The sequence below is a fragment of the Sorex araneus genome, chromosome 6 (genome assembly GCF_027595985.1).
Source record: "Sorex araneus isolate mSorAra2 chromosome 6, mSorAra2.pri, whole genome shotgun sequence".
Taxonomy (NCBI): Eukaryota; Metazoa; Chordata; class Mammalia; order Eulipotyphla; family Soricidae; genus Sorex; species Sorex araneus.
In genome coordinates this window covers 154,393,142-154,463,010 of record NC_073307.1, presented here as the reverse complement: position 1 = coordinate 154,463,010, position 69,869 = coordinate 154,393,142, and the positions used below count along the sequence as shown (strand labels likewise).

The window sequence follows — 69,869 nt, the reverse complement described above, 5'->3', positions numbered from 1 at the left end:
CAGTACCACATACTGGAGCCGTGTTGGTAGAAGCTCAGTGTCTCCGGGACTCCATTTGGAGAAGGCAGAGACTCTGCTCCTTCTCTGTCTGGCACCCCAGTGTTGTTGGCTCGGTCTGGGGTCTGGAGCATTCTCCAGTTTGCAGTGCCCACTGGCCCGGATTCTTCACTCACTGCTGGCTGCTGTGGCAAGATGGCGCCAAGGGCGGATTGAGGGCATGACTTTCCGGCAGCAGGGGCAGGTTGGAAGCTGGGCTGGCACCGCCCCATTCCAGTGCCCCTCCCCCCGCTCAGCTTGTATACTTTCTTAATTTGTTTATATATATATTTAATGAATCACGGTGAGATACAGTTACAGGCTTACAAACCTCTGTAATCACATTTCAGTCATACAAGGATCAAGTACCCATCCCTCCACATTGCTTATTTTCCACTACCAATATTCCAAGTATCCCTCCCGCCACCTCCTTCCCCCCCTTGTGTACTTTCTTTATTTTTGGGTCCACACAATACAGTTTCTTGTTTTACTGACCCATTGACAAGTTCACTCTGCCTTGCTTTATTAGCTACGTTAAGCCTGTTTGAGGCTAGAGAGAATCTTTGGATGTTTGTTGAATGAATGCATGCATGCAGAGCAAGAGCCTGACCCAGGATTGTGTCCATGGCAGATGGGACAGACACGCGAAGAATACCGATAGAATTTAAGTCAATGGACTAATACTCTGACCTAGACTTAGCTAGACTTCCTACAGAAAGTCAAATTCAAGTTGACAGATAAATGCAATAGATAATTGAGAAATAAGCCCTAGGATCTGGGTAGAGTTCTAGGCAGTGAACAGGGAGGATAAACTAACTGTTTTCATAAAGCTTACTTCCTAAAGGAAATGACAGACAATAATGACAGACATGAAGTCAATAAGTAAGCAAGACCATACCATTTATATGGGTGGAAAATATCTGGGATGTAGAATAGAGTAAACGTATATGAGAGTGGGGTGAGGTGGGGGAGTCCACAGAAAGGGCTTCTCTGAGGAGGTGGTCTTTGAACTGAGACTTGATGGGTAAGAAAGAGCTAGTACAAAAGGTTTAGCTTGGTAAGTGGCAATTAAGGTAAGGATTAGCATCCTGTATGGTCCCCTGAGCACCGCCAGGAGTGATTCCTGAGTGCAGAGCCAGGAGTAAGCCCTGAACATCACTGGGTGCGGCCCCCAAACAAACAAACAAAAAGGGTAAGGGTCATTCCAAACAGGGTTGCCAAAGGAGTTGACAAAGGCCAGATGACAGAGCCTTGTAGGTAGTGGTAAGGGGCTTGAGTCAGTTGCTAGTGCCAAGGGGAAGATAGGAACGGCAAGCCTGGAACTGCTTTATCCTTCCAAAGAGAGAATGGGAGCTCTGAAGTGGAATCAGAATCTTCTGTATCTGAGACATGGAGGTTGGCTCGTCTTGAGGGCCTGCCCAGCTCCAGGCCGATGCGGATCTTTGGTGGAGCTAAACGGGGAAGTGTTGGGGTTGCTGTTTAGACACCGATTTCACATAAAAACGGTCCAGGTTGCTATCTCCTGGGCCTCTCACCCCAGGATGGTGTTGTTGGTCCTTACGCCACCTCTAATCTGGCCTCTGGGGATATTGGCCAAGCCCAGCTAGCCGGTAGCTGATCTGCCATGAGGGTCTGGTGCCAGAGTCCTTTACTCCCCTGAGAGCAAACTTTATTATTTTATTTATTTATTACTAAAAACACCACAATTTACAAAGTTGTTCATCATACAGCTGTTTCAGGCATTTAGTGTTCCAACACCAGCAGTGTGACTTTCCCTCCAACAATGACCCCTTTGTTCCTCCCATTCCCAGTCTGCCCCTTAGGCACAGAACAATTTACTTTATACTTCTTTATTTATTTATTTATTTATTTTGCTTTTTGGGTCATACCCGGTGATGCACAGGGGTTACTCCTGGGTCTGCACTCAGGAATTACTCCTGGCCGTGCTCAGGGGACCATATGGGATGCTGGGAATCGAACCTGGGTTGGCCGCGTGCAAGGCAAACGCCCTACCCGCTGTGCTATTACTCCAGCCCCCCGAACTTTGGAATTTCTGTTCCTGTTTATACGTTTCTATGTGAAATAGGGCGAGAGTCACACAGGCACCTCCCAATCTAGCCCTTTCCTGTTCTGGCAGTCTTCCTTCTGTTCTGATATACTCGGTGTTGTCCTACAGCATGCTTACAATGATCCCAACAATTGCTCCCTTTTATCTAGAATGCATAGAGTGCGCCCTGTTCATTACTTTCTGTGCATTAGTACCTTCAGTTCTCAGGGAATCCCCCTGAGGTAGGTTGTATTGGATATTCATCTCATAAATGAGGAAATAAAGCCAGCGAAGGATTGAATCAGTATGCACCTTCTCCCACACCTACAAGAGCCTGGTTCCCCATCCTTGCACGGAATCTTTGACTTGTTCTCCCCTTGGTTGGGTTCTCCCCTTGGAAGATGCATTCCTAAGGCCAGATGGGTGCTGTACACGGTTCTAGGGAGGAACAGGAGAAGAAGGGAAGGAGAAGAGATATCTGAACCTTCTCCCTGCCAGGGACCAAAGCATCCAACTCTTGAAAGCTTTGTTGTGCCCATCTTGATGCTCCCTGTGTCATGCAGGGTCCATCTTCCCTTTGTCTCATATTCCTGTCCCCCTTCTGGCCCCTCTAGGGTCACTTAAGCTGGATTAATATGGGAACCTGGGGACTAGAGTGATAGTAAAGGGGGTAGGGCATTTGTCTTGCATGTGACCAACCTGGGTTTGATTCCCAGGATCCCATATGGTCCCCTGAGAACTGCCAGGAGTGATTCCTAAGTGTAGAGCCAGGACTAACTCCCAAGCATCGCTGGATGTTACTCCCCCCAAAAAAAGTGGGACCCTGCTTGTAGATGGGGGAATTATCACACAAATGAGGCCCAGGAGATGCCTTCAGAGGAACTGGCTAGGAGTGGAAGGAGGAAAAGATGGGGTGCTCAGCAAGTGAAAACACCCCAGAGGAAGGGGTGTGTGTGGAACCAGTCTCTGCACCTCATGGAAGAAGCGAGGGTAGGTGGAATGGGAGTGAGTGGGGGTGGAAGTTCCCTTGTTCTCTCACCCTGTCCTGCAGTTCACCTGCCATGCTTGCTACGGGGACAGTCTCCTCTCCATCCACAGATCTCGCACCCACTGGCACCTCCAGTGTGCGATTGCTTAACAAGGGCCACCTCTGAATTGGAGGCCAGGTCACAGGTGTGATAAGGGGCGGTGTCTCAGCTTTAAGTAGGGGGGCTGCTCTAGTCAGGGATCAAGGCAGATTTGTTCCCTTTCAATGGTTCACCAAAACACAGGGTAGGACAGGGTAGAGAGAGACTCTTGGTGAGGCCCAAAGGGCAAGGGAAAAGTCACAGATTTTGAACCAGGAGGCATGAGTAAAATATGGGAAAAATTATTTACCCAAACACCCATCTGATAAGGGGTTAATATCAATGATATTAAGGCACTGGTAGAACTTTACAAGGAAAAATATCTGATCCCATCAGAAATTGAGAAGAAATAAACAGAAACTGACTCAAAGGATGAAGTACAAATGGCCAAAAGGCTCATGAAAAATGCTCTACATCACTAATCATCACGGAGATGCAAATCAAACCAATGAGATATCATCTCACACCACAGAGACTGGCACACATCAAAAAGAACAAGAGCAACCAGTGCTGGTGTGGATGCAAGGGAAAAAGGACTCTCATTCATTGCTAGTAGGAATGAGACTGGTCCAGCCTTTCTGGAAAACAGTGTAGGAATTTCTAAAAAACAAACTAGAAATCGAGTTTTCACATGACCCAGCAATACTCCTTAGGGGGTATATTGCTTGAGAATATAAATATAGCCCAAGGGCCCAAAAACACAATGCAGAAAAGTCATCTGTACTTCTATGCTCACTAGCACTATTCACAATAGACAGAATCTGGAAATAACCCAATTGCTTGGGAATAGGTGAGTGAATAAAGAAACTGTGGCATATCTACACAATGGAATACTATACAGCTGCTAGGACAAATGAAGTCACAAAATTTGCTTACTCATGTATGAACATGGAGAGTATTATGCTGAGTGAAATGAATCAGAAGGAGAGGAACAGACATAGAATAATTGCACTCATTTGTGGGATAGAAAGAAACATAGTATGAGACTAACACCCAAGGACAATATGAACAAGGGTCAGGAGGATTGGACCATGGTTGGAAGCCTGCTTTAAATCCTGGGAAAGAAGACAGTTAGGATGGAGAAGGGACCACTATGACAGTGAGAGTTGGAAATGATCAATCTGAATAAAAACTGCATGCTCAAAGTATGTAAAGGCATGATAAATGATAACCTCTCAGTACCAAATGCCCAAAAGGAGAGAGAAAGAGAGAGAGAGGGAGAGAGAGAGGGAGGAAGGGATGGAGAGAGAAAGAAGAAAAGTGCCTGTCATAGAGGCACGCTGAAGCAGGGTGTGGGGGTGGTGACAAGAGGGAAACATTGTTGGTGGGAAATGTAAGCTGGTGGAGGGATGGGTGATGAAACATTGTATGACTGAAACCAATCATGAACAACTTTGTAACTGTGCAACTCATGGTGATTCAATAATATAAATAAATAAGTAAAAGAGAACAGGGGAAAGGAGAAGGAGATAAAGGGGATATACAGTGCGGGGAGAGAATGGTGAGGGAGGAAGGAAGGAAAGTGAAGATTTGGTGCTGAAATTTAGCTTTCCCTATAAACACATAAAGACACATTTTCTCTTTACTTCACTAATATTTCCCCTCATATTTTAGTTTTCTGGACACTTCACTAGCATAATGTCTACTTTAAAAGTATAGATGTTGTGGGGCTGGAGTGATAGCACAGCGGGTAGGGTGTTTGCCTTGCACGTGGTCGACCTAGGTTCGATTCCCAGCATCCCATATGATTCCCGAGCACCACCAGGAGTGATTCCTGAGTGCAGGGCCAGGAGTAACCCCTGTACATCGCCGGGTGTGACCCAGTAAGCAAAAAGAGCCTGGCAAGCTACCCCTGGTATGTTCCATATGCCCAAAACAGTAACAACAATGGGCCTCATTCACCTGACACCGAAAGAGCCCCCAATACGGCAGCGTTAAGAAGGATGAACAAGGAGAGGCTAATAGAAAAAAAAAGTATAAATGTTGGAACACTGTATGACTGAAATTCAGTCATTAACATCTTTGTAACGGTCTATCTCATGGTGATTCAATAAAATTTTTTTAAAAGTAGTTCTTGGGCTGGAACAATAGCACTGCGCGTAGGATGTTTGCCTTGCACGCGGCTGACCTGGGTTTGATTCCCAGCATTCCATAGGGTCCCCTGAGCAATGCCAGCAGAAATTTCTGCGCACAGAGCCAGGAGTAACCCCAGTGCATCACCGGGTGTGACCCAAAATTAAAAAAAAATTAGTTCTTGTGAAATTCTAGGATTTATGATATAAAGATATATATTATACACATAATAGATTATATCATAAAGATAGTAGCTTTCTTTTCTTCTTTCAACATCTAGGGTCCAGCAGTGTAAAAATCCTTCGAATTCAATGAGGTTATGATCATTCTCACTTTCTAAGTTGCCTTTTGGAGCAGTTAGCGATTTTAAAGCCCTTACCTATTCCTCAAACTGGTGTGAAGGTGTGGATCTTATTAACAGTAGCAAAACCCTAGGGTTGAAAACACCTCAAGATGTCTGCCCTCTCTCCCAGATGAAAATATCAATTGAACTATGATCTACAATAATGGAATAAAAGTCAAATAAAAGTAAAATCGAAAGGCAAAATTGAGAGGAAAAAATGATAAAATCACAAAGTAAAATGTATTAACATGTTGAATTCAATTTAAGAAGTTTTTTTAAAAAAGAAAGACAATTGAGCTCCCTACTTCTTTTTTTTTTTAAACGGAACTTTATTGTTTTTGTTTGTTTGTTTGTTTGTTTGTTTGTTTGCATTTTGGATCACACCTGGCGATGCACAGGGGTTACTCCTGGCTCTGCACTCAGGAATCACCCCTGGCCGTGCTCAGGGGACCATATGGGATGCTGGGATTTGAACCCGGGTCGGCCGCGTGCAAGGCAAACGCCCTCCCCGCTGTGCTATCTCTCCAGCCCCTGAGCTCCCTACTTCTTGTGCAATCTTGGCTGGTCACTGTCCCATCCTTGAGAAACAGTGAGATGGTTCGAGCTTCTGGGGATGTGGTGGGTTGGTGCATAGGAAGTAACTGGTCTACAGAGGTGCTCAGGGGCCTGAGGTTTGCTTTGCCTCCTCTCCCCACTCTCCTCCATATTCCCCTCTTGGTTCTCTGCTGAGACATGAGCCAGAGGACGTTAGCCCTTCACACCTGGGGTGAAGGGAAATTGTTCAGAGTTGGCCACCCCAGCTACAAGACACCCACAAATGGCAGGAGGTCCTAGGGGGCAAGTTTTTGTGGGCATCTGCTGATATCCAAGTTGACGGGTGAAACAATTGAGCAAACTCCTTATCAGCAACTGCACCCATTTTTCCACACCTGGAGCAATCATCCCAGTCTCTTTCCACTTCCCTAAAAGCTCAATATAAGGGTCCACCTGAGAGCTCAGCAGCCAGCCGTGCTGAGAGTTGGACACCTCGTTAGGTGAGTCCCCGATCCCCTGATGCCCAGGGCGGAGAGTTCGGGGCTGGGTGGAAGCAGGAGCGCATGCGGCCGACACCTTGGAGGGTTGTTCTCGGCACTGGTGAGGCTCCTTCAACCTCTGTCCTGGAGGAAGCCAGTGGGGATAGGAGCTACGAAACCAGAATCTAGGGGCGGGGGGTGGTTAATTTCTGTCCCAGGAGCACTGTGGGAGCTCCCAGGAGAAAGGGACTTAGGTCCTGGCATTGACTTCTCTGGGACCTGTCCCAGGTGCTGCATCTCAGGGTGTGTCTTTAGGAAGGCAGTGACACTCTTTAGCTTTGCCTTTAACCAGCCAGCTCAGACACCGCATCTGTGCTCCGTGCCAAGGGACTGTGCAGAGGCACTCGACGCCCACAAGGTGTGTGATACCGTCCCCGACTGGAGAGATGAAGCTGCCCCTGCTACTGCCCCTCCTGCTGGGAGCCGTCTCTGCCCGCCACCTGGGTGAGTCCTGCCCGGCCTTCCCAGCCATTGCTCTCTCCCATGTTCCTGTTCTCCTGGGCCAGGGCCGCAGCTTTATCTTCTTTGGTGCCCTCAGCCAGTGCTTCTTGCACTAGGTTTCCGCGAGACTCAGAGCTGTGACCAATATCTCTCTAGCAGCTTTCACAGGGGGAATAAAAAGCAGCCACCTGGGGAGAGAGAGGCCTTCTCACAGGTGCTTCTCACACCCCTAAAATACTCACCTGTGGGGTGAGGCACTCACACGTCTGGAAAGAGATCTGACATTGCCCAAACTGAGTTAGACCCTCCCAGTCTTGCTTCCGTGTGAAGGCCCTAGGAAGATGTGTGTATGTGTGTGAGTGTGTGTGTGTCTGTGTGTGAACTGTCCATGGTCCTAGAAGGAGACTCCAACCTGATGGCAGGTTACCTCTTCTTTAGGGGACAATGCCCCCCCTCTGGAGTGTCTGGACACCCAAGCTGACCTGAGCCAGAACCTGGACTGCTCCGGGGAGCAGAAGGGAGAGCTGGCACTGCATAGGGAGGGGATTCCATCAGGGGAAGAGGAGGCCAAGGATTCTGGCTGTCACGAGACTTTGGAGGATAAGGACGACCTGGATTCAGACCCTGCTGCCTCAGGGGACCTTGGGTGCGCCAAGGAAGAGGACACAGTTCAAGTGCAGGGCACTCCTAGGTGCAAGATCTCTCATTATGTGGTGGTGAAGACGCCCAGAGCATTTTTAGAAGCTATGGTAAGTGGCAGGGAAACTTCTGGGAAATTCCAGGGTAGGGTGAGTGAGTGTGTACTAGGGTAGGAGAGAAGATTCAGCATCTGTTTTTCCTCCATCCAGACTAGTAGTTCTTCAAACCTAGTGTGAGTGACTCTGTGTCCTCATGAGGTCCTGGTGAAACACAGATCTCTGGCTTAATAGCCTGGAGTTTGCACTCAGCACACATTCCTAGGTGATGATGATGTTGGTGCTGTGCAAAGTGCACATGGAGACCCAGAGATTCAGACAAAAGGAGCCACTCTGGGTCAGATGTCCCAGTGTGAAGTGCAGGCTTAGTCTTTCCTGGACAGTGTCCTTGCAGGCGACTTCACATTGTGTCTGCATTTATAAAGAGAGGAGAGGTAGTGCCAGATATAACCAGCATGAAGAAATATGGCAACAAGTTTCTAGACTCAGGATGAGGATGAACTGAGACCTGGAAACTATCAGGAACAGTCCCTAGGCCATAGGCCATAGCAAAACTCTCCATAAATGGTGACTGTAAATATTCTGGCTGCAGGAATATTTTACTAATACTGCTCCCTGCAAGATGTTCCTGACGACAGGGGCCGTGGAGGTTGTACAATGGGTGGGACTCTTGCCTTGCCCACAGCTTACCTAATTCGATCTCCAGCACCTCACAGGGGCCCCCAGTCCTGCCAGGAGTGATTCCTGAGCATAGAGTAGGAGCACAGATGATTGTGGCCCCAAAACAAGACAAAAAGATGTTGTTAAAGACAAGAGCTTGGAATAGGATTGAGGGGAAAGACGTGGTCCCTGGCTACCGACAGGCAGCAGGACTGTGCGACTCTTTCCAGGGTGAACTCCCCACCGCCCCCCATCCTCCTCTCTTTGCAGAGAATGTGCCGTATGGACTACGGTGGCAACCTTGTTTCAATCCACAACATCAATAACAACAATGAAATCCAGAGTTTGGTCAGTAGCCTTGGCGAAGGCCAGGTCTGGATAGGAGCCAGAAAAAACCCGGTAAGTGAGTACCCACCTCACAGGGACAGGAAGTTCTTTCTGATAGCCACCTCTGCACCCCGGCAGCTGAGATGACGAGAGCAGCAGGCAGGGGTGTTCTGGCTTAGGAGAACCCCACTCTAGGCACCTCTTCCCAACGCCCCATTGAGTGACTTCGTGTTTGTCACTTGAAATCTGCCGAGGACTGGCACAATAGGTGGGCAATGGTTCCAGGTCCAGCTTCTCTTCCCTCGCGCTTCTCACTTGGCCCACACAGCTGGTGGCTACACATTTACACACGCACCACAGTCTGACCAACTTCCTGGGAGCTTCAGTTTCCCTCAGGGTCCTTCTCTCCGAGTTTGTGATGGCAGATGAGTAAGAGCCCAGATGTTTGCTATTCAATGTATTCATGTGTCAGAAGTACCAACGTGCCAAGGTGGCTGGTTAGGAATGTCCAACCCTGGCAGGGCCCTACTCACAAACTTCCTACACCAGACCCCTGGGAAACCGTGGGTGTGTAGTGAACCCCGTAAAGACTGCATGGCTACCTGGCATTGGTCACACACTCTTGGAGCTAATGGGTCTTCAGGTAGATGCCTCTGGTTGAATGAGTCCTCAGATGAGCTTACTCATAGACTGAGTGTCCATAAGGGACACTGCGCTCTGACCAGACACCCTCTATGCCACCAGAGACTTTTTCCTTGGATTGGTTTGTCCTCTGACTCAGACTACATATTCTTTTTTTTCTCTCTATGTTTCCTTTAGTCACCGTCGAGTGGATTTACATGGACAGATGGGAGCTTTTGGGATTTTACAAACTGGGCCCCAGGACAGCCCAATGGTGGATCAGGAGACTGTGTCACCATGCTCACCCAAGGTGAAGGGATGGACATCAGGGTGAGGGTGTGTTGTGGTGGGAGGATGACTCTGACCGTTGTCCCTCTGAGCTGCCTGGTCATATGCCTTAACCCAGGTCCTGCCCGCATTGGAGACCCAGCAGATGGCTGTGAGGGCTGACGCTGGGCTTCCCGTGGCAGACAGCCAAGAACCTTGAGGGGCAGGGGGCAGATGCCGAGTGGCCTTCTCCCTTCTCCCAGCAGAGTTCAGCCCTGGGCCTGGGGAGTGGGATGGGTCATCTCTTTCCTCTGAGCTAAGGGGACAAGAGTGAAGGAATGATGTGACAGGCAGAGCAGCTGATGGAAATGCTGGTGTGGGTCAGGGTTGAAGGCAAGAGGTGGGGACAGGGCCTGGCTGGCAGGTTCCTGGCCATTGTGGAGAGGTGTGGACGCCAGAGATGAGGAGCTTCGATAGTAGCTGAGTCCATATGGGTGGAGTCAGGTTTCCACATCCTGCCTCTTGCCAAGCTGAGATACAGTCAAGTGCTTACCTCACCCTCAGTTTCCCTATGGGTGCAATGGGATGATAGTGCCATGTCTGGGGTCACCGTGGGATGAAAGGTTGTGTCTGCAGATAGACCTTCTCCCTGGAAGAGCTCCAAGATCTGCTGCATTATCTGGGGGGGGTGTGTGAGGAGTGAAGGTGGGAAGTCTGCTAAAGAGGCTGTGAGCCAGCTGATGTCTCTGTGTGCTTTGTTGCCTGTTGCCAGGGGGACTTTGGATGCGAGATTATTGTCTAAGGAGACTGCCTTTCGTCTGCGCTTCCTAAGCCAGCGGTTCCCGCTCCGGTACTAGCAACTCTGGTTCCAGCAGTTCCGGTTCCGCTGCCACCACCCTGCCCTGGAGCTTCCCTCTCACTGTCCCGGGGCACTTGGCTCCATCGCTCAGCTTCTCCAGCAATCTAATAAAGGCTCTCTCAGCAGTTCCTGACTCGTTTGTTCAATTGCTCATTTTGAAACTCCATTCGCTGGAAAACGCTAGATGCACTTGCTTCCACCATATGACGGAGGCTGGGGAGGGTGTCCGAGGCATTTAGCTTTAGCGCCTTCAGCGTGCAGGACATAACCAAAGAGACAGTTTTGGTCTCCCCAAAGGGAGCTTCAAAGATTGCACACTCAGGGGAGAGGAACTGGCCCTTCTACATTGTTTGCATTCACAGTACTATATGCATGGGGGCGGGGAGTGATTTTTCATGAGTGTATGTGGCACATGGGGGGAGGAATCAAGAATTCTGCTGGAGGAGACAGAAAAATAATATAGCAGGTAGGTGCTTGCCTTGTACAGTTTGATCCCCACCATCTTCACCTGGTTGCTCCAAGTCCTGCCAGGAATGATCCCTGAGTGCAGAGCCTGAAATATACTTTGGGCACTGCTAAAGGTGATTCTTAAGTCCCCCAAAAGAATTCTGTTGGGAGAACTGGAGCGATAGGACAGCCAGCAGGGATGCCAACCTGGCACAATCCTTGGAACGGCATATGATCTCCAGGCGAAGCCTGCAGTGACCTTGAGAATAGTCGGAGTAAACCCTAAGCACTGTCATCTGTGACATAACTCCACCCCCCACAGACAACATAAGTAATAGTTAAAAATAATTGTGATGGGCCATGAGAGCCTATTTGAACAGCCACCTGGAAGGAGGAAGGTGTCCCGTGTCTGAGTTCAAAGGCTCCCACTTCTAAATTGTGTTCCACAAACCATTCCCAGGGGAATGACTATTTCTCCTGACCCTCCCATCTCTCTCCTCCATATCCACGCCCAATCTCAAGGGGGAGCTACTTCCCAGGTAACAGAGTGACCCCATCCTGCATCTACAGTTCTAGGCTCCAGCATCCCTTGCTGCCCTGGTGCTGCTTCCTGGAGGGGGGATGTGGAGAGAGAACCTGTAAAGTGTTCTTGGCTCCAAGAAGAGGTGGAGATGGATGTATCCAGAGGCCAAAGAGCTCTGGGTGTCAGGAGTCTCTCAATCTCTGCATGGCGATCTGCCTAGGTCACTGCCCCAGTGTGAGACTCCGGTCCCTGTGCAGGATCCTGCTTCACATACTGCAATGTTCCTTTGTTTGCTTCTTCTGGATCATACTGGTGGTATTTGGGGGGGTCATCCCTGGACCTGTGCTCAGGAATGACCCTGGATGTCACTCATATGTAGTCTTGGGGATTCAAATCAGAGTTGAGGCAAAGTGAACCTCATGCAAGGCAAGTGCCTGCCCTCCTGCAGTATCACCCTGATTCATTTTCTTTTCTTGTTTTAAATTTTATTGAATCACCATGAGATAGTTACAAGCTTTCATGTTTGGGTTACAATCTCACAATGATCAAACACCCATCCCTCCACCAGTGCACATTCCCCACCACCAATATCCCGGGTATACCCCCCCTTTCCCACCCTACCCCTGCCTCCATGGCAGACAATATTCCCCATAATATCTCTCTACTTTTGGGCATTAGGGCTTGCAACACAGACACTAAAAGGTCATCATTTTTGGTCCATTATCTACTTTTGGCATGCATCTCCCATCCCAACTGGTTCCTCCAGCCATCATTTTCTTAGTGTTCCCTTCTCTATTGCATCTGCTTCTCCCCTCCACTCATGAAGCAGTCTTCCAGCTATGGGGCAATCCTCCTGGCCCTTGTATCTATGGTCCTTGGGTGTCAACCTCATGTGATGTTATTCTGTACTCCACAAATGAGTGCAGTCCTTCTATGTCTGACCCTCTCTTTCTGACTCATTTCACTTAGCATGATATTCTGCATGTCTATCCATTTATAAGAAAATTTCATGACTTCATCTCTCCTAACAGCTGCATAGTATTCCATTGTGTAGATGTACCAAAGTTTCTTTAACCAGTAATCTATTTTAGGACACTCGGGTTGTTTCCTGATTTAGGCTATTGTGAACAGTGCTGCAATGAATATATAGGTACAGATGTCATTTCTACTGTGTTTTTTGCATTCTCGGGATATATTCACAGAAGTGGTATTGCAGGGTCATATGGAAGCTCCATTTCTAGTTTTTGAAGGACTGTCCATATTGTTTTCCAGAAAGGTTGGACCAGTCGGTATTCTCACCAACAGTGAAGGAACATCCCTTTTTCCCCACATCCATGCATCCTGGCTCCTTTTCACCATCTTCTCTTGGGCCTCCGCTTCAACCATTATATATTTACTCATCTGGCGATTTTGGATCTTTTAGTCTCAACTAGTCCTAGACTCCAAGGCAAAAAAAAAACAGGAGCAGTCTCTGGGAGACTGATTGGGGAATTATTGAAGAATAGATCTGTGAATAGAAAGGGAGGAATATTTGTAGCAGTGGGTGTGGGGGGAGTGGGAGGGCTGGGATGGTTGTGCGGGAAACCATGAGAAGGAGATAAAGGAGGAGAGATGCATTTCCTCTCCTCAGGAGAACAGTATTTCCCAGGATCCCTGGTTGCAGCTGACCCTGAGCCATGCTGCCTGTTGAGTGTAGGTCTGGCCTCTGAGTGGGTCCTATCATACCCAAGATATAAGTGACGTGGGAGTCTGCTGTCTCCAAAGGCATGGCCAGAGGGAGCAGGTGTGATAAATCTGGAGGCTTTCATTTACTTGTTACTGCAGCCAATACTGGTTTAGCCTGATGCATACAGAAAATAAGGTGCTTGCACATGCTCCGATTTTACTAAACGTAGCTCAATACACAAGAGACCAGACTCAGAAATTAGAAAACTCTGGATTCAAGTCCCAGACTTCCCCTTCCTATACTTTCCTCACTTGTATCACTTGTATCACTTGTTGTCCCATTGATCTTCAATTTGCTTGAGCGGGTGCCAGTAACATCTCCACTTGTCCCTGTCACGTGCTAGTGCAGCCCAATGATATCTGCTTGCTCCAGGAACAGGATGACCCTCAAATCGTTCATTCAGGATTTGATGAAGAAATCTGACCGTCTAGTTGGTGGGCGACCATGAGGTCTTCTGATGTCCCACGGAATCCAGTTGGTAACAGCTCTAGTCTAGCGGTCATCTCTGAATTGCATTACATGACCAGCCCATCTGATTTTTGATGCCTTGGCAAGTGAGACAGCAGCCCTGATTCTTGACCATCGACAGAGGTCAGAACTCCGGGTTTATTCTCTCACTTGAGTGAGACGTGATATTCTTAGCATAGCTCTTTCAATTCCTCTTTGGGATACCCGAGTAGCGTTCTCATCCTGTTTGTGTAGGGCCCAGGTCTCTGAGGCATATGTTAGTGCAGGAAGAACGATGGAATCGAAACAATGTGCCCGGAGTTGGAGGTTCTTTGTCCTCTTAACCACTTCTTCGACACTCTTGAAGGCATAACACACTGCTCTCTTCCTCCTGCATATTCTGGAGCCAAGTCATTCCTCGTGTTGAGTTCTCAACCTAGGTACACATAGCTGCTGCATTCAGAGATGTTTGTCCTATTAAGAGCAAATGGAGCTTCATTTTTCATGAGCATCATCTTGTTGAGATTAAGCTGCAATCTGACCTTTCCACACTCATGGTCGAAGTCAGCCAGCAAACTTGGTTAATGTTTGGTGTTATGAGAACGATGTCATCAGCGAATCGGAGGTGGTGTAATTGCCAGCCGTCTATCTTCACTCCCATTCCTTCCCATTCCAGTCACCACATAATGTTCTCGAGGGTGCCACTGAAGAGTTTCAGTGAAATGGTATCACCCTGCCGAACCCCTCTCTTCACATCAATGATCACTTCCTTGTAGAATGGTGAGATCCTGGTGGTGAATCCACAATACAGCCTGTGGAGGATTTTGATATACTGAGTTTGAACGCCCTGTTTGGCCAGGGCTTCGATGACCACTTCAGTCTCAACAGAATCGAAGGTCTTCTTTAAGTCGATGAATGTTAGATAGAGCAGCATCTTGAACTCTCATGAAACTTCAATGAGTTTGGTCACTGTGTGGATATGGTCTATCGTGCTGAATCCCCTTTGGAACCCGGCTCGCTCGCATGGTTGTCCTTCGTCTAGTGTTCTGCCTATTCTGTTCAGGATGACATGAGCGAACAACTTTTCCTACTTGTGAAAAATACTGTGGGGGGCTGGAGTGATAGCACAGTGGGTAGGGCATTTTCCTTGCACACGGCCAACCTGGGTTTCATTCCCAGCATCCCTCATGGTCCCCCGAGCACTGCCAGAAATAATTCCTGAGTGCAATGCAGGTGTGACCAAAATAAGGGGGAAAAAAAGAAAAAAAAAGAAAAACACTATGGCTTACCAAGTTGTTTGGAACACTTATTAAAGGCATTCAATATTCTGACTCCAACCCCACCGTTACTGCCACTATCCCTCCACCGTTGTCTGTTCTTCCAACCATCCTTCAAGCCTGCACCACAGCAGGTAAAAACTAATTTATTTATTTTATATTATTAGGTCCACTAAATGGCTAAAAGAATGATCAAAAAGTATTTCAGTAAAAAAAATTGTGAAAATTGTTGTATCTCACCATGGGAACACTAAGTCATTGTCTGAGGGTTTACTAAGCGGTTGTTGCTAGTTAAACCTTCTGTGTTGAAGTTTCTGTTAAGCAAGCTTGGCTTCTATGTTATATTCCCATGCAATCTGATGTAGTCCTACTGGAATGTTAGTGTCATCGAGTTTGGAGAAGTTGTGAGGCCGCAAATGTGGCTGCATGTCCAGAAGCTCCAGAATATTTAACTGGGCAGTGAGCTTCTGTGGTGTTGGTGGTGTGTGGGTGTAGCTGGGCTTCTGGAAGTATGGGGAGGGGCTGGAATTAGGTCACCAAGTGTGACTTCAAGAAGGCTTTAGCAAAAACCAACCAAAAAACAAGCCCTGGTGTACCTGAAATTTTCATCAGTTTGGCATCTCTGTGGAGCTCAGGTGTGAAGTGGTGGAGTCTGACCAGAGGCAGTGGGGGATCTGTTAAGGTATGAGTGTGTCTGTTGGGACTTAACAGTGCTTTACCTTCAGAAATAAGGTTCCCCCCCTTTTTTTTTTGCTTTTTTGGTTACACCTGGTAATGCCTAGGGTTCACTCCTGCCTCTGCACTCAGGAATTAACCCTGGAGGTGCTCAAGGACCCTATGGAATCCTGGGATTCAAACCTGTGTCAGCCGTATGCAAGGCAAATGCCCTACCCGCTGTACTATCACTCCACCCCCTTAAGGTTCCTATTTCTGAACCTTCACTGGACGCAGCATGATCGTTTGCTAAATGGAGCTGAGGTAGATGAGGCCTGAGAAGTGCTTCGCCCCCTGCTTTCCGTGGGTCAGAGCTCTTTTGTGTGGAGGAGAGAAAGAATCCATGAGCACGAGACATCCTGGGAGCTCTCAGAGGGGTGGGGGCATTGCCCCAACAAACGCAGCCCCAATGGCCACTTCTCCCACATCCCCAGGTTGTCACTATGCCCCCGGCTGGACTCTGGCTGCATCCATCACCTCATCATCCTGAACAGGACTGCTATGCCCCAAAAGAACCTCTCATGACTGAACCTCACAGAGAACTAAACCTGCCCCCCCAAAAAAAAACTAAGGTACATGTGTGTTTCTGTGGTTAAAGTCTCCAGGCTCTCTCAGGGTCAGGATGGGTTACATCCCCCACATACCCATACCTCTGGAAACTTTTGCAACCATGCCCACAAACCACCTCCACCACCATGTAAGGTTATCTACTGGCCTTGATCCAAAGTCTCATAAATAAATCTCAAAAGAGGTCTACTAGCTGCAAAAATTTCTCGGACTCAGCCTACTTAAAAATTTAACTCCAGCTGGACTGCCCACTTAAAAATTTAGATTTTCTGAAACCCAAGGCCACATTTGTTGTTGCACAACATCTCCACACCAACCATCTTTACCACAGCCACAATCCAGTGGTAGCACATCAGATTGCATGGGATGTACTGTGAAAAGCCAACCAATCTCTATTCACAAAAATGTTAACATGGAAGGCTTAACTTGGAACATCTTAGTATCCATCAGACAAAGACTTAATGTTCCTATGATGAGATGCAACAGTTTTCACTAATTTTCTTCTAAGGAAATACTTTTGGATCATTCTTTAACCATGTATTGGTAACAAACAATATAAAATAAATTATTGTGGCTTGCTAATGGGGGTAGGATTGAGGGGTGGCTGGGGAAATGCAGACAATGGTGGGGGGAAGGAGACAGTGGTGGTGGGATTGGTGTTGAAATACTTAATACCTGTAATGAATAACCATGAACAACTTTGTAAACCACTGTGTTTAAATAAAGTGTGGACAGGACTCACAAATAAATCTCAGAAGAGATCAACACGCAGCAGATGTGCCTCCAGACCTTGTGCCAGGCTGACCCTCATATCCAGGGCACCCCAGAGGTGGGTGAGTGAGTCCCACCACCCGCCCTAACAGAACTCTGGGAACCAAAAACCTCCAGAACCCAATCGCCGCTATGCTCACGGCCGATCTCCACAGGCTCAGACCAGACTCATCCATGAGTGGGTCTGCTGAAAAACTCAGGTATGCAGGTTTTGTGACTGAAATTTTTGGGCTCACCCAGTCAGGGATGGGCGACCTCCCGCCATCCCCCCTGTTCTGGGAGTCTGGCAGTAATGCCCACGAACTCCTCTAACACCATATACACTCATTAACCGGCCGTGATCCAGAGATTCGCAAATAAATCTCAAAAGAGATCAACAAGCTGTAGATATGCCTCATGCCTCAGAACCCAAAGTCAACAACCAGTTAAAAATGTAACTCCAGCTCTATCTATTAAAAAATTTTAGGGGCTGGCGCAATAGCACAGCGGGTAAGGCATTTGCCTTGCATGCGGCCGGACCTGGGTTCGATTCCCAGCATCCATATGGTCCCCTGAGCACCGCCAGGAGTAATTCCTGAGTGCAGAGCCAGGAGTGACCCCTGTGGATCGCCAGGTATGACCCAAAAAGCAAAAAAAATAATTTAGAATTCCTGAAGCGCATGGGTGCATTTGCAGTCACACGACATCTCATATCTACACCACTAATGTACCGGGAGTAGTAGACATTGGATAGCTGCAATAGCACAGTGTGTAGGGCATTTGCCTTGCATGTGGCCGACCCAGGTTTGATTCCTCCGTCCCTCTCAGAGAACTGGGAAGCTACCCGTGGCATATTCAATATGCCAAAAACAGTAACAAGTCTCACAATGGAGACGTTACTAGTGCCCGCTTGACCTAATGGATGAACAATGGGATGACAGTATTACAGTGTTATAAGGTAGAAGGCAATTAAACAAAAATTAGAACACAAGGCTCAACCCGTTAGAACATGTTAGTAATCTCTTATATAAGGGCTCAATGGCACCACGGTGAGATACAACAATCTTCACACACTTTCTTTTTTTAAATTTTTTTGTTTGTTTTATTGAATCACTGTGAGATAGTTATAAACTTTCATGTTTGGATTACAATCTCACAATGATCAAACACCCATCCCTCCACCAGTGCACATTCCTCATCACCAATATCCTGCGTATACCCCCCCCCTTTCCCACCCTCCCCCTGCCTCCATGGCAGACAATATTCCCCATAATATCTTTCTACTTTTGGACATTATGGCTTGCAACACAGACATTGAGAGGTCATCATGTTTGGTCCATTATCTACTTTCAGCATGCATCTCCCATCCCAACTGGTTCCTCCAGCCATCATTTTCTTAGTGATCCCTTCTCTATTCCATCTGCCTTCTCCCCTCCACTCATGAAGCAGGCTTCCAGCTATGGGGCAATCCTCCTGGCCATTGTCTCTACTGTCCTTGGGTGTCAGCCTCATGTGATGTTATTCTGTACTCCACAAATGAGTGCAGTCCTTCTATGTCTGTCCCTCTCTTTATGACTCATTTCACTTAGCATGATATTCTGCATGTCTATCCATTTATAAGCAAATTTCATGACTTCATCTCTCCTAACAGCTGCATAATATTCCACTGTGTAGATGTACCAAAGTTTCTTTAACCAGTCATCTGTTTTAGGGCACTCGAGTTGTTTATGGGCTGGAGCGATAGCAGAGTGGTAGGACGTTTGCTTTGCATGCAGCCTGGGTTCAATTCCTCCACCCCTCTCAGAGATCCCAGCAAGCTACCGAGAGTATCTGGCCCACACAGCAGAGCCTGGCAAGTTCCCCGTGGCGTATTCGATATGCCCAAAACAGTAACAACAAGGCGGCTGGAGTGATAGCACAGTGGGTAGGGCGTTCGCCTTGCACACGGCCAACCCGGGTTTGATCCCCAGCATCCCATATGGTCCCCCAAGCACCGCCAGGAGTAATTCCTGAGTGCAAAGCCAGGAGTAACCACTGATCATCGGTGGGTGTGACCCAAAAAGCAAACAAAACAAAACAAAAAACAGTAACAACAAGTCTCACAATGGAGACGTTACTGGTGCCCACCCGAACAAATTGATGAACAATGGGATGACAGTGACAGTGACAGTGAGTTGTTTCCAGATTTTTGCTATTGTGAATAATGCTGCAGTAAATATATAGATACAGATATCATTTCTACTGTGCTTTTTTGAATCCTCAGGATATATTCCCAGAAGTGGTATTGTGGGGTCATATGGAAGCTCAATTTCTAATTTTTGAAGGACTGTCCATATTGTTTTTCAGAAAGGCTAGACCAGTCGATATTCTCACCAACAGAGAAAGAACACCCCTTTCAACCCACATCTACACCAGCACTGGTTGCTTTTGTTCCTTTGAATGTGTGCCAGTCTCTGTGGTCTGAGATGATATATCATTGTTGTTTTGATTTGCATCTCCCTGATGACTAGTGATGTGGAGCATTTTTTCATGTGCCTTTTGGCCATTTGTATTTCTTTTTTGAGGAAATTTCTGTTCATTTCTTCTCCCCATTTTTTGATGGGGTTGGGGTTTTTTTCTTATACAATTCTACTTACAGCCATGTCCACCTGACCACATACCAAATTCCGCAGGATGGATATGTCGTTCCCAACGTCCTCACTTTTGAAATCCAACATGCCATTTCGGTGGTAAAAATGCGTACAGCTTCCGGTCCGAACAAGGTCAGACCCGAACACCTGAAGAATCTGCCGCCAGTACTCTTCAATACACTGGCTTGGCTCTTTACATGCTACCTGTCTGAATGCAAGGTTCCGTCTCAGTGGAAAACCAGTAGGACTGTTCTGTTGTACAAGAAGGGAGACATCCACAACATCGGCAACTATTGCCCAATCTGCCTGCTCTCTGTCATCTACAAGTTGTTCACTCGTGTCATCCTGAATAGAATAGGCAGAACAGTAGACGAAGGACAACCATGCGAGCAAGCCGGGTTCCGAAGGGGATTCAGCATGATAGACCATATCCATACAGTGACCAAACTCATTGAAACTTAGTTTTGCGAGAGTTCAAGATGCCGCTCTGTCTAACATTCATCAACTTAAAGAAGACCTTTGATTTTGTTGAGACTGAAGCGGTCATCGAAGTCCTGGCCAAACAGGGCATTCAAACTCAGTATATCAAAATCCTCTTAGAAGGCCAGGCAGTCTGGTGAGCAATGCGGCCGGAGAAATGCTCCGGACCGGAATCCGGGCCAACAACACCAGGGATCCAGACAGAGGAGGTACAGTCGGTACACCTTCTCTAGATGGAGCCCTGGCGACAATGAGCAGCAACTAACAGGGCTCCAGGTTGCGGGACTGGAACACATCCATTCTAAAAACTGAAGACATACAATCTTTTGATGGAAAACCAATTATCAAATGCTTCCTCAGTAGGGCTGTCTTTCTTGGGAGGAAACTCCAACAATAGTGAGTTTTGTTTTGCAATATGGAACGTAATCAAGGTAAAGAGAAAATGAAGTGAAATTCATCAGTTATACAGTTGGGGGTGGGGGGCGGGGAGTATACTGGGGATTTGGGTGGTGGAATATGGGCACTGGTGAAGAGATGGTGTTTGAATATTGTATAACTGAGACATAAACCTGAAAACTTTGTAACTTTCCACATGGTGATATAATAAAAATAAAAAAAAATCCTCTTCGAGCTCTATTGTGGATTCACCACCAGGATCTCACCATTCTACAAGGAAGTGATCATTGATGTAAAGAGAGGGGTTCAGCAGGGTGATACCATTTCACTGAAACTCTTCAGTGGCACCCTTGAGAACATCATGCGATGACTGGAATGGGAAGGAATGGGAGTGAAGATAGACGGTCGGCAATTACACCACCTCCGATTCGCTGATGACATCGTTCTCATAACACCAAACATTAGCCAAGTTTGCTGGCTGACTTCGACCATGAGTGTGGAAAGGTGAGATTGCAGCTTAATCTCAACAAGATGATGCTCATGAAAAATGAAGCTCCATTTGCTCTTAATAGGACAAACATCTCTGAATGCAGCAGCTATGTGTACCTAGGTTGAGAACTCAACACGAGGAATGACTTGGCGCCAGAATATGCAGGAGGAAGAGAGCAGCATGGAATGCCTTCAAGAGTGTCGAAGAAGTGGTTAAGAGGACAAAGAACCTCCGACTCCGGGCACATTGTTTCGATTCCATCGTTCTTCCTGCACTAACATATGCCTCAGAGACCTGGGCCCTACACAAACAGGATGAGAATGCTATTCGGGTATCCCAAAGAGGAATCAAAAGAGCTATGCTAGGAGTATCACATCTCACTCAAGTGAGAGAAGGAATCTGGAGTTCTGACCTCCGTCAATGGTCAAGAATCAGGGACGCTGTCTCATTTGCCAAGGCATCAAAAATCATATGGGCTCGTCATGTAATGCAATTCAGAGATGACCGCTGGACTAGAGCTGTTACCGAGTGTATTCCATGGGATGTCAGAAGACCTCGTGGCTGCCCACCAACTAGGTGGTCAGATTTCTTCATCAAATACCTGAATGAACGATTTAAGGCTCTTCCTGTTCCTGGAGCAAGCAGATATCATTGGGCTACACTCGCATGCAACAGGGACAAATGGAGATGTTACTGGCACCCGCTCGAGCAAATCGAAGATCAACAGGACGACAAGTGATACAAGTGATACAATTCTACTAGTGTCTTGTATATCCTGGATATTAATCCCTTATCAGATGGATATTGGGTAAATATTCTTTTCCATTCTGTGGGCTCTTTCTGTATTTTGGTCACTGTTTCTTTTGAAGTGCAGAAGCTTCTTAGTTTGTTGTAGTCCCATTTGTTTATGTTTGCTTCCACTTGCATGGTCAGTGCTGTTTCATCCTTAAAGATGCTTTTAGCTTCAATGTCATAGAAAGTTCTGCCTACATTTTCTTCTATGTACCTTATAGATTCATGTCTGATATTGAGGTCTTTAATTCACTTTGATCTGACGTTTGTACCTGGAATTAGACAGAGGTCAGAGTTCATTTTTTTTTTCAGGTAGCTATCCAGTTTTCCCAGCACCACTTGTTGAAGAGGCTTTCCTTGTTCTACTTCACATTTCTTGCTCCGTTGCCAAAGATTAAGTGGCCATATGTTTGGCTATCTATGGGGATCTATGATAGATTATTCAACTCTGTTCTATTGGTCTGCAGGTCTGTTTTTATCCCAATACCATGTTGTTTTAATTATTACTGCTTTGTAATAGAGTTTGAAGTTAGGGAAGGTGACGCAACCCATCTTCTTTTTCCCAAGGATTGCTTTAGTTCTTCGTGGGGGTTTATTGTTCCATATAAATTTCAGGAGTGTATTTCTCTTTGAAAAAATGTCATGGGTATCCTGATAATGACCATGTTAAATTTGTATAGTGCTTTGGGCAGTATTGCCATTTTGATAATGTTAATTCTCCCTATCCATGAGCAGGAGATGTGTCTCCATTTACTAGTGTCCTCTTTTATTTCTTGAAGCAGTGTTTTGTAATTTTCCTTGTATAGGTCCGTCACCTCTTTTTTTTTTATTGAATCACCATGTGTAAAGTTACAAAGCTTTCAAGCTTAAGTCTCAGTTATACAATGATTGAACACCCATCCCTTCACCAGTGCACATGGTCCACCACCAAGAACCCCGTTATACCTCCCATCCCACCCCCCCTCACCTGTGTAGCTGATAATTTTCTCTTTTTTTGTTGTTTTGGGTTACACCCGGCGATGCACAGGGGTTACTCCTGGCTCTTCACTCAGGAATTACTCCTGGCGGTGCTCAGGGGACCATATGGGATGCTGGGATTCGAACCCGGGTCAGCCGCGTGCAAGGCAAACACCCTACCCGCTGTGCTATCGCTCCAGCTCCTGTGTAGCTGATAATTTTCACTTTACTTTCTCTTTACTTTGATTACATTCAATATTTCAACAAAAAACTCACTATTATTGTTTGGAGATTTCCCCCCAAAAATCAGACCTGCTGAAAAGAAAGCATTTGATAATTTGTTTTCCATTGCTGAGAATGAAGATATATGAGGTTTGGGATTTCTGTACTTTAGTATTTTAGTAACTAAGTCCAGGGAAATTTCTGCCAGAAATTGCATCATTGCAAACTCATACCTCTCTTTAGTGGTTCTTATAAGATGGCGGTTGCCACGCTCCCCCCACCTCTGGAAAGGACAGGCTGAGAGAGAAAAACCTTTCCCCTCCTGGGGTGGCAATGGGGCCGTGGCTTAGTTCACAGTCTAGAGACATTTCTGCAAGAAGCTGCTGGTGCCAAAAGTAGACAGGTGGCCTCCGGGATCATGGTCATTCAGCAATGGACCTCCACCTCTGGTTAAGCTGATTCCAAGGTACTTTATTTTTTAAGGTACTATTGTGAACGGGATTGTTTTCTTAATGTCTTTCTTCTCTTTCATTATTTGTATAGAAGAAAGCCATGGACTTATGGGTGTTGATTTTGTAGCCGGCCACTTAACTATATCGACCTATTGTTTCTAGGAGCTTTTCTGTAGAGTCTTTAGGGTTTTCCAGTATAGTATCATATCGTCTGTAAATAGTGGTAACTTGACCTCTTCCTTTCCTATCTGTATATCCTTGATATCTTTTTCTTGTCTAATTGCTATAGCCAGGACTTCCAATACTATATTGAATAGGAATTCACACACATTCTTTTTTTTTTTTTTGCTTTTTGGGTCACACCCGGTGATGCTCAGGGCTGATTCCTGGCTCTGCACTCAGGAATCACTCCTGGCGCTGCTCGGGGGACCATATGGGATGCTGGGAATCGAACCCGGGTCGGCCGCGTGTAAGGCAAATGCCCTCCCCGCTGTACTATCGCTCCAGCCCCTCACACACATTCTTAAGACAGCTTTTTGGATCATTTTTAGATAATTATTCATAACAAGCAATATAAAATAAATTATTTAGGGGAAGCTATTTGGGCAGGCTTGGGTGGTGGTTGAGAAAATTCAAAATAATGGTGGTGGGATTGGTGTTGGAATATTGAACGAAACAAATCATTGTGAACAACCTTATAAAAATTAAATTAAATTAAAAAATAAATAAAGAGAAGGAGTAGTGAAGGAAGAAAGAAGTTGTGGGTGTGAGGCATGAACTGGGTTACAGCTGAGTTTCTGTGTATTGCAGATTTCTTTTTGACCTCATGACTATCACAATAGCCCAGAGCCGCCCGGTCTGGGTTTGCTACTATGCTGAGATGCCACGAAAGTAACAGAGGTGCAGTGGCTACCATGAGCCCTGCTGCTCAACCTTGACTCTGCACCTAGAGCCTGGCAGACTGAATGAGCTGCTGGGAGGTTGTGATGCTGAGTGACTCGAGTCTACACATTTTCAGGACCAGGAGGGACAGAGGCTCCAGCAGGAGTCCCACCTGCAAGTCTGAAGGATGAAGAAGGACTGGGGACAGGGTCCTTCGGGGGCACAGCTGCCCTCATCGAAAAACATTCACTGTCCAGGCTCTGAAGAGACCCAGATAGAGAGGATAGACGTAGAATGATTGCAATCATTTGAGGCATATAAAGAAACATAGTAGGAAAAGAATATGCAAAGACAATAGTCACAAAGCCAGAAGGATTGCTCCTTAGCTGAAAGCTTGCCTTATTGGGGGCAGGAAACTTAGGGCAGTGAAGGGACCTGTCGATTTTACCTTTACTGGATTTTGGACTAGATGAGTAGTCTAGAGAAGATAACGTGTAATTTTCAGAAAGATCTAGTAAGTAGTAGGATGTGATGGTAAAATTCTAATGAAGCACTTGGGTTTGGTTCCCCGGAGGAGCTTCAAAAGTGTCATTTGCACTGTGGTCATGGAGAAATTCTTTGAAGTTCGAGGAATATGTTTACCCAGGGTTTGAATGCAAAGAAAACAGGACCCCCACAATGGAGAGGAGCTGCCTTTAGTCAAGGCAGGTCTGTGAGAGAGGAGCAGCATGAGACCTGGGGAGCCATTTCCAGACTTGCTGGCTAAAGTCCTCTGACATGCTCTTTTCTTCTCTGTTGAACAGGGATGCTCAAATAAAACAAGGCTCCTAAGGGATCAATCATCCTGGGGCTGGCTCCCGAGGGTCTGTCTGATGGGTCATCCCCACTTCTGGGTATGACTGATGACCCTGATGGCCCCCAGGATGGTGGCAATAATGAGGAGGGTCTAGCCCTCCACCCCCTCCTCTACTCTGCAACTCAAGCTTGAACTGAGGGCAGTTAGGAGCACTGGCACTGGCACATTGTACCCCTAATCAGGTAGATAAACAGATCGACAGTTGGGCTTGATGGAGATAACACTCAGTCTGTTGCTCTATCAACCCACAAGCAACTTCTTAGGCACTTCTTCATTTGAGGGTATCCTGGGGGGGTAGAGAGAGGGGGTGGAGTTCAAGTCTTTCCAGACTCTACTTGTCCCTGCTGCCATAAGAGCTGAAATCGGAGGAGCTAATATCCATGGTCCAGCAAGGATGCCTCCGAGGTGTCCTCTGGGAAGAACCCACTGGCTCTGGGACATGGCACCTAAGACAGGGCTCGCCTCTCTGAAGGTCATTGACTACGGCTGCTACTTGGTGGATTCAACATTTGATGCTTTTGTTTTTGTTTGGGGGCCACATCCAGCAATTCTCAGAGGTTACTCCTGGCTCTGCACTTAGAAATTACTCTGGTGGTGCCCAGGGTGACCATATAGGATGCTGAGAATTGAACCCGGGTCCAGCACAGCACATCCAAAACAAATGCCCTACTTGCCGGACTATCTCAGCAGCCCCATGGAATCAAGTTTTGATATTTTTTTTTTTTTGCTTTTTGGGTCACACCCAGCGATGCTCAGGGGTTACTCCTGGCTCTGCACTCAGGAATTACTCCTGGCGGTGCTTGGGGGACCATATGGGATGCCGGGGATCGAACCCGGGTCGGCCGCGTGCAAGGCAAACGCCCTACCTGCTGTGCTATCGCTCCGGCCCCAAGTTTTGATATTTTTGAATTTTTTTTATTATTTTTGATGGTGCCAGGGCCTCACACACACAATGAGAGTATTCTGCTGCAGAGATCAAGCTCCACTCCATCTTCTTTGTGGAGGATGCACTGAATTCTTAGCCCTTTAACTCTGACCTCAATGGCAAAATAAGCGCCTCACTCCTGTTCTTCTTAGTCCTAGACTTATGAGAGATGGAGACAGAAATGGCGTGAGGAGAGCATCCCCTAGAGTGTCTGAATGCTTCTAGAGGATGCTGCCCATTCCAACTGTCGCCACATGACCAGAAGGTAGACTGGAGGTTGGCTCTAGATCAAAGATCAGCAACTGGTCCAGTTCTGCTCTGAGACATGTCTAGACATTTTTGATCATCATGACTAAGGGAGGAGCTATTGACAACTAAAGCAGGGAGAGACCAAGGGTTCTACTAAACTCTGCACCATGCCCCATATGCCAGGAATTATTTAGTTTTACAGTGTAATGGTGCAAGGTTGAGAACCTTGGTTGAAAAGGAAGAACAAAGGATTTTACACATCAAGATAAGTATAAGAGACATTTCTTCATATAATTCAGGCTCTGTGGGTCATCCTATGTATTAGCATACCTTTTAAGAAAGCTGCATCAGTATGTATACTTGTACACATTTTAAATAGATAATGAGCTAAAACAAAATACGTAAAAATGGTCCTTAGACACACCCCGGACGCTGCATTTCTTGCTTTCAGAAAAGACCAATGCTACATAGAATTTCACTTTAAAATAAAACTTCAGAACATGAAAAAAAAGATAAGTATAAGAGAGAAAGAGGGAGGGAGATAAAGGGGATACAGTCGGGGAGAGAAGGATGAGGGAAGAGAGAAGGTCAAAGAGAGGCTTAGTAGCTGAGAAGCCTTGGAAATTTAGTTCCCTGATCTTTCAAGTCACACCTGGCAATGCACACGGATTACTCCTGGTTTTGCACTCAGGAATTACTCCTGGCGGTGTCAGGGGACCATTTCGGATGCTGGAAATCAAACTTTGCAAGGCAAACACCCTACCTGCTCTACTATTGCCCCAGCCCCCTTCCTGTGCAATATTGGCTGGTCACTGTCCCTCTGGATTCACACGGTCCCATCTGTGAGAGCTGATGATGGTGTGAGCTTCCAGGGATGTGGTGGGCTGAGTGCATAGGAAGTAACTGGTTTACAGAGGACGTCAGGAGGCCTGAGGTTCCCTTTGCCCGCCCTCCCACCTTTCCTCCATTATCCTGCTCTTTGCTGAGACATCAGCCAGAGTCACTCCTGGGGTGAATGGACGTTATTCAAATGGGACACCTCAGGTGCAAGACACCCACAAATGGCAGTAGGTCCCAGGAGGTAGTTTTCTGTAGGCATCTCCTGATACCAAAGCAGAAGTATGACAATTAAGCAGATTTCTTTTTTTAAATATTTTTTATTGAATCACTCTTAGTTAGAGCCTTACAAAGCTGTTCATGATGAAAATTTCAGTCAAATAGTATTTCTCTTTTTATAATTTTATTTATTCACCGTGAGATATAGTTACAAGTTCTCACATCTGAGTTACAATCACACAATGATCAAATGCCCATCCCTCCACCAGTGCACATTCCCCACCACCAATATCCCCAGTATACCCCCACCTTCCCACCCTCCCATTGCCTCCACGGCAGACAATATTACCCATACTCACTCTCTACTTTTGGGAATTATGGCTTGCAGTGCAGATACTGAGAGGTTATCATGCTTGGTTCTTTATCTAGTTTTGGCACACATCTCCCATCCCGACCGATTCCTCCAACCATCATTTTCTTAGTGATCCCTTCTCTATTCTAGTTGTCCTCTCCCTGGCTGCTCATGAGGTAGGCTTCCAACTATGGAGCAATCTTCTTGACCCTTCTGTCTACTGTCCTTGGGTGTCAGTCTTGTGTTATGTTATTTTATACTCCACAAGTGAGTGCAGTTCTTCTATATCTGTCCCTCTCTTTCTGACTCATTTCACATAGCATGATGCTCTCCATGTCTATCCACTTATAAGCAATTTCATGATTTCATCTCTTCTAACAGCTGCATAGTATTCCATTGTGTAGATGTACCAAAGTTTTTTAGCCAATCATCTGTTCTCAGGCACTTGGGTTGTATCCAGCTTTTGGCTATTGTGAACAGTGCTGCAATGTACATATAAGTACCGATTATTTATACACAGTTATTTCTATAGTGCTTTTTTGAAGCCTCAGGATTTTTCCCAGAAGTGGTACTGCGGGGTCATATGGAAGCTCAATTTTTAGTTTTTGAAGGACTGTACTTATTGTTTTCCAAAGAGGCTGGACCCGTTGGCATTCCCACCAACAGTGAAAGAGAGCTCCTTAGATTTCAGTCAAACAGCATTTCAATACCATCCCACCACCAGTGTACATTTCTCAGCACCAGAGTCCCCAGTTTAATTTCCATCACCCGCAACCCACAATTAAGCAAATTTCTTATCAGTAACTCTCCTCTGTGCCCCCCGACCTGGAGCAATCATAACAGCCTCTTCCCACTTCCCTAAAAGCACAATATAAGGGTCTCCCCCCGGGGGCTCAGCAGCCAGCCGTGCTGAGAGTGGACATCTCAGATCGTTAGGTGAGTAACCCCAACCCTTGATGCCCAGAACTGGGAGGAAGCAGGAGCCCATGCGGTCAAAAGCTCGGAGGCTTGTTCTCAGCGCTGGTGAGGCTCCTTCCCCCTCTGTCCTGGAGGGAGGCAGTGGGGCCCCATGTTATGGAGCCAGAATCTAGCCGGGGCTGGGGTGGGATAAATGTTGTTTCAGGAGCACTGTTGGTGCTCTCAGGAGAAAGAGACTTAGGTTCTGGCACTGACATCTCTGGGACCTGTCCCAGGTGCTACAGCTCAAGGTGTGTCTTTAGGAAGGCAGTGACACTCTTTAGCTTTGCCTTTAACCAGCCAGCTCAGACACCGCATCTGTGCTCCGTGCCAAGGGACTGTGCAGAGGCACTCGACACCCACAAGGTGTGTGATACTGTCCCCGACTGGCGAGATGAAGCTGCTCCTGCTACTGCCCCTCCTGCTGGGAGCTGTCTCTGCCCGCCACCTGGGTGAGTCCTGCCCGGCCTTCCCAGCCATTGCTCTCTCCCCTGTTCCTGTTCTCCTGGGCCAGGGCCGCAGCTTTATCTTCTTTGGTGCCCTCAGCCAGTGCTTCTTGCACTAGGTTTCCGCGAGACTCAGAGCTGTGACCAATATCTCTCTAGCAGCCTTCACAGGGAAAAACCCAGGCACCTGGGAAGACAGAGTCTTTCTCACAGTTGCTCTTCACACCCCCACAATGCTGACCTGTGGGATGAGGCTCGAACCGGTCTGGGCACGTGGGCCAAGAGATCTGACTTTGCCCAAACTGAGTTTGACCCTCCCAGTCTTGCCTCCAAGTGGAGGCCCTTGGAAGATGTGTGTTTGTGTGTGCTAGTTGTGTGTCTGTGTGTATGTGTGTCTGTCTCTCTGTGTGTATATCTGTATGTCTGTATGTGTTTCTGTGTGTATATCTCTCTGTGTGTCTATCTCTGTCCGTGTGTCTGTCTGAGAGTATGTCTCTGTAAGTGTTTGTTTGTGTATGTCTTTGCGTGTGTGGATACTGTCCATGGTCCTAGAAGGAGACTCCACACTGATGGCAGGTTACCTCTTCTTTAGGGGACAATGCCCTTCCTCCGGAGAGTCTGGACACCCAAGTTGACATCAGCCAGAACTCAGACTGCTCCCGGGAGCAGAAGGGAGAGCTGGCACTGCATAGGGAGGAGATTCCATCAGGGGAAGAGGAGGCCGAAGCTTCTGACTGTCAAGAGACTTTGGAGGATAAGGACGACCTGGACTCAGACCCTGCTGCCTCAGGGGACTTTGAGTGCCCCAAGGAAGAGGACACAGTTGAATTGCAGGGCACTTCTGGGCACAATACTTGTCGCCATGTGTTGGTGAGGTTACCCAGCACATTCGCAGCTGCTAGTGTAAGTGGCAGGAAAACTTCTGGGAAGTTCCAGGGTAGTGTGTATGTGTGTGTGTGTGTGTGTGTGTGTGTGTGTGCGTGTGTGCAGAGTAGGAGAGAAGATTCAAGCATCTGTTTTCCTTTCCTCAAGACTACTAGTTCTTCAAATCTAGTGTGGGGGACTCTGTGTCTTCATGAGGTTTTTAGTAAAACACAGATCTCTGGCTCAACAGCCAGGAGTTTGCATTTATAACACATTTCTGGGTGACGGTGATGTTGGTGCTGTGCAAAGTGCGCATCGAGACCCAAGAATCAGACAAAAGGCCTCTGGGTCAGATGTCAATGTGTGAAACACTGGCTTGGCCTTTCCTGGACAGTATTCTTGCAGGAGACTACACATTGTGTCTGCATTTATAAAGAGAGGAGAGGTAGCTCCAGCTGTAACCAGCATGAAGGAATATGGCCACAAGTTGCTAGACTTGGGGAGAGGATGAACTGAGACCTGAAAGTGTCAGAAACAGTCCCTGGGCCATGGCAGAACTCTCCACAAATGGTGACTGTAATTATTCTGGCCATGAATATTACTCCCTGCACGATGCTCCTGACGACATGGGCTGGAGGTAGTACAGTGGGTAGGGCGCCTGCCTGATTGTAGTTTAATATCTGGTGCCATATATGAACCTGGCATGTGAAATCCCCAAGTGCAAAGCCAGGAAGAAGTTGAGCATAGCTGTCAGTGGCCCCTAGACAGAACAGGAAAAGGTGTACCGGAAGACAGACAAAGGAGCGAGAAATCTGAGCTGGAGTAATAATATAGTGAGGTGTGCTCTTGCATTACATGCAGCTGACCTGTGTTCCATGGGCAACATCGCGAGCACCACCCGGGGCAAGTCCTGAGTTCACCAATAGAAGAAAGTTCTGAGCGCAGGTGGGCACGGCACAAACTCCAAAAATAAATATAGGAGCAAGAAATGGGACTGAAGGAAAACAAGGTGGTCCCTGGCTTCTGACAGCAGGACGCTGGAACGTTTCCTAGAGACACAGGACCTGGGAGAACCCAGGGTGAACCCCCTCAACCCCTGTCCTCTTCTCTCTGCAGAACACGTGCAGGAGGTGCTACAGGGGAAACCTTGTTTCCATCCACGATAGCAATACCAATAACCGCCTCAGGGGTTTGGCCAGCGGGATTAACCAAGGCCAGGTCTGGATAGGAGCGACAATCTATCAGTGGGTAAGTGAGCACCCACCTCTCAGGGACAGGAAGTTCTTTCTGACAGCCTACAGGGTGCCCCACTGCACCCTGGCAACTGAGATGATGAGAACAGCAGGCAGGGGTGCGCTGGCTCAGGAGAATCCCACTCTGGGCACCCCTCTCTTCCCAAAGCCCCATCAAGTGACTTCATGATCGTCACTTGAAATCTGCCAAGGACAGGCACAATAAGCGGACGATGGTGGCGGTCCAGCTTCTCTTCCCTCGGCCTTCTCACTTGGCCCACACAGCTGGTGGCTACACATTTACACACGCACCACAGACTGACCAACTTCCTGGGAGCTTCTGTTTCCCTCAGGGTCCTTCTCTCCGAGTTTGTGATGGCAGATGAGTAAGAGCCCAGATGTTTGCTACTCAATGTGCTCATGGGTCAGCAGTACCAGCGTTTGCAGGGGGCTGGTTAGGAATGTCCAACCCTGGCAGAACCCTACTCCCAAAACTTCCTAGACAGACCTTGTATTTTATTTATTTATTTATTTATTTACTTATTTATTTGCTTTTTGGGTCACACCTGGCGATGCACAGCTGTTACTCCTGGCTCTGCACTCAGGAATTTCTCCTGGCGGTGCTCAGGGGACCATATGGGATGCTGGGAATCGAACCCGGGTCGGCCACGTGCAAGGCAAACACCCTACCCGCTGTGCTATCACTCCAGCCCCAGACCTTGTATTTTAATAAGACCATGGGAAACTTCAGTGTGTAGTGAACCCTGCGAAGGCCGTGGGGTCCCCCGGCATTAGTCACACAGCCTTGGGGCTGATGGGTCTTCTGGTAGATGCTCCGGATCAAATGAGTCCTCAGATGAGCTTATTCATAGACTGAGTGTCCATAAGGGACACTTTGTTCCGACCAAGAATCCTAAGGAACCACCAGAGGAAGTTACCTTGGATTGGTTTATCCTCTGACCCAGACTATTTTTTCTTTAGCACCGGTGCACACGACTTAGATGGACCGATGGGAGCCTTTGGAATTTTTCACGCTGGGCCGCAGGACAGCCAAGGAATGGAGTAGGAAGCTGTGTGACCCTGTGCACTCGAGGTAGGGATGGATGCAAGGTGAGAGTGTCGTGATGGGGGGATGATCTGACCCATTATCCCTCCGAGCGGCCTGATCACACGCCCTAACCCAGGTCCTGCCAGCATTGGAGACCCAGCAGATGGCTGTGAGGGCTGACACTGGGCTTCCCGTGGCAGACAGCCAAGCAGCTTGAGGGGCAGGGGCCAGACGCCAAGTGGCCTTCTCCCTTCTCCCAGCAGAGCTCAGCCCTGGGCCTGGGGAGTGGGATGGGTCCTCTCTTTCCTCTGAGCCAAGGGGACAAGAGTGAAGGAATGATGTGACAGGCAGAACAGCTGACAGAAATGCAGGTGTGGGTCAGGGTTGAAGGCAAGAAGTGGGGACAGGGCCTGGCTGGCAGGTTCCTGGCCATTGTGGAGAGGTGTGGGTGCCAGAGATGAGGAGCTTCGAAGGTGGCTGAGTCCATATGGGTGGAGTCAGGTTTCCACATCCCGGCTCTTGCCAATCTGAGATACAGTCAAGTGCTTACCCCACCCTGTCTCAGTGACCCTGTGGGTGCAATGGGAAGATAGTGCCAAGTCTGGGGTCATCGTGAGGATGAAATTTTGTGTCTGCAGATAGACCTCCTCCCAGGAAGAGCTCCGTGATCTGCTGCATTAGCTGGGGGGTGAGGAGTGAAGGTGGGAAGTCCACTAAAGAGGCTGTGAGCCAGCTGATGTCTCTGTGTGCTCTGTTGCCAGGGGGCGTTTGGAGGCGAGCTCCATGCACAACATTGCTGTCCTTCATCTGCGCTGCCTAAGCCAGCGGTTCCGGTTCCGATGCCAGCAGTTCCAGTTCCAGCAGTTCCAGTTCTGCTGCCACCTCCCTACTCTGGAGCTTCCTCCCTCTCACTGTCCTGGGGCACTTGGCTCCATCCCTCAGCTTCTCTGTCAATCTAATAAAGGCTCTCTCAGTAGTTCCTGACTTGTTTGTTCAATTGCTCATTTTGAAACTCCATTCGCTGGAAAACGCTAGATGCACTTGCTCCCACCATGTGACGGAGGCTGGGGAGGGTGTCCGAGGCATTTAGCTTTAGCGCCATCAGCATGCAGGACATGACCAAAGAGACTGTTTTGGTCTCCCCAAAGGGAGCTTCAAAGATTGCACAGTCAGGCGAGAGGAAATGGCCCTTCTACTTTGTTTGCATTCAGAGTTATGTATACATGGTGGGGAGTGATTTTTCATGATTGTATGTGGCAGGTGGGCAGACGAATCAAGAATTCTACTGACGAAGCCAGGAAAATACTATAGCAGGTAAGTGCTTGCCCAGTACAGGGCCAAACTGGGTTTGAATCCCATCAGTTACACCATGTCGCCCCAAGTCCTGCCAGGAATGATCCCTGAGTGCAGAGCCTGAAATATACTTTGGACACTGCTAAAGGTGTCTTTAAGTCCCCCAAAAGAATTCTGTGGGGGGAACTGGACAGCCAGCAGGGATGCCAAGCTACTTCAATCCTCGGAACTGCATATGGTCTCCAGGCGAAGCCTGCAGTGACCTTGAGTATAGAGTCACGAGTAAACCCTAAGCACTGTCAGCTGTGACACAGCACCACCCCTCAAGACATCATAAGTAATAGTTAAAAATAACTGTGATGGGCCATGAGAGCCTTCTTGGTCAACCACATGGAAGGAGAAGGGTGTCTCGTGTCTGAGTTCAATGGACACCACTTCTAAGATGTGTTCCCCAAACCATTCCCAGGAGAAGGACCATTTCTCCTGACCCTCCCATCCCTCTGCTCCACACCCACCCTCGCTCTCAAGAGAGTGGTGGTACTTGGGGGCCATCACTGGAACAGTGCTCAGGAATGACCATGGATGTCACTCATATGTAGTTCTGGGGATTCAACTCAGAGTCGAGGCAAAGGGAACCGCAAGCCAGGCAAGGGCCTGCCCTCCTGCACTATCATCCTGGTTTATTTTTACCATAGTTTCTTGGTTTTCCACTTCAACCATTATATATTTACTCATCTGCCTCTTTTGGAACTTTTACTCTCAACTAGCCCTTGATTCTATGGCAAAAATTCACAGGAAAGGAGCAGTCTCTGGGAGACTGGTGAATTATTGAAGACTAGATCTGTGAGTAGAAAGGGAGGAATATTTGTAACAGTGGGTGTGGGGGGAGTGGAAGGGCTGGGGATGGTGTTGGGGGAAAACCATAAGGAGAGATGCATTTCCTCCTCCCCAGGAGAACAGTATTTCCCAGGATCCCTGCCGGCAGCTGACCCTGAGCCATGCTGGCTGCCAGTGGTTGGACCCCTGGCAGCTCTGGCCTCCAAGTGGGTCTTGTCACACCCAAAATATCAGTGATGTGGGAGTCTGTTGTCTCCAAAGGCTCGGCCAGAGGGATCAGGTGTGTTAAATCTGGAGGTTATTTTTTTTGGAGGTTTTAATTTACTTGTTACTGCAGCCAATACTGGTGTAGCCTGATGCATACACAAAATAAAGTTCTTACACAGGCTCTGATTTTACTATATGTAACTCAGTTAAACAAGAGCCCAGACTCAGAAATCAGAAAACTCTGGTATCAAGTCCCAGACTTCCCCTTCCTATATTTTCCTACTTTTGAAAAACACTGTTTTTTACCAAATTGTTTGTGATGACTTATTAAAGGCCTTCAATATTCCGACCCCAATACCACCACTACTGTCACTACCCCTCCACCGTTGTCTCTTCTTCCAACCACCCTTCAAGCCTGCCCCACAGCAGGCCCAAACCAATTTATTTTATCTTGCTAGGTTCCACTAATTGGCTAATAGAATGATCAAAATATACTTCAGTAAGAGAAAAATTGTGAAAATTGTTGTTTCTCATCATGGAAACATTAAGTCCTTGTCTGCGGGTTTACAAAGCGGTCGTTGCTAGTTAAGCCTTCTGTGTTGAAGCTTTTGTGAATCAAGCTTGGCTTCTATGTTACATTCCCATGCAAGGCCACATTGATGGCTGCACAACATCTACAAACTTTACCACACCAACAATCCAGTGGTAGCACACCAGATTGTATGGGATGTAATGTGAAGTCCAACCAATCTCTATTCACAAAAATATTAACATGGAATTCTTAACTTGGAACATCTTAGTATCCCTCAGACAAAGACTTAATGTTTCTATGAGATGCAACAGTTTTTACTAATTTTCTTCTAAGAAAATACTTTTGGATCATTCTTTAACCATGTATTGGTAACAAACAATATGAAATAAATTATTGTGGGCTTGCTAATGGGGGCAGGATTGAGGGGTGGTTGGGAAAATGCAGACAATGGTGGGGGGAAGGGGACAGTGGTGGTGGGATTGGTGTTGGAATACTAATGCCTGTAATGAATAGCCATGAACAACTTTGTAAACCACGGTGTTTAAATAAAGTATGGAGAGGACTCACAAACAAATCTCAGAAGAGATCAACAAGCTGCAGATATGCCTCCATACCCTGTATACCAGGATGGACCTCATATCCAGGGCACCCCAAAGGTGGGTGAGTGAGTCCCACCACCTGCCCTAACAGAACTCTGGGAACTGAAAACTTCCAGAACCCAATCGCCGTCATGCTCACGGCCAATATCTTTAGGCTTGGACAAGCCACATCTATGAGACAGTCTGCTGAAAAACTCAGGAATGAAGGTTTTGTGACTGAAATTTCTGGGCTCTCACAAGTCAGGGATGGGCGACCTCCCGCCATCCCCCTGTTCTTTTGGGAGTCTGGCAGTCATGCCCACGAACTCCTCTAACACCATATGAACTCATTAACCGGCCGTGATCCAGAGACTCACAAATAAATCTCAGAAGAGATCAACAAGCTGTAGAGATGCCTCATGCCTCAGAACCCAAAGTCACCAACTAGTTAAAATTGTAACTCCAGCTCTATCTATTTAAAATTTTAGAATTCCTAGAGCAAATGGCTGCATTTGCAGCCACTCAACATCTCATCCTTTATACCGCTGATGTTCCAGAAGTAACACACATTGGATAGAATGTAAGGTGGAAAGCAGTCAATCTCAACTAAAATAAAATTAGCACGCCAGGCTCAACCTGTAACAACATGTTAGCAATCTCTTATACAAGGGCTCAATGGCACCAGGGAGAAATACAACAATCTTCACATACTTCCTTCTTAGGACACCTTTTTGGATCATTTTTAGAGAATTATTCATAACAAGCAATACAAAAAAATTATTTAGGGCCTGCTACTGGGGAAAGCTTGGGTGGAGGTTGGGAAAATCCAAAATAATGGTGGTGGGATTGCTGTTGGAATATTGGATGTAATAAATTATTGTGAAAAACCATATAAAATTAATTTAAATTAAATGTAAAAAATAAATAAAAAGAGAGTTCGGGGAGAAAGAAAGAAGCTGTGGGTATGAGGCAGGAATTGGGTTCCAGCTGAGTTTCTCTATATTGCAGATATCTTTTTGACTTTATGGCTATCAGAACAACCCAGAACCTCACTGCCTGGGTTTGCTACTGCGCTGGCATGCCATGAATGTAACAGAGGTGCAGTGGCTGCCAAGAGCCTGGCTGCTCTGCCTTGTCTCAGCACCCAGAGCCTGGCAGACCGAGTGAGCTTCTGGGAGGGTGTGATGCTGAGTGGCTCAAATCTACACATTTTCAGGTCCAGTGGGACAAAGGCTCCAGCAAGAGTCCCACCTGCAAGTGTGAAGGATGAAGAAGGGCTTGGGACAGGGTCCATCGGGGGCATAGCTGCCCTCATCAGAAAAACCCACTGTTCAGCCTCTGAAATGAGCCAGCGGGAGAGAATAGACGTGGAATGACTGCAATAATTTGAGGCCTATAAAGAAACACAGTAAGAAAAGACTACACAAAGACAACAGTCATGAAACCAGGAGTATTGCTCCTTAGCTGAAAGTTTGCCTTATAGGGGGCAGGAAATGTAGGGCAGAGAAGGGACCTGTCGTTTTTTACCTTTACTAGATTTTGGACTAGATGAGTGGTCTGGAGAAGGCAACGTGTAATTTTCAGAAAGATCTAGTAAGTAGTAGGATGTGGATGTAAAAGTGTAATGAAGCACTTGGGTTTGGTTCCCCGGCGGAGCTTCAAACGTGTGATTTGCAGTTTCAAATTAGACAGGCCTCCCTGTGGTCATGGAGGAATTCTTTGAAGCTGGAGGAATATGTTTGCCCAGGGTTTGAATGCAAAGAGAACAGGGCCCCCACAACGGAGAGGAGCTGCCTGTAGGCAAAGGAGGTCGGGGAGAGAGGAGCAGCGCGAGACCTGGGGAGCCCTGTCCAGACTCGCTGGCTAAAGTCCTCTGACATGCTCTTTCCTTCTCTGTCGAACAGGGATGCTCAAATAAAACAAGGCTCCTAAGGCATCAATCATCCTGGGGCTGCTCCGGAGGGTCTGTCTGATGGATCATTCCCACCCCTGGATGTGACTGGCCTGATGGCCCCCAGGATAGTGGCAATAATGAGGAGGGTCTAGCCTTCCACCCCCTCCTCTACTCTGCAGGACTCGAGCTTGAACTGAGGGCATTTGGGGGCCCTGACACTGGCCCATTGCACTGCTAATCAGGTAGATAAATCGACAGTTGGGCTTGATGGAGATAACAGTCTGTTGCTCTATCAGCCCACAAGCGACTTCTTAGACGTTTCTTCATTTGAGGGTACCCGGGGAGGGCAGAGAAGGGGGCGTGGAGTTCAGGTCTTTCCAGACTCTTCTTAACCTGTCCCTGCTGCCCCGAGAGCTGGAATCGGAGGAGCCAATTCCCATGGCCCAGCAAGGATGCCTCCGAGCTTTCCTTCGGGATGAACCCACTGGCTCTGGGAATGACATCTAAGTCAGGGCTCGCCTCTATTTAAAGTTCCGTGACTACGGCTGCAACCTGGTGGATTCAAGATTTGATGCTTTTGTTTCTGTTTGGGGGGACCCACCCGCAATGCTCAGAGGTTACTCCTGGCTCTGCACTTAGGAATATTCCTGTTGGTGCCAGGGGGACCATATAGAATGTCGGGGATTGAACCTGGTCCAGCACTGCAAAGCAAATGTCATACTCACTGTACTATGGAATCAAGTTTTGATATTTTATTCAACATCGGTTTATAGCGTTTGCTTTTATTTTAAAGAAAGGTTGCATTGAAAATGGATTGATCTGTATCAATGAATTTCTTTGTTATTTTTTTGATGGTACTGGGGATTGAATCCAGGACCTCATACATGCAATGGGAGTATTCTATTGCAGAGCTCACGCTCCATCCCACCTCCTTTGTGGGGGATGTACTGAATTCTTACCCTCAACTTAGCCCCTGAGGGCACCTCACTCCTCTTCCTATTAGTCCTATACTTGGGAGAGATGGAGATAGAAGTGGGGTGAGGAGAACATCCCCTAGAGTGTCTGAATGCTTCTCCAGGATGCTGTCCGTGACAACTGTCACCACATGACCAGAAGGTACACTGGCGGCTGGATCTAGATCAAAAATCTGGGTCAGTTCTGCTCCTGACACTTGTCGAGACATATTTGATCATCATTACAAAGGGAGGAGCTATTGACAACAAAATCAGGGAAAGACCAAGGGTACTACTAAACTCTGCACCGTGCTCCATATGCCAGGAATTACTTGGCTTTAGGGTGTAATGGTGAAAGGTTGAGAACCTTGGCTGAAAAAGAACAAAGGATTTTACACAGCAAGATGAGTAGAAGACAGAGAGGGAAGGAGATAAAGGGGATACAGTTGGGTAGAGAAGGCTGAGGGAAGAGAGGAAGTCAAAGAAATCCTTAGTAGCTGAGAAGCCTTGGAAATTTAGCACCCTGCTTCCCATTATCTATCTATCTATCTATCTATCTATCTATCTATCTATCTATCTATCTATCTATCTATCTATCTATCCATCTAATCTATCTATCCTTTTGGGTCACATCCAGAGATGCACAGGGGTTACTACTGGTTCTGCACTCAGTAATTACACCTGGTGGTGCTCGGGGAACCATGTCTGATGCTGGGAATCGAATCTGGGTCAGCCACGTGCAAGGCAAACACCCTACCCTCTGTGCTATCCCTCCAGCCCCCTTCCTGTGCAATATTGGCTGATCACTGTCCCTCTGGATTCACATGGTCCCATCTGTGAGGGCTGATGATGGTGTGAGCTTCCAGGGATGTGGTGGGCTAAGTGCATGGGAAGTAACTGGTCTACAAAGGACGTCTGGAGGCCTGAGGTTCCCTTTACCCGCCTCCCACGTTTCCTCCATTATCCTGCTCTCTGCTGAGACATCAGCCAGAGTCACTCCTGGGGTGAATGGTAACTGTTCAAGTTGGACACCTCAGGTGCAAGACACCCACAAGTGGCAGTAGGTCCCAGGAGGCAGGTTCCTGTAGGCATCCCCTGATATCAAAGCAGAAATATGACAATTAAGCAAATCTCTTTTAAATTTTTTTTATTGAATCACTGGGAGATAGACCCTAACAAAGCTGTTCATAGTTAGATTTCAGCCGAACAGTATTCCAATACTATCCACCACCAGTGTACGTTTACCACCATCAGAGCCCCCAGTTTGCTTTCCATCACCTCCCAACCCCCAATGAAGAAAATTTCTTATCAGTAACTCTGCCCCCCTGCCCCCCACCTGGAGCAATCATAACAGCCTCTTCCCACTTCCCTAAAAGCACAGTATAAGGGTCTCCCGCGAGGGCTCAGCAGCCAGCCGTGCTGAGAGTGGACCTCTCACATCCTTAGGTGAGTAACCCCATCCCTGGATGCCCAGGGTGGAGCATCCAAGGCTGGGAGGAAGCAGAATCCCATGCGGCCATCACCTTGGAGGCTTGTTCTCAGCACTGGGGCATCTCCTTCGCCTTCTGTCCTGAAGGGAGAGCATGCTATGGAGCCTGAATCGAGGGGGGAGGGTGGGGGGACGGGGCATAATTGCTGTCCCAGGAGAACTGTGGGTGATTCCAGGAGAAAGGGACTTAGATCCTGGCACTGACATCTCTGGGACCTGTCTCAGGTGCTGCATCTCAAGGTGTTTCTTTAGGAAGACAGTGACACTCTTTAGCTTTGCCTTTAACCAGCCAGCTCAGACACCGCATCTGTGCTCCGTGCCAAGGGACTGTGCAGAGGCACTCGACACCCGCAAGGTGCTGTGATCCCGTCCCCGACTGGAGAGATGAAGCTGCCCCTGCTGCTGCCTCTGCTTCTGGGAGCCATCTCTGCCCGCCACCTGGGTGAGTCCTGCCTGGCCTTCCCAGCCATTGCTTTCTCCCATGTTCCTGTTCTCCTGGGCCAGGGCCGCAGCTTTATCTTCTTTGGTGCCCTCAGCCAGTGCTTCTTGCACTAGGTTTCCGAGAGACTCAGAGCTGTGACCAATATCTCTCTAGCAGCCTTCACAGGGGAAAAACCAGGCACCTGAGGCTGGAGTGATAGCACAGCGAGTAGGGCATTTGCCTTGCACGCGGCCAACCTGGGTTTGATTCCCAGCATCCCATATGGTCCTCTGAGCACCGCCAGGGGTGATTCCTGAGTGCAGAGCCAGGAGTAACACCTGTGCATTGCCAGGTGTGACCCAAAAAGCAAAAACAACAACAACAACAACAAAAAAACCCAGGCACTGTGGGAGACAGAAGCCTTCTCACAGGTGCTTCTCACACCACCAAAATAATGACCAGTGGGGTGAGGTTCTCCCTGTCTGGTCACGTGGTCCAAGAGATCTTATTGGCCCAAACTGAGTTAGACCCTCCTAGTCTTACTTCCACATGGAGGCCTTTGGAATACGTGTTTGTGTGTATGTCTCTGTGTGTATCTGCGTGTGCGTCTGTCTTTCTGTGTATGTCTGTGTGTGTGTCTGTGTGTATATCTCTGTGCCTGTCTGTCTGAGTGTATGTCTGTGTGAGTGTTTGTTTGTGTCTGTGTGTGTGTCAATACTGTGCATGATCCTAGAAGGAGACCCCACCCTGATGGCAGGTTACCTCTTCTTTAGGGTACAATGCCCCCCCTTCAGAGAGTCTGGACATCCAAGCCAGCATCATCCAGAACTCAGACTGCTCCGGGGAGCACAAGGGAGAGCTGGCACTGCATGGGGAGGAGATTCCATCAGGAGAAGAGGAAGCGGAGGATTCTGGCTGTCATGAGACTTTGGAGGATAAGGACGACCTGGATTCAGACCCTGCTACCTCAGGGGACTTTGAGGGCCCCAAGGGAGAGGACACAGTTCAATTGCAGGGCACTTCTGGGCACAAGACATTTCACATTGTGTTGGTGAATACACCCGAGACATTTGCTGAAGCTACGGTAAGTGGCAGGAAAACTTCTGGGAAGTTCCAAGGTAGGTTGTTTGTGTGTGTGTGTGATTGTGTGTGTGTGTGTGTGCTAGAGTAGAAGTGAAGAGAGAGAATATTCAAGCATCTGTTTCCCTTCTTCCAGACTAGTAGTTCTTCAAATCAAGCGTGAGTGACTCTGTGTCTTCATGAGGTTTTAGCAAAACACAGATCTCTGGCTTAACAGCCAGGAGTTTGCATTTATAACACATTTCTGGGTGACGATGATGTTGGTGCTGTGCAAAGTGCACATGGAGACCAAGAGAATCAGACAAAAGGCCTCTGGGTCAGATGTCCCTGTGTGAAGCACTGGCTTGGCCTTTCCTGGACAGTGTCCTTGCAGGAAACTGCACATTGTGTCTGCATTTGTAAAGAGAGGAGTGGCAGTACCAGCTGTACCAGCATGAAGGAATATGGCCGCAAGTTGCTAGACTGGGGATAAGGATAAACTGAAACCTGGAAAGTATCAGGAACAGTCCCTGGGCCTTGGAAAAGATCTGCACACATGATGACTGTAATTATTCTGGCCATGAATATTACTCCCTGCACGATGCTCCTGACGACATGGGCTGGAGGTAGTACAGCGGGTAAGGCGCCTGCCTGATTATAGTTTAATATCTGGCACCATATATGAACCTAGCATGTGAAATCCCAAAGTAAAAGTCAGGAAGAAGCTTGAGCATAATAGACTGTGGCCCATAAACAGAACAGGAAAAGATGTTCCGGAAAGCAGACAAAGGGGCAAGAAATCTGAGCTGGAGCAATAATATAGGGAGGCTCTTGCATTTCATGCAGCTGATCTGTGTTCCATGGGCAACATCGCGAGCACCACCAGGGGCAAGTCTTGAGTTCACCAATAGAAGAAACCGCTGAGTGCAGGTGGGCATGGCACAAACTCCAAAAATAAAGATAGGAGCAAGAAATGGGACTGAAGGAACAAGGTGGTCCCTGGCTTCTGACAGCAGGACGCTGGAACGTTTCCTAGAGACACAGGACCTGGGGAAACCCAGGGTGAAATCCCCAACCCCTGTCCTCTTCTCTCTGCAGGACAAGTGCAAGCGGTGGTACAAGGGCAACCTTGTTTCCATCCACGATCTCAGTACCAATTACCACCTCAGGTATTTGGCCAGTGGGGATAAACAAAGCCATATCTGGATAGGAGCGACAGTCACTAAGTCGGTAAGTGAGCACCCACCTCTGAGGGACAGGAAGTTCTTTCTGACAGCCCACAGGGTGCCCTGTTGCACCCTGGCAACTGAGATGATGAGAACAGAAGGCAGGGGTGTTCTGGCTCAGGACAATCCCAATCTGGCCACCCCTCTCTTCCCAAAGCCCCACCGAGTGACTTCATGATCGTCACTTGAAATCTGCTAACGACTGGCACAATAGGCAGACGATGGTTGCGGTCCAGCTTCTCTTCCCTCGGCCTTCTCACTTGGCCCACACAGCTGGTGGCTACACATTTATGCATGCACCATGGACTGACCAACTTCCTGGGAGCTTCTTTTTCCCTCAGGGTCCTTCTCTCCAAGTTTGTGTTGGCAGATGAGTAAGAGCCCAGATGTTTGCTACTCAATGTGCTCATGGGTCAGCAGTACCAGTGTACCCCGGGGCTGGTTAGCACAACCCTGGCAGAACCCTGCTCCCAAACTTCCTAGACAGAGCTTGTATTTTAATAAGACCCTGGGAAAATCGGTGTGTAGTGAGCCCTGAAAAAGCTGTGTGGTGCCCTGGCATTAGTCACACAGCCTTGGAGCTGAGGGTCTTCAGGTAGAGGCCCCGGGTCAAATGAGTCCTCAGATGAGCTTATTCATAGACTGAGTATCCATAAGAGACACTTTGCTCCGAACAAAAATCCTATGTGACCCCTAGAGGTTGTTACCTTGGTTTGTCCTCAGACCCAGACTATTTTTTTTTTTAGTACCAGTGGACACAATATGCATGGACCGATGGGAGCATTTGGAATTTTTCACTCTGGGCCCCAGGACAGCCAGCAAATGGAGAAGGAAACTGTGTTTCCATGTGCACTCAAGGTAGGGGATGGATGCCAGGTGAGAGTGTCGTGGTGGGAGGATGACTCTGACCCGTTGTCCCTCTGAGCTGCCTGGTCACACGCCCTAACCCAAATCCTGCCCGCATTGGAGACCCAGCAGATGGCAGTGAGGGCTGACGCTGGGCTTCCCGTGGCAGACAGCCAAGCAGCTTGAGGGGCAGGGGGCAGACGCCAAGTGGCCTTCTCCCTTCCCCAAGCAGAGCTCAGCCCTGGGCCAAGGGAGTGGGATGGGTCCTCTCTTTCCTCGAAGCTAAGGGGACAGGAGTGAAGGAATGATGTAGAGCAGCTGACGGAAATGCAGGTGTGGGTCAGGGTTGAAGGCAAGAGGTGGGGACAGGGCCTGGCTGGCAGGTTCCTGGCCCATGTGGAGAGGTGTGGACGCCAGAGATGAGGAGCTTCGAAGGTGGCTGAATCCATATGGTGGAGTCAGGTTTCCACATCCTGGCTCTTGCCAAGCTGAGATACAGTCAAGTGCTTACCCCACCCTGTCTCAGTGACCCTGTGGGTGCAATGGGAAGATAGTGCCATGTCTGGGGTCACCGTGGGATGAAAGGTTATGTCTGCAGATAGACCTTCTCCCAGGAAGAGCTCCGTGATCTGCTGCATTAGCTGGGGGGTGAGGAGTGAAGGTGGAAAGTCCACTAAAGAGGCTGTGAGCCAGCTGATGTCTCTGTGTGCTCTGTTGCCAGGGGGACTTTGGATGCGAGCAAATTGCACAATAAAGCTGCCCTTCATCTGCTCTGCCTAAGCCAGAGGTTCCGGTTCCTGTTACAGCAGTTCCAGTTCCAGCAGTTCCGGTTCGTTCCCACCTTCCTGCCCTGGAGCCTCCACGCTCTCACTGTCCCTGGTCACTTGGCTCCATCGCTCAGCTTCTCCGTTAATCTAATAAAGGCTCTCTCAGCAGTTCCTGACTCGTTTGTTCAGTTGCTCATTTTGAAACTCCATTCACTGGAAAACTCTAGATGCACTTGCTTCCACCATGTGATAAAGGCTGGGGAGGTTGTCAGGGCACTTAGCTTTAGCGCCAGCAGCATGCAGGACATGACCAAAGAGACCTTTTTGGTCTCCCCAAAGGGAGTTTCAAAGATTGCACACTTAAGGGAGAGGAACTGGCCTTTCTATTTTGTTTGCATTAGAATTATATATGCATGGTGGGGAGTGATTTTTCATAATTGTATGTGGCAAGGGGGGACGAATAAATAATTCTTCTGGAGGGGCTGGAGTGATAGCACAGCAAATAAGGCGTTTGCCTTTCAAGCGGCTAACCCAGGTCGATTACCAGCATTCTATATGGTCCCCTGAGCACAACCAGGGGTGACTTCTGAGTTCAGAGCAAGGAGTGACCCCTGTGCATTCCGGGTGTGACCCAAAAAGAAAAAAAAAGAATTCTTCTGGAGAAGCTAGGAAAATACTATAGCAGGTAGGTGCTTGCCTTGTACAGGGCCAAAGTGTTTTTGATGCCTACCACCTCCACCTGGTCACCCCAAGTCCTGCCAGGAATGATCCCTGAGTGCAGAGCCTGAAATATACTTTGGGAACTGCTAAAAGTGTCTCTTAATAGGATAGGAAAGCCAGCAGGGATGCCAAGCTGGTTCAATCCTCGGAACTGCATATGGTCCCCATGGGAAGCCTGCAGTGACCTTGAGTATAGAGTCACGAGTAAACCCTAAGCACTGTCAGCTGTGACACAGCTCCACCCCTCAAGACATCATAAGTATAGTTAATAATAACTGTGATGGGCCATGAGAGCCTGCGTGGACAGACACGTGGAAGGAGGAAGGTGTCTTGTGTCTGAGTTCAATGGCCACCACTTCTAAGTTGTGTTCCACAGCCATTTCAGAGAATTATTATTTTTCCTGACCCTCCCATCCTTCTCCTCCATACTCACCCCCTCTCTCAGGGGGGAGCAACTTCCCAGGTAACAGAGTGACTCCCATCCTGCTCTACAGTTCTAGGTTCCGGCATCCCCTGCTGTCCTGGTGCTACTTCCTGGAGAGGAGACATGGAGAGAGAACCTAAAACGTTCTTTGTCTCCAAGAATAGGTGGGAATGGATGTGTCCAGAGGCCAAAGATCTCTGGGTGTCAGGAGGCTCTTAATCGCTGCATGGTGGTCTCCCTAGGCCACTGCCCAGTGTGAGACTCTGGTCTCTATGCTTCACGTACTGCAATGTTCCTTTGTTTGCTTGTTTTGGATCATACCTGGTGGTACCTGGGGACCATCCCTGGATCAGTGCTCAGGAATGACCCTGTCTGTCACTCATATGTAGCTGTGGGGATTTACACCAGAGTCAAGGAAAAGGGAACCACATGCACGGCAAGTGCCTGCCCTCCTGCACTATCATCCTGGCTCCTTTTCACCATCTTTTCTTGGGCCTCCACTTCAACCATTATATATTTACTCATCTGGCTCTTTTGGACCTTTTACTCTCAACTAGCCCTTGATTCCAAGGCAAAGATTCACAGGAGCAGTCTCTGGGAGACTGATTGGTGAATTACTGAAGAATAGATGTGCGAGTAGAAAGAGAGGAATATTTGTGACAGTGTGTGGGGGTAGTGGAAGGACTGGGAATGGTGGTGGAGGGAAACCATAAGAAGGAAATAAAGAAAGAGAGAACACATTTCCTCCTCCCCAGGAGAACAGTATTTCCCAGGATCCCTGGCGGCAGCTGACCCTGAGCCATATTGGCTGCCAGTGCTTGGACCCCTGGCAGCTCTGGCCTCCAAGTGGGTCTTGTCACACCCAAGATATCAGTGATGTGGGAGTCTGTTGTCTCCAAAGGCTCCGCCAGAGGGATCAGGCATGTTAAATCTGGAGGTTTTAATGTACTTGTTACTGCAGCCAATACTAGTGTAACCTGATGCATAAAGAAAATAAGGTGCTTGCACATGCTCTGATTTTACTAAACGTAGCTCAGTAAACAGGAGACCAGACTCAGAAATCAGAAAACTCTGGATTCAAGTCCCAGACTTCCCTTTCCTATATTTTCCCACTTTTGAAAAACACTGTAGTTTACCAAATTATTTGTGATGACTTATTATAGGCATTCAATATTCCAACCTTATTCCAAACACTGTCACTATCCCTCGTCTGTTGTCAATTTTTCGAACCACCCTTTAAGCCTGCCCACAGCAGGCACAAATGAATTTATTTTATCTTGTTAGGTTCCACTAAATGGCTAAGAGAATGATTAAAATGTACTTCAGTAAAAGAAAATTTGTGAAAATTGTTGTATCTCACCATGGGAACACTAAGTCCTTGTCTGAGGGTTTACTAGGAGTTTGTTGCTAGTTAAGCCTTCTGTGTTGAAGTTTTTGTCAGTCAATTTTGGCTTCTACATTATATACCTATGCGATCTGATGTAGTCCTCCTGGAATGTTAGTGTCATCGAGCTTGGAGAAATTGTGTGGCCACAAATGTGGCTGCATGTCCAGAAACTCCAGAATATTTAACTGGGCAGTGAGCTTCTGTGGTGGTGGTGGAGTGTGGGTGTAGCTGGGCTTCTGGAAGTATGGGGAGGGGTGGGAATAGGTCACCCACCCTTACTTCAAGAAGGCTCTAGCAAAAACCAACCAAAAACAAGCCCTGGTGTACCTGAATTTTCATCATTTTGGCATCTGTGTGGAGCTCAGTTGTGAGGTGGTGGAGTCTGGCCAGAGGAATGGTGGGAGTTTTTTGGGTCTGAAAGTACCTGCTGGGACTTTGGCAGGCCTGAACCTTGAGAAATAAGGTACCTAATTCTAAACCTGAGCTGAATGCATCATGATTGTCTGATAAATGGAGCTGAGGTAGATGAGGCCTGAGAAATGCTTCGCCCCCTGCTTTCCGTGGTCAGAGCTCTGTTATGTGGAGGAGAGAAAGAAGCCACGGGCATGAGACATCCTGGGCACTCTCAGAGGGGTGTGGCATTACCCCACAAATTCTATCCAGAAGCCACTGCTCCTACATCCCCAGGTTGTCATTATGCCCATCAGCTGGACCCTGGCTGCACCTGTCATCTCATCCTCCTGAGGAGGACCGCTATGTCCCAAAGGAACCTCTCAGGACTGAGCCTCAAAGAGAAATAAACCTGGTTTCTCCAATATTACCTCAACGAACAAGGAGAGCGGGTCTATACACTGAAGAAGTATGACCCCATGGGACAGCAGACCTGCTCGGCCCATCCGGCTCGCTTCTCCCCAGATGACAAATACTCTCGACACCGCATCACCATCAAGAAGCGCTTCAAGGTGCTCATGACGCAGCAGCCGCGCCCGATCCTCTGAGGGTCTCTTGATTTCCTGTCCTTCTGCCCTCCGCTACCCCCACAGAGACTTTCCTTCATCAACCAGCTGCTGGGTCTGTGAGCCTGTAGCAGCCTCGCATCCTGGCTCCTGGGAGTTGGGTTTCATCCCATCTGGAGATTGTGCTTGGGTGAGGCCGGCCTGGTTAGCCCCTCCTCCTCCCCCCACCATCAAAGGGAGCGAGTTTTAATCCATTCCGCGTTTTTAGTCACTGCCTGATTATTAAAAATGATTTGAAAGAGAAATAAACCTGATGAATAACTTAGGTGCATGTGTCTCTGTGGTTGAAATCTCCAGGCTCTCTTGGGGTCAGGATGGGTTACATCCCCCACATCCCTATACCCATGGAAACTTTTGCAACCATGCCCACAAACCAACTCCACCGCTATGTAAGGTTATCTACCAGCCTTGATCCAGAGACTCATGAATAAATCTAAGAAGAGGTCCACTAGCGGCAACTATTTCTCGGACTCAGCCTAGTTAAAAATCTAACTCCAGCTGGACTGCCCACTTAAAAATTCTAGATTTTCTGAAACTCAAGGCCACATTTGTGGCTGCACAACATGTACAAACTTTACCACGCCCACAATCCAGTGGTAGCACACCAGATTGCATGGGATGTACTGTGAAAGCCAACCAATCTCTATTCACAAAAATATTAATATGAAGGCTTAACTTGGAACATCTTAGTATCCCTCAGACAAAGACTTAACGTTCCTATGATGAGATGCAAAGTTTTCACTATCTCTTCTAAGGGAATACTTTTGTATCCTTCTTTAACCATGTATTGGTAACAAACAATATAAAATAAATTATTGTGGCTTGCTAATGGGGGCAGGATTGAGGGGTGCTTGGGGAAGTGCAGACAATGGTGGGGGGAGGGGACCGTGGTGGTGGGATTGGTGTTGGAATACGGAATGCCTGTAATGAATAACCATGAACAACTTTGTAAACCACGTTGTTTAGATAAAGTGTGGGGAGAGACTCACAAATAAATCCCAGAAGAGATCAATAAGCGGCAGATATGCCTCCAGAACCAGTGACAGGTTGAGCCTCATAACCAGGGCATCCTAGAGGGGGTGAGTGAGTCCCACCACCTGCGCTAACAAGCTCTGGGAGCCGAAAATCTCAGAACCCAATCGCCACCATGCTCACGGCCGATATCCAGAGGTTCGGACAAGCCACACATCTATGAGTGGGTTATGCTGAAAAACTCAGGTATGCAGGTTTTGTGACTGAAATCTCTAGGTTCTCCCAAGTCAGAAGAGATTAGCAAGCTGTAGAGATGCCTCATGCCTCAGAACTCAAGGTCACCAACCAGTTAAAAATGTAACTCTAGGGGCTGGAGTGATAGCACAGCTGGTAGGGCATTTGCCTTGCATGTGGCTGGTCCGGATTCGATTCCCAGCATCCCATATGGTCCCCTGAGCACTGGAAGGAGTAATTCCTGAGTGCATAAATCAGGAGTAATCCCTGTGCATTGCCAGGTGTGACCCCAAAAGCAAAAATAAAAATAACTCCAGCTCTATGTATTTAAAATGTTAGAATTGGGCCAGAGCGATAGCACAGCGGGTAGGGCATTTGCCATTTGTCTTGCACGCGGCCGACCCGGGTTGGATCCACGGCATCCCATATGGTCCCCAAGCACCGCCAGGAGTAATTCCTGAGTGCAAAGCCAGGAGTAACGCCTGAGCATCGCTGGGTGTGACCCAAAAAGCAAAAAAATAAAAAAATAAAAATAAATAAAATGTTAGAAGTCCTAGATTACATGGCTGCATAAGCAGCCACACGACTTCTCATAGTTTATACCACTGATGTACCAGAAGTAGCACATGTTGGATAGAATTTCAGGTGGAAGGCACTCAATCTCAATTAAAATAAAATTAGCATACAGGGCTCAACCTGTAACAGCATGTTAGCAATCTCTTATGCAAGGGCTCAATGGCACGAGGGTTAAAAACAACAATTTTCACACACTTTCTTATAGGACACCGTTTTGATCATTTGTAGAGAATTATTCATAACAAGAAATGCAATCAAAATTATTTAGGGCCTGCTCTTGGGGTAAGCTTGGGTGGTGCTTGGGAAAATTTAAAATAACGGTGGTGGGATTGGTGTTGGAATATTTAATATAATAAATTATTGTGAAAAACCATATAAAATTAAATTAAAAATAAATAATAAAGTGGGGAGGGGAAGAGAAAGAAAGAAGCTGTGGGTGTGAGGCATGAATTGGGTTCCAGCTCAGTTTCTCTGTAATGCAGATTTCTTTTTGACCCCATGGCTATCAGAACAGCCCAGAACCACTCTGCTTGGACTTGCTACTGTGCTGACATGCCACGAATGTAACAGAGGTGTTTGGCTGCTCTGCCTTGTCTCAGGACCCAGAGCCTGGCAGACCAAGTGAGCTGCTGGGAGGGTGTGACGCTGAGTGGCTTGAATCTACACATTTTCAGGTCCAGGAGGGACGGAGGCTCCAGCAGGAGTTGAGATTGGAGGAATATGTTTGTCCAGAGTTTGAATACAAAGAGACCAGGGCCCCTGCAACGGAGAGGAGCTGCCTTTAGTCAAAGGAGGTCGGGGAGAGAGGAGCAGCGTGAGACCTGGGGAACCTTGTTCAGACTTGCTGGCTAAAGTCCTCTGTCATGCTCTTTTTTTCTCTGTTGAGCAGGGATGCTCAAATGAAACAAAGCTCCTAAGGCATCAATCATCCTGGGGCTGGCTCCAGAGGATCTGTATGATGGGTCATCCTCATCTCTGGGTGTGACTGATGACCCTGATGGCCCCCAGGATGGTGGCAATAATGAGGAGGGTCTAGCCCTCCACCCCCTCCTCTACTCTGAAGTACTCGAGCTTGAACCGAGGGCATTTGGGAGCACTGACACTGGCCCATTGCACCCCTAATCGGATAGATAAACAGATCAACAGTTGGGCTTGATGGAGATAACACTCAGTCTGTTGCTCTATCAGCCCACAAGTGACTTCTTAGGCACTTCTTCATTTGAGGGTACCTGGGGTGGTAGAAGAGGGGGGTTGGACTATAAGTCTTTCCAGACTCTTCTTTACTTGTCCCTGCTGCCACGAGAGCTGGAATCGGAGGAGCTAATATCCATGGCCCAGCAAGGATGCCTCCGAGGTGTCCTCCGGAAAGAACCCACTGGCTCTGGGATATGGCACCTAAAACAGGGCTCGCCTCTCTGAAGGTCATTGACTACCATGCTACTTGGTGGATTCAACATTTGATGCTTTTGTTTTTGCTTGGGAGCCACATCCGGCAATGCTCAGAGGTTACTCCTGGCTCTGCACTTAGAAATTACTCTGGTGGTGCCCAGGATGACCATATAGGATGCTGAGAATTGAACCCGGGTCCAGCACAGCACATCAAAAGCAAATGCTCTACTTGCCGGACTATCTCAGCAGCCCCATGGAATCAAGTTCTGATATTTTTGAAATTTTTTGTTATTATTTTTGATGGTTCTGGGGAATTGAACTCAGGGCCTCACACACACAATGAGAGTACTCTACTGCAGAGATCAAGCTCCACCCCATCTGCTTTGTGGAGGATGCACTGAATTCTTAGCCCTTTAACTCTGACCTCAATGGCAAAATGAGCACCTCACTCCTGTTCTTCTTAGTCCTAGACTTATGAGAGATGGAGACAGAAACGGGGTGAGAACACCCCCTAGAGTGTCTGAATGATTCTCCAAGATGCTGTCCATTCCAACTGTCGCCACATAACATAAGGTGGGCTGTAGATTGACTCTATATCAAAATCGGCAACTGGTCCAGTTCTGCTCCCGAGACATGTCTAGACATTTTTGATCATCATGACCAAAGAAGGAGCTATTGACAAGTAAAGCAGGGAGAGACCAAGGGTTCTACTAAACTCTGCACTAAGCTCCATATGGCAGGAATTACTGGGCTTTAGAGTGTAATGGTGCAAGTTTGAGAACCTTGGCTGAAAAGGAATAACAAAGGATTTTACACAGCAAGATGAGTAGAAGATGGAGAGGGAAGGAGATAAAGGGGATACCGTTGGGGAGAGAAGGCTGAGGGAAGAGAGGAAGTCAAAGAAAGGCTCAGTAGCGAGAAGCCTTGGAAATTTAGCACCCTGCTTCCCATGATCTCTCTCTCTATCTATCTATCTACCTATCTATCTATCTATCTATCTATCTATCTATCTATCTATCTATCTATCTATCTATCTATCTATCTATCTACCTATCTATCCTTTTGGGTCACATCCAGCGATGCACAGGGGTTACTACTGGTTCTGCACTCAGTAATTCCTTCTGGTGGTGCTCAAGGGACTATTTGGGATGCTGGGAATCTAATCTGGGTCGGCCGCTTGCAAGGCAAAAACCCTACCCTTTGTGCTATCGCTCCAGCCACCTTCCTGTGCAATATTGGTTGGTCACTGTCCCTCTTGATTCTTGCAGTCCCATCTGTGAGGGCTGATGATGGTGTGAGCCTCCAGGGATGTGGTGGGCTGAGTGCATAGGAAGTAACTGGTCTACAGAGTACGTCTGGAGGCCTGAGGTTCCCTTTAACCGCCTCCCACGTTTCCTCCATTATCCTGCTCTCTGCTGAGACATCAGCCAGAGTCACTCCTGGGGTGAATGGTAACTGTTCAAGTTGGACACCTCAGGTGCAAGACACCCACAAGTGGCAGTAGGTCCCAGGAGGCAGGTTCCTGTAGGCATCCCCTGATATCAAAGCAGAAGTATAACAGTTAAGCAAATTTCTTTAACAATTTTTTTATTGAATCACTGGGAGATAGACCCTAACAAAGCTGGTCATGATTAGATTTCAGCCGAACAGTATTTCAATACTATCCACCACCAGTGTACGTTTACCACCACCAGAGGCCCCAGTTTGCTTTCCATCACTCCCCAACCCCAAACTGCCCCCCTGCCCCCGACCTGGAGCAATCATAACAGCCTCTTCCCACTTCCCTAAAAGCACAGTATAAGGGTCTCCCGCGAGGGCTCAGCAGCCAGCCGTGCTGAGAGTGGACCTCTCACATCCTTAGGTGAGTAACCCCATCCCTTGATGCCCAGGGTGGAGCATCCAAGGCTGGGAGGAAGCAGAATCCCATGCGGCCATCACCTTGGAGGCTTGTTCTCAGCACTGGGGCATCTCCTTCGCCTTCTGTCCTGAAGGGAGAGCATGCTATGGAGCCTGAATCGGGGGCAGGGGGCGGGGGGCATAATTGCTGTCCCAAGAGAACTGTGGGTGCTTCAGGGAGAAAGGACATTCCTGGCACTGACATCTCTGGGACCTGTCCCAGGTGCTACAGCTCAAGTGTGTCTTTAGGAAGACAGTGACACTCTTTAGCTTTGCCTTTAACCAGCCAGCTCAGACACCGCATCTGTGCTCCGTGCCAAGGGACTGTGCAGAGGCACTCGACACCCACAAGGTGTGTGATACTGTCCCCGACTGGAGAGATGAAGCTGCCCCTGCTACTGCCCCTCCTGCTGGGAGCCATCTCTGCCCGCCACCTGGGTGAGTCCTGCCCGGCCTTCCCAGCCATTGCTCTTTCCCATGTTCCTGTTCTCCTGAGCCAGGGCCGCAGCTTTACCTTCTTGGGTGTTCTCAGCTAGTGCTTCTTGCACTAGGTTTTCACAAGACTCAGAGCTGTGACCAATATCTCTCTAGGAGCCTTCATGGGAAAAAAAAACCATGCACCTGGGGAGACAGAGGCCTTCTCATAGGTGCTTCTCACACCACCAAAGAAATGACCAGTGGGGTTATGCTCTCTGGTCACGTGCTCCAAGAAATCTGACTCAGCCCAAACTGAGTTAGACCCTCCCAGTCTTGTCTTCACGTGGAGGCCCTGAAAGACGTGTGTTTGTGTGTATGTCTGTGTGTGTGTATCTGTGTGTGTCTATCTGTGTATGTCTGATTGTGTCTGTGTATATGTCTTTGTGTCTGTCTGTCTCTGTGTATGTGTGTGTCTGTCTGAGTGTATGTCTGTATGACTGTGTCTGTGTGTGTCTGTTTGTGTGCCGATACTGTCCATGGTCCTAGAAGGAGACGCCACCCTGATGGCAGGTTACCTCTTCTTTAGGGTACAATGCCCCCCCTCCAGAGAGTCTGGACACCCAAGCCGATAACAGGAAGAACTCAGACTGCTCCGGGGAGCAGAAGGGACAGCTGGCACTGTATAGGGAGAAGATTCCATCAGTGGAAGAGGAGGCTGAGGATTCTGGCTGTCAAGAGACTTTTGAGGATAAGGACGACCTGGATTCAGACCCTGCTGCCTCAGGGGACTTTGAGCGCCCCAAGGAAGAGGACACAGTTCAATTGCAGGGCACTCATAGGTACAAGACATTTCACATTGTGTTGGTGAATAGGCCCGAGACATTTGCTGAAGCTACGGTAAGTGGCAGGAAAACTTTTGGAAGCTCCAGGGTAGGATGTATGTGTGTGTGTGTGTGTGTGTGTGTGTGTGTGTGTGTGTGTGTGTGTGTGCGCGCGCGCGTGTGTTTGCTAGAGTAGGAGTGAAGAGAGAGAAGATTCAAACGTTTGTTTTTCCTCCTTCCAGACTAGTAGTTCTTCAAATCAAGCATGAGTGACTCTGTGTCTTCATGAGGTTTTAGCAAAACACAGATCTCTGGCTTAACAGCCAGGAGTTTGCATTTATAACACATTTCTGGGTGACGGTGATGTTGGTGCTGTGCAAAGTGCACATGGAGACCCAGAGAATCAGACTAAAGGCCTCTGGGTCAGATGTCACTGTGTGAAGCACTGGCTTGGTCTTTCCTAGACAGTGTCCTTGCAGGAAACTGCACATTGTGTCTGCATTTGTAAAGAGAGGACAGGCAGTACCAGCTGTACCAGCATGAAGGAATATGGCCGCAAGTTACTAGACTGGGAATAAGGATAAACTGAAACCTGGAAAGTATCAGGAACAGTCCCTGGGCCTTGGCAAAGCTCTGCACACATGGTGACAGTAATTATTCTGGCCATGAATATTACTCCCTGCACGATGCTCCTGACAACATGGGCTGGAGGTAGTACAGTGGGTAGAGCGCTTGCCTGATTGTGGTTGAATTTCTGGCGCCCTATATGAGCTTGATATGTGTGATCCCGAAGTGCAAACTCAGGAAGAAGCTTGAGCATAGCTGGCTGTGGCCCTTAGACAGAACAGGAAGAGGTGTTCCGGAAAGTGGAAAAAGGGGCAAGATATCTGAGCTGAAGCAATAATATAGGGGGGCTCTTGCATTTCATGCAGCTGACCTGTGTTCCATGGGCAACATCACGAGCACCACCAGGGGCAAGTCCTGAGATCACAATACAAGAAAGTTCTGACCGCAGGTGGGCACGGCATAAACTCCAAACATAATATAGGAGCAAGAAATGGTACTGAAGGAAAACAGGGTGGTCCCAGGCTTCTGACAGTAGGATGCTGTTTCCTAGAGAACCAGGACCTGGGGAAACCCAGGGTGAACTCCCCAACCCCTGTCCTCTTCTCTCTGCAGGACAAGTGCAAGCGGTGGTACAAGGGCAACCTTGTTTCCATCCACGATCTCAGTACCAATTACCACCTCAGGTATTTGGCCAGTGGGGATAACCAAAGCCATATCTGGATAGGAGCGACAGTCACTGTGTCGGTATGTGAGCACCCACCTCTCAGGGACAGGAAGTTCTTTCTGACAGCCTACAGGGTGCCCCGCTGCACGCTGGCAACTGAGATGATGAGAACAGCAGGCAGGGGTGTTCTGGCTCAGGAGAATCCCACTCTGAGCACCCCTCTCTTCCCAAAGCCCCATCAAGTGACTTCATGATCGTCACTAGAAATCTTCCAAGGACTGGCACAATAGGCAGATGATGGTTGCGGTCCAGCTTCTCTTCCCTCGGCCTTCTCACTGGGCCCACACAGCTGGTGGCTACACATTTATGCATGCACCATGGATTGACAAACTTCCTGGGAGCTTCTGTTTCCCTCAGGGTCCTTCTCTCCAAGTTTGTGTTGGCAGATGAGTAAGAGCCCAGATGTTTGCTACTCAATGTGCTCATGGGTCAGCAGTACCAGTGTACCCCGGGGCTGGTTAGCACAACCCTGGCAGAACCCTGCTCCCAAACTTCCTAGACAGAGCTTGTATTTTAATAAGACCCTGGGAAAATCGGTGTGTAGTGAGCCCTGCAAAAGCTGTGTGGTCCCCTGGCATTAGTCACATAGCCTTGGAGCTGATGGGTCTTCAGGTAGATGTCCCCGGTCAAATGAGTCCTAATATGAGCTTATTCATAGACTGATGGTTCATAAGGGACACTGTGCTCCGACCAAGAATCCTATGTGACCCCTAGAGGTTGTTAACTTGGTTTGTCCTCTGATTCAGACTATTTTTTTTTAGTACCCATGGCATCAATATAAATGGACCGATGGGAGCCTTTGGAATTTTTCACTCTGGGCCCCAGGACAGCCAGCAAATGGAGTAGGAAACTGTGTTTCCATGTGCACTCAAGGTAGGGGATGGATGCCAGGTGAGAGTGTCGTGGTGGGAGGATGACTCTGACCCATTGTCCCTCTGAGCGGCCTGGTCACACGCCCTAACCCAGGTCCTGCCCGCATTGGAGACCCAGCAGATGGCAGTGAGGGCTGACGCTGGGCTTCCCGTGGCAGACAGCCAAGCAGCTTGAGGGGCAGGGGCCAGACGCCAAGTGGCCTTCTCCCTTCTCCCAGCAGAGCTCAGCCCTGGGCCAGGGGAGTGGGATGGGTCCTCTCTTTCCTCTGAGCCAAGGGACAAGAGTGAAGGAATGATGTGACAGGCAGAGCATCTGAGGGAAATGCAGGTGTGGGTCAGGGTTGAAGGCAAGATGTGGGGACAGGCCTGGCTGGCAGGTTGTTGGTCATTGTGGAGAGGTGTGGACACCAGAGATGAGGAGCTTCCAAGGTGGCTGAATCCATATGGGTGGAGTCAGGTTTCCACATCCTGGCTCTTGCCAAGCTGAGATACAGTCATGTGCTTACCCCACCCTGTCTCAGTGTCCCTGTGGGTGCAATGGGATTATAGTGCCAAGTCTGGGGTCACCATGGGATGAAAGGTTGTGTCTGCAGATAGACCTCCTCCCAGGAAGAGCTCCGTGATCTGCTGCATTAGCTGGGGGGTGAGGAGTGAAGGTGGGAAGTCCACTAAAGAGGCTGTGAGCCAGCTGATGTCTCTGTGTGCTCTGTTGCCAGGGGGCCTTTGGATGCGAGCAAATTGCACAATAAAGCTGCCCTTCATCTGCTCTGCCTAAACCAGTGGTTCCAGTTCCTGTTACAGCAGTTCCAGTTCCAGCAGTTCTGGTTCCGTTCCCACCTCCCTGCTCTGGAGCCTCCATGCTCTCACTGTCCCGGGGCACTTGGCTCCATCGCTCAGCTTCTCCGTTAATCCAATAAAGGCTCTCTCAGCAGCTTCTGACTTGTTTGTTCAATTGCTCATTTTGAAACTCCATTCACTGGAAAACGCTAGATGCACTTGCTTCCACCATGTAATAAAGGCTGGGGAGGTTGTCCAGGGCACTTAGCTTTAGCGCCATCAGCATGCAGGACAGGACCAAAGAGACCGTTTTGGTCTCCCCAAAGGGAGTTTCAAAGATTGCACACTTAAGGGAGAGGAACTGGCCTTTCTACTTTGTTTGCATTCAGAGTTATGTATGCATAGTGGGAAGTGATTTTTCATACTTGTATGTCGCAGGGGGGGGACGAATAAATATTTCTTCTGGAGGGGCTGGAGTGATAGCACAGCAAATAGGGCGTTTGTCTTTCAAGCGGCTTAACCAGGTCGATTACCAGCATTCTATATGGTCCCCTGAGCACAACCAGGGGTGACTTCTGAGTGCAGAGCAAAGATTGACCCCTGTGCATTCCGGGTGTGACCCAAAAAGGAAAAAAAAAGAATTCTTCTGGAGAAGCTAGGAAAATACTATAGCAGGTAGGTGCTTGCCCTGTACAGGGCCAAACTGGGTTTGATTCCTACCACCTCCACCTGGTCACCCCAAGTCCTGCCAGGAGTGATCCCTGAGTGCAGAGCCTGAAATATACTTTGGGCGCTGCTAAAGGTGTCTCTTAATAGGATAGGACAGCCAGCAGGGATGCCAAGCTGGTTCAATCCTCGGAACTGCATATGGTCTCCATGCGAAGCCTGCAGTGACCTTGAGTATAGAGTCACGAGTAAACCCTAAGCACTGTCAGCTGTGACACAGCTCCACCCCTCAAGACATCATAAGTATAGTTAAAAATAACTGTGATGGGCCATGAGAGCCTGCGTGGACAGACACATAGAAGGAGGAAGGTGTCCCGTGTCTGAGTTCAATAGCCCCCACTTCTAAGCTGTGTTCCACAACCATTTCCAGAGAATGACTATTTCTCCTGACCCTCCCATCCTTCTCCTCCATACTCACCCCCTCTCTCAAGGGGGAGCAACTTCCCAGGTAACAGAGTGACTCCCATCCTGCTCTACAGTTCTAGGTTCCGGCATCCCCTGCTGTCCTGGTGCTACTTCCTGGAGAGGAGACATGGAGAGAGAACCTCAAAGGTCCTTTGTCTCCAAGAATAGGTGGGAATGGATGTGTCCAGAGGCCAAAGAGCTCTGGGTGTCAGGAGGCTCTTAATCGGTGCACGGTGGTCTCCCTAGGCCACTGCCCCAGTGTGAGTCTCTGGTCTCTGTGCTTCACGTACTGCAATGTTCCTTTGTTTGCTTGTTTTGGATCATACCTGGTGGTACCTGGGGGCCATCCCTGGATCAGTGCTCAAGAATGACCCTGTCTGTCACTCATATGTAGTTCTGGGGATTTACACCAGAGTCAAGGAAAAGGGAACCACATGCACGGCAACTGCCTGCCCTCCTGCACTATCATCCTGGCTCCTTTTCACCATCTTTTCTTGGGCCTCCACTTCAACCATTATATATTTACTCATCTGGCTCTTTTGGACCTTTTACTCTCAACTAGCCCTTGATTTCAAGGCAAAAATTCACAGGAGCAGTCTCTGGGAGACTGGTGAATTACTGAAGAATAGATATGTGAGTAGAAAGGGAGGAATGTTTGTGACAGTGTGTGGAGGTATAAGAAGGTTTGGGGATGGTGGTGGAGGGAAACCATAAGAAGGAAATAAAGAAAGAGAGAACACATTTCCTCCTCCCCAGGAGAACAGTATTTCCCAGGATCCCTGACGGCAGCTGACCCTGAGCCATATTGGCTGCCAGTGCTTGGAGCCCTGGCAGCTCTGGCCTCCAAGTGGGGCCTGTGATACCCAAGATGTAAGTGAGGTGGGAGTCTGTTGTGTCCAATGGCACGGCCAAAGGGATCATTCGTGTTAAATCTGGAGGTTTTAATGTACTTGTTACTGCAGCCAATACTAGTGTAACCTGATGCATACACAAAATAAGGTGCTTGCACATGCTCTGATTTTACTAAACGTAGCTCAGTAAACAGGAGACCAGACTCAGAAATCAGAAAACTCTGGATTCAAGTCCCAGACTTCCCTTTCCTATATTTTCCCACTTTTGAAAAACACTGCAGTTTACCAAATTATTTGTGATGACTTATTATAGGCATTCAATATTCCAACCTTATTTCAACCATTGTTACTATCCCTCCTCTGTTGTCAATTTTTCGAACCACCCTTTAAGCCTGCCCCACAGCAGGCACAAATTAATTTATTTTATCTTGTTTGGTTCCACTAAATGGCTAAGAGAATGATTAAAATGTACTTCAGTAAAAGAAAATTTGTGAAAATTGTTGTATCTCACCATGGGAACACTAAGTCCTTGTCTGAGGGTTTACTAGGAGGTTGTTGCTAGTTAAGCCTTCTGTGTTGAAGTTTTTGTTAGTCAATCTTGGCTTCTACATTACATACCTATGCGATCTGATGTAGTCCTCCTGGAAAGTTAGTGTCGTCGAGCTTGGAGAAATTGTGTGGCCACAAATGTGGCTGCATGTCCAGAAAATCCAGAATATTTAACTGGGCAGTGAGCTTCTGTGGTGGTGGTGGAGTGTGGGTGTAGCTGGGCTTCTGGAAGTATGGGGAGGAGTGGGAATAGGTCACCCACCCTGAGTTCAAGAAGGCTCTAGCAAAAACCAACCAAAAACAAGCCCTGGTGTACCTGAATTTTCATCATTTTGGCATCTGTGTGGAGCTCAGTTGTGAGGTGGTGGAGTCTGGCCAGAGGAATGGTGGGAGTTTTTTGGGTCTGAAAGTACCTGCTGGGACTTTGGCAGGCCTGGACCTTGAGAAATAAGGTACCTAATTCTAAACCTGAGCTGAATGCATCATGATTGTCTGATAAATGGAGCTGAGGTAGATGAGGCCTGAGAAATGCTTCGCCCCCTGCTTTCCGTGGGTCAGAGCTCTGTTATGTGGAGGAGAGAAAGAAGCCACAGGCATGAGACATCCTGGGCACTCTCAGAGGGGTGTGGCATTGCCCCACAAATTCTATCCAGCAGCCACTGCTCCTACATCCCCAGGTTGTCATTATGCCCATCAGCTGGACCCTGGCTGCACCTGTCATCTCATCCTCCTGAACAGGACTGCTATGTCCCAAAGGAACCTCTCAGGACTGAGCCTCACAGAGAAATAAACTTGATTAATAACTTAGGTGCATGTGTCTCTGTGGTTGAAATCTCCAGGCTCTCTCGGGGTCAGGATAGGTTACATCCCTCACATCCCTATACCCCTGGAAACTTTTGCAACCATGCCCACAAACCAACGCCACCGCTATGTAAGGTTATCTACCGGCCTTGATCCAGAGACTCATGAATAAATCTAAGAAGAGGTCCACTAGCGGCAACTATTTCTCGGACTCAGCCTAGTTAAAAATCTAACTCCAGCTGGACTGCCCACTTAAAAATTCTAGATTTTCTGAAACTCAAGGCCACATTTGTGGCTGCACAACATGTACAAACTTTACCACGCCCACAATCCAGTGGTAGCACACCAGATTGCATGGGATGTACTGTGAAAGTCAACCAGTCACAAAAATATTAACATGGAAGGCTTAACTTGGAACATCTTAGTATCCCTCAGACAAAGACTTAACGTTCCTATGATGAGATGCTCCAATTTTTGCAATTTCTTCTAAGGAAATACTTTTTGATCATTCTTTAACCATGTATTGGTAACAAACAATATAAAATAAATTATTGTGGCTTGCTAATGGGGGCAGGATTGAGGGGTGTTTGGGGAAGTGCAGACAATGGTGGGGGGAGGGGACAGTGGTGGTGGGATTGGTGTTGGAATACGGAATGCCTGTAATGAATAACCATGAACAACTTTGTAAACCACGTTGTTTAAATAAAGTGTGGGGAGAGACTCACAAATAAATCCCAGAAGAGATCAATAAGCGGCAGATATGCCTCCAGAACCAGTGACAGGTTGAGCCTCATAACCAGGGCATCCTAGAGGGGGTGAGTGAGTCCCACCACCTGCGCTAACAAGCTCTGGGAGCCGAAAATCTCAGAACCCAATCGCCACCATGCTCACGGCCGATATCCAGAGGTTCGGACAAGCCACACATCTATGAGTGGGTTATGCTGAAAAACTCAGGTATGCAGGTTTTGTGACTGAAATCTCTAGGTTCTCCCAAGTCAGAAGAGATTAGCAAGCTGTAGAGATGCCTCATGCCTCAGAACTCAAGGTCACCAACCAGTTAAAAATGTAACTCTAGGGGCTGGAAGGATAGCACAGCTGGTAGGGCATTTGCCTTGCATGTGGCTGGTCCGGATTCGATTCCCAGCATCCCATATGGTCCCCTGAGCACTGGAAGGAGTAATTCCTGAGTGCATAAATCAGGAGTAATCCCTGTGCATTGCCAGGTGTGACCCCAAAAGCAAAAATAAAAATAACTCCAGCTCTATGTATTTAAAATGTTAGAATTCCTAGGGCTGGAGCGATAGCACAGCGGGTAGGGCGTTTGCCTAGCACGCGGCCTACCCGGGTTCAATTCCCAGCATCCCATATGGTCCTCTGAGCACAGCCAGGGGTAATTCCTGATTGCAGAGCCTGGAGTGACCCCTGTGCATCGCCGGGTGTGACCCCCCAAAAAAGCAAAAATAAAATAAAATAAAATAAAATGTTATAATTCCTAGATCACATGGCTGCATAAGCAGCCACATGACTTCTCATACTTTATACCACTGATGTACCAGAAGTAGCACAAGTTGAATAGAATGTCAGGTGGAAGGCAGTCAATCTCAAGTAAATAAAATTAGCATGCAGGGCTCAACCTGTAACAACATGTTAGCAATCTCTTATACAAGGGCTCAATGTTATGAGGGTTAAAAACAACAATTTTCACACACTTTCTTATAGGACACCGTTTTGATCATTTGTAGAGAATTATTCATAACAAGAAATACAACCAAAATTATTTAGGGCCTGCTATTGTGGCAAGCTTGGGTGGTGGTTGGGAAAATTCAAAATCAAGGTGGTGGGATTGGTATTGGAATATTCATTATAATAAATTATTGCGAAAACCCATATAAAATTAAATTAAATGTAAAAAATAAAGTGGGGAGGGGGAGAGAAAGTCAGAAGCCATGGGTATGAGGTGGGTATTGGGTTCCAGCTGAGTTTCTCTGTAATGCAGATTTCTTTTTGAACCCCTGGCTATCAGAACAGCCCAAAACTGCTCTGCCTAGGTTTGCTACTGTGCTGACATGCCATGAATGTAACAGATGTGCAGTGGCTGCCATGAACCCGGCTGCTCTGCCTTGTCTCAGCACCCAGAGCCTGGCAGAACAAGTGAGCTGCTGGGAGGGTGTGATGCTGAGTGGCTTGAATCTACACATTTTCAGACCAGGAGGGACAGAGGCTCCAGCAGGAGTTGAGGTTGGAGGAATATGTTTGCCCAGGGTTTGAATGCAAAGAGAACAGGGCCCCCACAACGGAGAGGAGCTGCCTGTAGGCAAAGGAGGTCGGGGAGAGAGGAGCAGTGTGAGACCTGGGGAGCCCTGTCCAGACTCGCTGGCTAAAGTCCTCTGACATGGTCTTTTTTCTCTGTCGAGCAGGGATGCTCAAATTAAACAAAGCTCCTAAGGCATCAATCATCCTGGGGCTGGCTCCAGAGGATCTGTCTGATGGGTCATCCCATCTCTGGGTGTGACCGATGACCCTGATGGCCCCCAGGATGGTGGCAATAATGAGGAGGGTCTAGCCCTCCACCCCCTCCTCTACTCTGCAGTACTCGAGCTTGAACTGAGAGCATTTGGGAGCCCTGACACTGGCCCATTGCACCCCTAATCAGGTAGATAAACAGATCGACAGTTGGGCTTGATGGAGATAACACTCAGTCTGTTGCTCTATCAACCCACAAGTGACTTCTTAGGCACTTCTTCATTTGAGGGTACCTGGGGAGGGCAGAGGAGGAGGGGTGGACTATAAGTCTTTCCAGACTCTTCTTTACTTGTCCCTACTGCCATGAGAGCTGGAATTGGAGGAGCTAATATCCATGGCCCAGCAGGATGCCTCCGAGATGTCTTCTGGGAAGAACCCACTGGCTCTGGGATATGGCACCTAAGACAGGACTCGCCTCTCTGAAGGTTATTGACTACCATGCTACTTGGTGGATTCAACATTTGATGCTTTTGTTTTTGCTTGGGAGCCACATCCGGCAATGCTCAGAGGTTACTCCTGGCTCTGCACTTAGAAATTACTCTGGTGATGCCCAGGATGACCACATTGGATGCCGGGGATTGAACCCGGGTCCAATACAGCACATCCAAAGCAAATGCCCTACTTGCCGGACTATCTCAGTAGCCCCATGGAATCTAATTCTGATATTTTTCAATTTTTTTGTTATTATTTTTTATGGTGCTGGGGAATTGAACTCAGGGCCTCACACACACAATGAGAGTATTCTACTGCAGAGATCAAGCTCCACCCCATCTTCTTTGTGGAGGATGCACTGAATTCTTAGCCCTTTAACTCTGACCTCAATGGCAAAATGAGCACCTCACTCCTGTTCTTCTTAGTCGTAGACTTGGGGGAGATGGAGACAGAAATGGGGTGAGGAGAACACCCCCTAGAGTGTCTGAATGATTCTCCAAGATGCTGTCCATTCCGACTGTCACCACATGACATAAGGTGGGCTGTAGTTTGACTCTAGATCAAAAATCGGCAACTGGTCCAGTTCTGTTCCTGAGACATGTCTAGACATTTTTGATCATCATGACTAAGCGGGGAGCTATTGACAAGTAAAGCAGGGAGTGACCAAGGGTTCTACTAAACTCTGCACCATGCCCCATATGCCAGGAATTATTTGGTTTTAGAGTGTAATGGTGCAAGGTGAGAACCTTGGTTGAAAAGGAAGAGCAAAGGATTTTACACATCAAGTTAAGTATAAGAGAGAAAGAGGGAGGGAGATAAAAGGGATACCGTTGGGGAGAGAAGGATGAGGGAAGAGAGAAGGTCAAAGAGAGGCTTTGTAGCTGAGAAGCCTTGGAAATTTAGTTCCCTGATCTTTCAAGTCACAACTGGCAATGCACACGGGTTACTCCTGGTTTTGCACTCAGGAATTACTCCTGGCGGCGCTTGGGGGACCATTTGGGATACTGGGAATCAAACTTTACAAGGCAAACACCCTATCTGCTCTACTATTGCTCCAGCGCCCTTCCTGTGCAATATTGGCTGGTCACTGTCCCTCTGGATTCACACGGTCCCATCTGTGAGGACTGATGATGGTGTGAGCTTCCACGGATGTGGTGGACTGAGTGCATGGGAAATAACTGGTCTACAAAGGACGTCTGGAGGCCTGAGGTTTCCTTTCCTTCACTATCCTGCTCTCTGCTGAGACATCAGCCAGAGTCACTCCTGGGGTAAATGGACACTATTCAAATGGGACACCTCAGGTGCAAGACACCCACAAATGGCAGTAGGTCCCAGGAAATAGGTTCCTCTAGTCATACCCTGATATCAGAGTATGACAATTAAGCAAATTTCTTTTTTTAAAGTATTTTTTGTTGAATCACTTTGAGATAGAGCCTTACAAAGCTGTTCATGATAATTTCAGTCAAATAGTATTTCTCTTTTTTTTTAATTTTAGTGATTCACCATGAGATATAGTTACAAGCTCTCATGTCTGAGTTGCAATCACACAATGATCACACACCCATCCTCCACCAGTGCACATTCCCCACCACCAATATCCCCAGTAACCTCCACCTTTCCCACCCTTCCACTGCCTCCACGGCAGACAATATTGCCAATACTCTCTCTCCTTTTGGGCATAATGGCTTGCAATGCAGATACTGAGAGTTTATCATGTTCAGTCCTTTATCTATTTTTGGCACACAACTCCCATCTCGACCGATTCCTCCAACCATCATTTTCTTAGTGATCTCTTCTCTACTCCAGCTGTCCTCTCCCTGCCTGCTTGTGAGGCAGGTTTCCAACTATGGAGCAATCTTCCTGAGCCTTCTGTATACTGTCCTTGGGTGTCGGTCTTGTTTTATGTTATTTTATACTGCAGAAATAAGTGCAGTTCTTTTATGTCTGTCCCTCTCTTTCTGACTCATTTCTCCTAGCATGATGCTCTCCATGTCTATCCACTTATAAGCAATTTCATGATTTCATCTCTTTTAACAGCTGCATAGTATTCCATTGTGTAGATGTACCGAAGTTTCTTTAACCAATCATCTGTTCTTAAGCACTCGGGTTGTTTCAAGATTTTGGCTATTGTGAACAGTGCTGCAATGAACATATAGGTACAGATGTTATTTCTACTAGGAACATCTTAGTATCCCTCAGACAAAGACTTAATGTTCCTATGATGAGATGCAGCAGTTTTCACTAATTTTCTTCTAAGGAAATACTTTTGGACCATTCTTTAACCATGTATTGGTAAAAAACAATATAAAATAAATTATTGTGGCTTGCTAATGGGGGCAGGATTGAGAGGTGGTTGGGGAAATGCAGACAATGGTGGGGGAAGGAGACAGTGGTGGTGGGATTGGTGTTGAAATACTTAATACCTGTAATGAATAACCATGAACAACTTTGTAAACCACTGTGTTTAAATAAAGTGTGGACAGGACTCACAAATAAATCTCAGAAGAGATCAACAAGCAGCAGATGTGCCTCCAGACCTTGTGCCAGGCTGACCCTCATATCCAGGGCACCCCAGAGGTGGGTGAGTGAGTCCCACCACCCGCCCTAACAGAACTCTGGGAACCGAAAACCTCCAGAACCCAATTGCTGCCATGCTCACGGCCGATCTCCACAGGCTCGGACCAGACTCATCCATGAGTGGGTCTGCTGAAAAACTCAGGTATGCAGGTTTTGTGACTGAAATTTCCAGGATCTCCCAGTCAGGGATGGGTGACCTCCCGCCATCCCCCTATTCTTCTGGGAGTCTGGCAGTCACGCCCACGAACTCCTGTAACACCATATAAAATCATTAACCGACCGTGATCCAGAGATTCGCAAATAAAATCTCAGAAGAGATCAACAAGCTGTAGAGATGCCTCATGCCTCAGAACCCAAAGTCACTAACCAATTAAAATTGTAACTACAGCTCTATTTATTTAAAATATTAGAATTCCTGGAGCGCAAGTCTGCATTTGCAGTCACATGTCATCTCGTATCTACACCACTGATGTATCAGGAGTAGTATACATTGGATAAGCGCAATACACAGTGGGTAGGCATTTGCCTTGCATGTGACAGACCCAGGTTCGATTCATCTGGTTCGGAGAGCCCGGGAAGCTACCGATAACATATTCAATATGCCAAAAATAGTAACAACAAGTCTCACAATGGAGACGTTACTAGTGCCCACTCAAGCAAATTGATGAACAGTGGGACCACAGTGCTACAATGCTATAAGGTAGAAGGCAGCCAATATCAATTAAAAAAATTAGCACACAAGGCTCAAGCTATAAGAACATGTTAGTAATCTCTTATACAAGGGCTCAATGGCACCAGGGTGAAATACAACAATCTTCACATCCTTTCTTAAGACACCTTTTTGGATCATTTTTAGATAATTATTAATAACCAGCAATATAAAATAAATTATTTAGGGCCAGATATTGGGACAGGCTTGGGTGGTGGTTGGGAAAATTAAAAATAATGGTGGTGGGATTGGTGTTGGAATATGGAACAAAATCATTGTGAACGACCTTATAAAAATTAAATAAAATTAAAAAATAAATAAAGAGGAGTAATGAAGAAAGAAAGAAGCTGTGGGTGTGAGGCATGAATGGGTTTCAGCTGAGTTTCTGTGTATTGCAGATTTCTTTTTTTTTTTTTTTTTTGCGTCACACCAGGTGATGCACAGGGGTTACTCCTGGCTCTGCACTCAGGAATCACTCCTAGCGGTGCTCAGGGGACCATTTGCGATGCTGGGAATAGAACCCGGGTCGGCTGCGTGCAAGGCAAACGCCCTACCCGCTGTTCTATTGCTCCAGCCCCTGCAGATTTCTTTTTGACTCCATGGCTATCAGAACAGCCCAGGGCCGCTCTGTCGGGGTTTGCTACTATGCTGAGATGCCATGAATGTAACAGAGGTGCAGTGGCTGCTGTGACCCCTGCTGCTGAACCTTGACTCTGCACACAGAGCCTGGCAGACCGAGTGAGATGCTGGGAGGGTGTGATGCTGAGTGGCTCAAATCTACACATTTTTAGGTCCAGGAGGGACAGAGGTTCCAGCAGGAGTCCCACCTGCAAGTCTGAAGGATGAAGAAGGACTGGGGACAGGGTCCTTCGGGGGCACAGCTGCCCTCATCGAAAAACATCCACTGTCCGGGCTCTGAAGAGACCCAGATAGAGAGGATAGACGTAGAATGATTGCAATCATTTGAGGCATATAAAGAAACATAGTAGGAAAAGAATATGCAAAGACAATAGTCACAAAGCCAGAAGGATTGCTCCTTAGCTGAAAGCTTGCCTTATTGGGGGCAGGAAACTTAGGGCAGAGAAGGGACCTGTCGATTTTACCTTTACTGGATTTTGGACTAGATGAGTAGTCTAGAGAAGACAACGTGTAATTTTCAGAAAGATCTAGTAAGTAGTAGGATGTGGATGTAGAAGTTTATGAGGCACTTGGGTTTGGTTCCCCGGAGGAGCTTCAAAAGTGTCATTTGCACTGTGGTCATGGAGGAATTCTTTGAAGTTCGAGGAATATGTTTGCCCAGAGTTTGATTGCAAAGAGAACAGGGCCCCCACAAAGGAGAGGAGCTGCCTGTAGGCAAAGGAGGTCGGGGAGAGAGGAGCAGTGCGAGACCTGGGGAGCCCTTTCCAGACTCGCTGGCTAAAGTCCTCTGACATGCTCTTTTCTTCTCTGTCGAACAGGGATGCTCAAATAAAACAAGGCTCCTAAGGGATCAATCATCCTGGGGCTGGCTCCGGAGGGTCTCTGTGATGGGTCATCCCCACCCCTGGGTGTGACTGGCCTGATGGGCCCAGGATGATGGCAATATGAGGAGGGTCTAGCTCTCCACCCCCTCCTCTACTCTGCAGGACTCAAGCTTGAACCGAGGGCATTTGGCGGCCCTGACACTGGCCCATTACAACCCTAATCAGGTAGATATACAGATCGACAGTTGGGCTTGATGGAGATAACACTCAGTCTGTTGCTCTATCAGCCCACAAGCTTAGGCACTTCTTCATTTGTGGGTGCCCGGGAGGGCAGAGGAAGTGGGGTGGAGTTCAGGTCTTTCCAGACTCTTCTTTACCTGTCCCTGCTGTCCGGAGCACTGGAATCAGAGGAGCCAAAACCCTTGGTCCAGCAAGGATGCCTCCAGCTCTCCTCCGGGCAGAACCCACTGGCCCTGGGATAAGGCATCTAAGTCAGGGCTCGCCTCTATGAAGGTCATTGACTGTGGCTGTTACTTGGTGGATCAAGACTTGATGCTTTTGTTGTTGGGGAACCACATCCAGCAATGTTCAGACTTTACCCCTGGCTCTGCACTTAGAAATTACTCTTGGTGATGCCCAGGATGACCATATTGGATGCCGGGGATTGAACCTGGGTCCAGCACGGCACATGCAAAGCACGGCATTTGCAAAGTAGGGCATGCAAAACGTGCCCTACTTGCTATAGTATCTCAGCAGTACCATGGAATCAAGTTTTGATATTTTTGAATCTTTTTGTTATTATTTTTGATGGTTGGGGGAACTGAACCCAGGGCCTCACACAGGCAATGAGAATATTCTATTGCAGAGTTCAAGCTCCACCCCACCTCCTTTGTGGGGGATGCACTGAATTCTTACCGCTTTAACTCTGCCCTCAAGGGCAAAATGAGCGCCTCACTACTGTTCTTCTTAGTCCTAGTTTTGGGAGAGATGGAGACAGAAATGGGGTGAGGAGAGCACCCCCTAGAGTGTCTGAATGCTTCTCCAGAATGTTGTCCATTCCAACTGTCACCACATGACCAGAAGGTGGGCTGTAGTTTGACTCTAGATCAAAAATCGGCAACTGGTCCAGTTCTGCTCCTGAGACATGTCTAGACATTTTTGATCAACATGACTGAAGGAGGACCCATTGAGAACTAAAGCAGGGAGAGACCAAGGGTTCTACTAAACTCTGTACCATGCTCCGTATGCCAGGAATTACTTGGCTTTAGAGTGTTATCGTGCAAGATTGAGAATCTTGGTTGAGAAGCAAGAGAAAAGTATTTTACACATCAAGATGAGTATAAGAGAGAAAGAGGGAGGGAGATAAAGGGGATACAGTTGGGGAGAGAGGGATGAGGGAAGAGAGAAGGTCAAAGAGAGGCTTTGCAGCTGAAAAGAAATTTAGTTCCCTGATCTTTCAGATCACACCTTGCAATGCACAGGGGTTACTCCTAATTTGGCACTTAGGAATTACTCCTGGAGGTGCTCGGGGGACCACTTGGGATGCTGGGAATCAAACCCGGGTCGATCCTGTACAAGGCAAACACCCTACCTACTCTACTATTGCTCCAGAGCCCTTCCTGTGCAATATTGG

At 47.8% G+C, this 69,869-nt stretch overlaps 5 protein-coding genes across 5 annotated transcripts; all 5 read left to right on the top strand.

Annotated features, from left to right (window-relative positions):
• The first annotated feature begins 7,085 nt into the window (after nt 1-7,085).
• LOC101543443 (proteoglycan 3-like) lies at nt 7,086-9,893 on the top strand. Its single transcript, XM_055143766.1, has 5 exons — nt 7,086-7,143; nt 7,579-7,889; nt 8,766-8,843; nt 9,642-9,753; nt 9,850-9,893. The coding sequence occupies exons 1-5, from the start codon at nt 7,086-7,088 to the stop codon at nt 9,891-9,893; spliced, it is 603 nt and encodes a 200-aa protein (XP_054999741.1).
• An 18,763-nt stretch (nt 9,894-28,656) lies between these two features.
• On the top strand, nt 28,657-33,282 carry LOC101543176 (proteoglycan 3-like). The gene is made up of 6 exons (XM_055142824.1): nt 28,657-28,695; nt 29,017-29,168; nt 29,755-30,065; nt 31,143-31,274; nt 32,240-32,351; nt 33,068-33,282. Exons 2-6 carry the CDS (start codon nt 29,111-29,113, stop codon nt 33,124-33,126), a joined length of 672 nt encoding a protein of 223 aa, XP_054998799.1. The 5' UTR covers nt 28,657-28,695; nt 29,017-29,110; the 3' UTR covers nt 33,127-33,282.
• A 6,723-nt stretch (nt 33,283-40,005) lies between these two features.
• LOC129405708 (proteoglycan 3-like) lies at nt 40,006-44,547 on the top strand. The gene is made up of 6 exons (XM_055142825.1): nt 40,006-40,046; nt 40,379-40,531; nt 41,284-41,594; nt 42,668-42,799; nt 43,542-43,653; nt 44,363-44,547. The coding sequence occupies exons 2-6, from the start codon at nt 40,474-40,476 to the stop codon at nt 44,419-44,421; spliced, it is 672 nt and encodes a 223-aa protein (XP_054998800.1). The 5' UTR covers nt 40,006-40,046; nt 40,379-40,473; the 3' UTR covers nt 44,422-44,547.
• Nucleotides 44,548-47,745: 3,198 nt separating this feature from the next.
• Nucleotides 47,746-48,194, top strand: LOC129406025 (H/ACA ribonucleoprotein complex subunit 3-like; the record flags this gene model as incomplete). The annotated part of the gene is made up of 1 exon (XM_055143764.1): nt 47,746-48,194. A coding segment is annotated over one exon (192 nt), but the record flags the coding sequence as incomplete, so codon positions are not given.
• A 4,773-nt stretch (nt 48,195-52,967) lies between these two features.
• LOC129406119 (proteoglycan 3-like) lies at nt 52,968-57,258 on the top strand. The gene is made up of 6 exons (XM_055144083.1): nt 52,968-52,987; nt 53,309-53,460; nt 54,026-54,336; nt 55,440-55,571; nt 56,313-56,424; nt 57,140-57,258. The coding sequence occupies exons 2-6, from the start codon at nt 53,403-53,405 to the stop codon at nt 57,196-57,198; spliced, it is 672 nt and encodes a 223-aa protein (XP_055000058.1). The 5' UTR covers nt 52,968-52,987; nt 53,309-53,402; the 3' UTR covers nt 57,199-57,258.
• Nucleotides 57,259-69,869: the final 12,611 nt, after the last annotated feature.

Bases quoted from the DNA above. Each gene is read 5' to 3' on its own strand.
- LOC101543443 (XM_055143766.1), top strand. From the start codon at position 7,086: ATGAAGCTGCCCCTGCTACTGCCCCTCCTGCTGGGAGCCGTCTCTGCC. The intron at 7,144-7,578 runs GTGAGTCCTGCC...CCTCTTCTTTAG, and splicing joins CGTCTCTGCCCGCCACCTGG to GGGACAATGCCCCCCCTCTG. The intron at 9,754-9,849 runs GTGAAGGGATGG...GCCTTAACCCAG, and splicing joins TGTCACCATGCTCACCCAAG to GTCCTGCCCGCATTGGAGAC.
- LOC101543176 (XM_055142824.1), top strand. From the start codon at position 29,111: ATGAAGCTGCTCCTGCTACTGCCCCTCCTGCTGGGAGCTGTCTCTGCC. The intron at 31,275-32,239 runs GTAAGTGAGCAC...TTTTTTCTTTAG, and splicing joins GAGCGACAATCTATCAGTGG to CACCGGTGCACACGACTTAG. The intron at 32,352-33,067 runs GTAGGGATGGAT...CTCTGTTGCCAG, and splicing joins TGTGACCCTGTGCACTCGAG to GGGGCGTTTGGAGGCGAGCT.
- LOC129405708 (XM_055142825.1), top strand. From the start codon at position 40,474: ATGAAGCTGCCCCTGCTGCTGCCTCTGCTTCTGGGAGCCATCTCTGCC. The intron at 40,532-41,283 runs GTGAGTCCTGCC...CCTCTTCTTTAG, and splicing joins CATCTCTGCCCGCCACCTGG to GGTACAATGCCCCCCCTTCA. The intron at 42,800-43,541 runs GTAAGTGAGCAC...TTTTTTTTTTAG, and splicing joins GAGCGACAGTCACTAAGTCG to TACCAGTGGACACAATATGC.
- LOC129406119 (XM_055144083.1), top strand. From the start codon at position 53,403: ATGAAGCTGCCCCTGCTACTGCCCCTCCTGCTGGGAGCCATCTCTGCC. The intron at 53,461-54,025 runs GTGAGTCCTGCC...CCTCTTCTTTAG, and splicing joins CATCTCTGCCCGCCACCTGG to GGTACAATGCCCCCCCTCCA. The intron at 55,572-56,312 runs GTATGTGAGCAC...ATTTTTTTTTAG, and splicing joins GAGCGACAGTCACTGTGTCG to TACCCATGGCATCAATATAA.